We start from the raw sequence: 72,089 nt of genomic DNA on the forward strand, positions 1-72,089 counted from the left end.
CAAAACGATCTCCTTCTCCATGAGAAAGTAAGTCCTCACACCCGAAAGGAATTTACAAATGGTCTCTGGACTATCCTTCCGTATCCATCCTACAGCCAGGAACTCGCACCTTCCGACTTCCATGTGTCGGACACAATGAAGGATACTTTCCGTGGGATGCTGTATGTGGCTGATGGGAAGATTTATTGTCGTTTGGGTGCTTTGTTTAGCAAGACGTTGCAGCAAGACATTGGTTCCGGCCATGCTGGCATTTTAGCCCCCCCCCCCCCCCTCCCCCCCCCCCCCCCCCCAGTAAGGTGGCGTAAGGCCGTCACACAAAACAGAGATTTTGTGAAAAACAAGTTTTTGTAGGCACAAGAGTGGAGAATAATGTGGTGTATTGGAATCCTGAATAAAATCAACCTGCTTCCAGAGGTAAGAGTGTGCTGCGTTAATAACTGCTCGCTCCTCGTTAATCGTTGGCTTCGGCTCACTGAGAGAGCCGAGATTTCGTAGAGTGTAGCTCGACAGCAAAGGAGGCTGCGTACAGAATACTAGTACGACCCATTGTTGAGTACTGTTCCAAAGTTGGGATAGGTCTGATCGAAGCAGTTCAGAGGCGTGATGCTAGGTTTGTTACCGGTAGGTTCGTTCCACTCAGTTACGCAAATGTTCCGTGAACTCAAATGGGAATCCCAGCAGGGAAAATACGTTCTTTTTGTGTAGTGCTGCTGACCAAGCTCTGCGACGGACTGCACAATGATTCTACAGCCAACAACTTACATCTTTCGTAGGAACTTGCAAGACAAGAGAAACAGTGCTCGCATTGACGCAAACAAACTGTTGTTTCTGCCTCGCTCCCTGCGAGTGAATCAGGAAGGGTAGTGACTAGCAATGGTGACAGCTACCATCCGCTGTGCGCCGTATGGTGGCTTAAGGAGTATGTAGGTAAATGTAGATGCCATGAAACCCCCTATTAAAAATGTGCAAATGTGTGTGAGATCTTATTGGACTTAACTACTAAGGTCATCAGTCCCTAAGCTTACACACTACTGAACCTAAATTATCCTAAGGACAAACACAACTCATGCTCGAGGGAGGACTCGAACCTCCGCCGGAACCAGCCGCACAGTCCATGACTGCAGCGCCTAAGACCGCTCCGCTAATCCCGCGCGGCGAAACCCCCTATCCCCACCGCAACATCATTTGATTAAATGTGATAGGTACAGATGGATCACAGTAAGCTTTACGATTCAATTGTCTGAGTTTCTGTTTTTCTTCTTAAATTCTTTCTTCTAGCAGTCCATTTTGTTCCTATTTCCTCCCCGCAGAGTAAATTCTCATCTGTTAATTTTTCGGCTCTGTTTTGTTTACAAAATCCGAAGAGTTTGTCTGAGCTCTTTTGGATCTATTTTGGCTCATTGTAATTTTTAGAACATCCGTATATGTTAAAATTTTGTGAGTAAGCCTCGTTCCTGTGAGTCTGATGCCGTCACCATAAAATTTTAATTTTCTTTTTCGAATGTCAGCCACTACCTTGGATAATTTTTCTGTTGATTGCTGAGATTTTACTCGCTGTCTTCCGTTTCATTTAGGGTGGGAACTTTTCATATGACTTTACGGCCCTCTTACACGTTTTCCATTTCACCTTCATTTGAAGTGTGATAGTTTCATTGGGATATGTGTGAGATACCAATGCTAAAAATGTTTATTTCATTGTTCCCAAAATTTTCCAATAAATTTCGGAGAATAAAGAAGCATGAGAACTGAGAGTCTGGGAAATATGCGGGAAGTTCTAAAAAACTCAGGCTCGTTTACCAAGCGTTATTTTTCAGTTGTTTTTCTGAAGCTTTGCCAGTGGACGGTTTGCCGCTAGACTGTCTGTGGGAAACATTCCAGTTAGGGTGACGCACTGATTAATACATGGATTGTACAAAAATATGAAAATACCGTGACAAATGCATACCTGAACATAAATCCGGATGCTAGCCAAGCTGCAGATAGCACTGCTGTATTTTATCACGAATGACATCTGTGCAATATCCTCAATACATTGCAAGTCTCAGTCATGGTCCGAAAAGAGTCCTATTCAATTGTGAGTGTATGATGTTGGGGCTAAGTAAATCTGAACGCGGGCAAATTGTTGGTGCTGCTATTATTGATGTTTCCGTTACCAAAATAGCCGAACTGTTTGATGTTTCAAGTGGTAACGCACCGAAGTTTTCAGTCGCGTTTAGGGAAAGGGGGAGAACATCATCCACTAAGTCACAACGCGGACCACAGTGTGTGTTGAGTAACCGCGTCTCGTATCTGTGATGTAAATATAACGGTGCTTCTGAAGCCTTCACGAAGAATGGTAAGCCTCGCTTTCACCCCTCCAGTCGACTGTCGAAACTGAGATGAATTGCGTCACCTCTTGAATACAACAAATGAAACTATGGTGCCGGCGATTGTGAAAATAATTTTTCTTACATTTTAGTGGAATTTATAATAGTGCTGCAATCTACGTATAACAGTTTCCTAACTTTACACGAGAGCGTACTATTTGTTCTCCTACCACCAAACAATGGGAAATGACCGTCTTGTGAATGTCGTGCAAATTAATTTAAAGGTTGTTTCACAGTGACTCTGACTTACCGGACTGCCACAGTTACAATCCGTTCGCGAACTATCAGCTCTCATGCTGTACAACAAATTGCAGTGTGTTGTGTGTTTATAGTAACATGAATGAAGCATACAACTCTGTCAGTATCACTTAAGTCAGTAGTAAGTAAAATATATTGCTCACCCGCAGCAAATTTTATTTGATGTCTTTGAAATAATTATCGATCCATATGTCTAAAGAGTCACGTACGAATGAGTTATATTTCGAGTTCCTAAGATCACAGATAAAACCAACCAATATCAAAAGAACGGGTATACTAAAGTTATCTTACAGTACAGGGTCAAAATTTAAAAATTACACACTTCCTCCAGCCAGGAAAATTGAGAAAACGGGGTAGTTCATTTGCAGTAGGTATGGTCTTGCATGGACATTAGGTGGCTTATAAAAATGCCGTTTGTTAATGGGCGCATTCTGAGAATAAGTCGAAAAACCATGATTGTTGAGTAGCAAAAGTACCAGTTGCGGGGATATCCACTTCTATGGTTTCTGTTCATGGAAATAGTCGAAATTTTTTACGATATCTGTTTAAGATAATATTCTCGGGCAACCTTGAAACTTTTTTCGGTATCATTATCTGTTACCAAGAACCAGGAGTCCAAATTTGTTTGAAAATGCACATAATAGCCGGTCTGAAGCGTAAAAGTAGATTTATTGACGTAGTAAACACGTGGTAAGGATTCTAGGGCCATCGCAATGGTTCTTAGAGCATCTTATAATGTTTTAGTTTACATTTTTTACCAATGAAATTTAATGAAATGCTGTGCACTTTAAGCCTATACAAATGCGCACAAAGTTGTACAGCAGCGACAAAAAATGGCTAAAAGGTGTCTTAAATGCCTGAAAAGCACTTAAAATGACCGCCAAATATTATGTAAAACTTAAAAAACTGCAAATACAGTAAACTATTTCTTGTAACGTTTCTACTCTTCTTAAGATACAAATCGTAAACTGCGATCGATGAACAAAGTATCCAGAAAGCCGGTCATGGTGGCCGAGCGGTTCTAGGCGTGTCAGTCCGGAACCGAGCGACTGCTACGGTCGGAGGTTCGAGCCCTGCCTCGGGCATTGATGTGTGTGTCCCTGGGTTAGTTATGTTTAAGTAGTTCTAAATTCTAGGGTCTGATGACCACAGATCTTAAGTCTCATAGTGCTCAGAGCCATTTGAACCATTTTTGAAAGTATCCAGAAAGAATGTGAAGTAAACGATTTCATGTTGACCTTATGTTATGCCTACTCACTCGTTAATATGTGTCGCCGTATATAGATAAACTGTGAAAACTTTACTGGTGTGACCGAGCGGCAACCTTGGACAATCAATACCACGAGACCAATCTGCGCAAGGGAATTTTTGATTTGGGATTCTACATTACTAGTGGAAGGAAATACAAAAATGAACAGTAAGAGATAGGAAAACAGCAACATAAATCCCTCAGTAATGAAATAACTGGGAAGTATAGGGCAGCCAATGCGAAATGGGTGCAGAAATGATGTGAAAAAAACAAAGAATAAACGGTCGTCGGAAGGACAGACACAGCGTACATAAAAGTTAAAACAACCATTGGTGAAATTAAAAATGAAGGTGTCAACATTAAGAGTTCAATGGGAATCCCATTTTTTAAACACAGTGGAGGGAGCACGTACATGGAAAGACTACACTGACAGCCTCTACGAGGAGGAAGACGTGTCTGACGTGATAGAAGCAAGAACTGGAGTCGACGTAGGACCAAATATGGCAGAGAAGGGTTAGAAGATCCATCGCAATTCCTAAAATCATTGAGGGAAGTGGCAACAAAACGATTATTCACGTGGGTGTGTAGAATATCTGAGACTGGCAATATATCGTCAGACTTTCGAAAAAAAAAAACATTATCTACATAATTGCGATGACAGCAAAGGCAGATAATTAAGAGAACTACCGCAAAATCTGGTTAACAGCTCATGCATCCAAGCTACTGACAAGGCTAATGCACAGAAAAACGGAAAAGGAAAGTGAGGATCTGTTAGACGACGATCAGTTTGGCTCCTCGAAAGCTAAAGCCACCAGAGGAGCCGGTCTGACGCTGACCTAGGAGAAATAATTACACAACGTAAAATGGAGAAAGAAGTTCGAATATCCGAGGAAAATAAGAGTAAGCTACCGGGAAAGATGCAAATATGCACTTTATACAAGAACCAGGAGGTATCAATAAGGCAGGGAGACCAAGAACAAAGTGCTCGGATTAAAAAGCGTGTAAGACAGCTATGCAGTCTTTCAAAGGTACTCTTCAATCTATACATAGAAGAAGCAATAACAAAAATAAAAGAAACCTTCAAGTGCGGGATAAAAATTCGCTGATGACATTGCTATACTGAGTGGGAGTGTAGAAGGTTACAGGAGCTGTTGAATGGAACGAATAGTACAGCGTATGAATTGAGAATAAACCAGAAAAAGATAAAAGTAATGAGAAGTATTAGAATTGAGAAAAGCGAGAGGCTTAACATCAAAAATGGTAATCACGAAGTAGATGAAGTTGAGAGAGTCTACCACCTTGGAGGCGAAGCAAAGTAATCAAGCACGGAAAACATCGAGCGGTCTAGCACAGACAAAAAGAGAATTCGTGGCCAAGAGAAGAATCTGATATCAAGTTCTGATATAAATTTCTATGAATGTACGTTTTGTGTACAACATTGTATGGTACTGAAACAAGGACTGTGGGAAAACCGGAACAGAAGAAGATAGAAGCACTTGAGATGTGTTTCTACAGAAGAATGTTGAAAATTAGATGGGCTAATAAGAAACAAAGAGGTTCTCCGCAGAACTGGTGAAGCAAGAAACATGTGGAAACTCTGACAAATAAGAATGAAGAGGACGAGAGGAAATGTGTTGAATAACTGAATAACTTCCATCGTACTAGAGGGAGCTGTAGAGGGTAGAAATTGTGTGGGAAGGCAAAGATTGGAAAACACCCAGCAAATAATTGTGGACTTAGGGTTCAAGTGCTACTTCGAGATGAAGAAGTTAGAGCATGAGGGAAATTCGTGGCGGGCCGTATCAAACCAATCAGTTGAGCTGGTACTTTTACCACCGACATTTCAAGGAAATACAGGTCAATCTAAATATCGCATTGTTTAAAGGTATTTGCATGAGAGTAATCCGGAGTGGCTGGTATAGCGCCAGATGTTGTGCTCCCTAAACTAAAATCCGTCCACCAGTCACCCTTTGCCACGAGAAGTGCCAAGTTAGATGACAGCCGCCAGTGCTCCAATCACGGCGACGTGGAGTGAGGCCCAGCTGCGGCAGAGAGCGAACTGACTGTGAGAGGGTCGCTGGTGCCCATTGTCTGTGAAGTCTGCTGAATTACCCGCGGCCGGGTCAAGCCCTCTGTGGGCCGGCCAGGACACTAACTTAACTTGAGGACACAACTTTCCGGGGCGCCACTTTACAGCCTGCGGCCATTGTCAGCCAGGTGAACAGTTCCGGAAGCAAATTCTGGCCCGCGGCCTGTGTGCCGTGCCAAGTGAAGCCATTACAGGCGGCGCTGCTTCCCTCGCTGTATTTCGCTCCCGGCACCACCAAAGGCGAAGCGAAGCATCAAGTAATTACTGTTTGTTGAAACTACGGTGACATGAATGGGGAAAAGAAACGAAGTCTAGTGTTGAATGCCTCTTTTGTAGCAATATCATAAGAGGTGCACTTGCGCGAACTGGAAGGGCTCGACTAATCACCTGAAGTAATTTAAGGAAATCATAGGAAATATAAACGAATATGGCCGAACGACAAGTCTAATGTCACCTCTCGCGCATGGAAACACAAAATTATACGAAGCTATTCTCTGACCAAGAACGAAGTGCTCAATTAAAAACGGTGAAAGAAAGTGATCTAATCGTTCGCCCTTACTGTTCAGTCTATACATCGAAGAAGCAGTAACGGAAATAAAATTGGAGTAAAATTCTGGGTGGAACGATATTAGTGATAAGTTTCGTTAATGGCGTTGCTATCCTCAGTGAAAGAAAGTAATGAACGGCTTATTGAATGGAATGAACAATCTGAGGAATACAGAAAATAGATTGAGGGTAGACAGAAGAAATACGAAGCTAATGAGGACCAGCAAAAATGAGATTAACGGTGAACTTAGCACTACACCTGGTGATCAAAAAGTAGATTTGCAGCTATTCTGATACCTTGGAAGCAAAATAACGCACGGTATAAAAAAACGAATTAACGAAGATGAAGAGAGAATTCCAGATTAAAAGAATAAGCACTACTGGACATTAAAATTGCTACACCAAGAAGAAATGCAGATGATAAACGGGAATTCATTGGACAAATATATTATACTAGAACTGACATGTGATCACATTTTCACGCAATTTGGGTCCATAGATCCTGAGAAATCAGTACCCAGAACAACCACCTCTGGCCGAGTAATGGCCTTCATACGCCCGTGCGTTGAGTGAAACAGAGCTTGGATGGCGTGTAAGGTACAGCTGCCCATGCATCTTCAACACGATACCGCAGTTCTTCAAGAGTGGCATATTGTGACGAGGCAGTTGCTCGGCCAACATTGACCAGACGTTTTCAATTGGTGAGATATTTGGAGAATGTGCTGGCCAGGATAGCAGTCGAACATTTTCTGTATCCAGAAAGGCCTGTACAGGAACTGTAACATGCGGTCGTGCATTATCCTGCTGAAATGTAGGGTTTCACAGGGATCGAATGAAGGGTAGAGCCACGGGTCGTAACACATCTCAAATGTAACGTCCACTGTTCAAAGTGCCGTCAATGCGGACAAGAGACGACCGACACGTGTAACCTTATACCATCACGCCGGGTGATACGCCAGTATGGCGATGAAGAATACACGCTTCCAATGTGCGTTCACCACGATGTCGCCAAACACGGATGCGACCATCATGATGCTGTAAACAGAACCTGGATTCATCCGAAAAACTGACGTTTTGCCGTTCGTGCACCCAGGTGCGTCGTTGAGTACACCATCGCAGGCGCTCCTGTCTGTGATGCAGCGTCAAGGGTAACCGCAGCCATGGTCTCCGAGCTGATAGTCCATACTGCTGGAAACGTCGTCGAACTGTTCGTGCAGATGGTTGTTGTCTTGCAAACGTCCCCATCTGTTGACTCAGGGATCGAGACGTGGCTGCACGATACGTTACAGCCATGCGGATAAGATGCCTGTCATCTCGACTGCTAGTGATGCGAGGCCGTTGGGATCCAGCACGGCGTTCCGTATTACCCTTCTGAACCCACGGATTCCATATTCTGCTAACAGTCATTGGATCTCGACCAACGCGAGCAGCAGTGTCGCGATACTATAAACCGCAAACGCGATAGGCGGAAACGTGATGGTACGCATTTCTCCTCCTTACACGAGGCATCGCAACAACGTTTCACCAGGCAACGCCGGTCAACCTTTGTTTATGTATGAGAAATCGATTGGAAACTTTCCTCGTGTCAGCACGTTGTAGGTGTCGCCACCGGCGCCAACCTTGTGTGAATGCTCTGAAAAGCTTATCATTTGCATATCATAGCATCTTCTTCCCGTCGGTTAAATTTCGCGTCTGTAGCACGTCATGAACCCATGAACTCATGAACCATGGACCTTGCCATTGGTGGAGAGGCTTGCGTGCCTCAGCGATGCAGATGGCTGTACCGTAGGTGCAACCACAACGCAGAGGTATCTGTTGAGAGGCCAGACAAACGTGTGGTTCCTGAAGAGGGGCAGCAGCCTTTTCAGTAGTTGCAGGGGCAACAGTCTGGATGATTGACTGATCTGACATTGCAACACTAACCAAAACGGCCTTACTGTGCTGGTACTGCGAACGGCTGAAAGCAAGGGGAAACTACAGCCATAATTTTTCCCGAGGGCATGCAGCTTTACTATATGGTTAAATGATAATGGCGTCCTGTTGGGTAAAACATTCCGGAGGTAAAATAGTCCCCCATTCGGATCTCCGGGCAGGGATTACTCAAGAGGACGTCGTTATCAGAAGAAAGAAAACTGGCGTTCTACGGATCGGAGCGTGGAATGTCAGATCCCTTAATCGGGCAGGTAGGTTAGAAAATTTAAAAAGGGAAATGGATAGGTTAAAGTTGGATATAGTGGGAATTAGTGAAGTTCGGTGGCAGGAGGAACAAGACTTTTTGTCAGGTGAATAGGTAGGTTTAGTAAAGAATAAAAAATAGGTGTGCGGGTAAGCTACTACCAACAGCATAGTGAACGCATTACTGTGGCCAAGATAGATACGAAGACCATGCCTACTACAGTAGTACAAGTTTATATGCCAACTAGCTCTGCAGATGATGAAGAAATTGATGAAATGTATGATGAAATAAAGGAAATTATTCAGGTAGTGAAGGGACTAGAAAATTTAATAGTCGTGTGTGAGTGGAATTCGAGAGTAGGAAAAGGGAGAGAAGGAAACATAGTGGGTGAATATGGATTGTTGGAGAGAAATGAAAGAGGAAGCAGTCTCGTAGAATTTTGCACAGAGCATAACTAAATCATAGCTAACACTTGGTTCAAGAATCATAAAAGAAGGTTGTATACATGGAAGAACCCTGGAGATACTAAAAGGTATCAGATAGATTATATAATGGTAATACAGAGATTTAGGAACCAGGTTTTAAATTGTAAGACATTTCCAGTGGCAGATGTGAACTCTGACCACAATCTATTCGTTATGAACTGTAGATTAAAACTGAAGAAACTGCAAGAAGATGGGAATTTAAGGAGATGGGACCTGGATAAACTGACTAAACCAGAGGTTGTACAGAGTTTCAGGGAGAGCATAAGGGAACAATTGAAAGGAATGGGGGAAATAAATACAGTAGAAGAAGAATGGGTAGCTCTGAGGGATGAAGTAGTGAAGGCAGCAGAGGATCAAGTAGGTAAAAAGACGAGGGCTAGTAGAAATCCTTGGGTAACAGAAGAAATATTGAATTTAATTGATCAAAGGAGAAAATATAAAAATGCAGTCAATGAAGCAGGCAAAAGGGAATACAAACGTTTCAATAATGAGATCGACAGGAAGTGCAAAGTGGCTAAGCAGGTATGGCTAGAGAACAAATGTAAGGATGTAGAGGCTTATCTCACTAGGGGTGAGATAGATACTGCCTACAGGAAAATTAAAGAGACCTTTGGAGAAAGGAGGACCACTTGCGTGAATATCAAGAGCTCAGATGGAAACCCAGTTCTAAGCAAAGAAGGGAAAGCTCTGAGCACTATGGGACTCAACTGCTGAGGTCATTAGTCCCCTAGAACTTAGAACTAGTTAAACCTAACTAACCTAAGGACATCACAAACATCCATGCCCGAGGCAGGATTCGAACCTGCGACCGTAGTGGTCTTGCGGTTCCAGACTGCAGCGCCTTTAACCGCACGGCCACTTCGGCCGGCCGGAAAGCAGAAAGGTGGAAGGAGTATATAGAGGCTGTATACAAGGCCGATGTACTTGAGGACAATATTATGGAAATGGAAGAGGATTTAGATGAAGATGAAATGGGAGATACGATACTGCGTGAAGAGTTTGACAGAGCACTGAAAGACCTGAGTCGAAACGAGGCCTCGGTAGTAGATAACATTCCTCTGGAAATACTGACGGCCTTGGGAGAGCCAGTCCTGACAAAACTCTACCATCTGGTGAGCAAGATGTATGAGACACGCGAAATACCCTCAGACTTCAAGAAGAATATAATAATTCCAATCCCAAAGAAAGCAGGTGTTGACAGATGTGAAAATTACCGAACTGTCACTTTAATAAGCCACGGCTGCAAAATACTAACACGAATTCTTTACAGACGAATGGAAAGACTGGTAGAAGCCGACCTCGATGAAGATCAGTTTGGATTCCGTAGAAATGTCGGAACACGTGAGGCAATACTGACCTTCCGACTTATCTTAGAAAATATATTAATGGAAGGCAAACTTACGTTTCTACCATTTGTAGACTTACAGAAAGCTTTTGACAATGTTGAGTGGAATACTCTCTTTCAAATTCTGAAGGTGGCAGGGGTAAAATACAGGGAGCGTAAGGCTATTTACAATTTGTACAGAAATCAGATGGCAGTTATAAGAGTCGAGGGACATGAAAGGGAAGCAGTGGTTGGGAAGGGAGTAAGACAGGGTTGCAGTCTGTCCCCGATGTTATTCAATCTGTATATTGAGCAAGCAGTAAAGGAAACAAAAGAAAAATTTGGAGTAGGTATTAAAGTCCATGGAGAAGAAATAAAAACGTTGAGGTTCGCCGATGACACTGTAATTCTGTCAGAGACAGCAAAGGACTTGGAAGAGCAGTTGAACGGAATGGATAGTGTCTTGAAAGGAGGATATAGGAAGAACATCAGCAAAAACAAAACGAGGGTAATGGAATGTAGTCTAATTAAGTCGGGTGATGCTGAGGGAATTAGATTAGGAAATGAGACACTTAAAGTAGTAATGGAGTTTTGCTATTTGGGGAGCAAAATAACTGATGAAGGTCGAAGTAGAGAGGATATAAAATGTAGACGGCAATGGCAAGGAAAGCGTTTCTGAAGAACAGAAATTTGTTAACATCGAGTATAGGTTTATGTGTCAGGAAGTCGTTTCTGAAAGTATTTGTATGGAGTGTAGCCATGTATGGAAGTGAAACATGGACGATAAATAGTTTGGACAAGAAGAGAATTGAGGCTTTCGAAATGTTGTGCTACAGAAGAATGCTGAAGATTAGATGGGTAGATCACATAACTAATGAGGAGGTATTGAATGGAATTGCGGGGAAGAGAAGTTTGTGGCACAACTTGACAAGAAGAAGGGACTGGTTGGTAGGACATGTTCTGAGGCATCAAGGGATCACAAATTTAGCATTGGAGGGCAGCGTGGAGGGTAAAAATCGTAGAGGGAGACCAAGACATGAATACACTAAGCAGATTCAGAAGGATGTAGGTTGCAGTAAGTACTGGGAGATGAAGAACCTTGCACAGGTAGAGTAGCATGGAGAGCTGCATCAAACCAGTCTCAGGACTGAAGACAACGACAACAACAACAGCACGTCATCTTCGTGGTGTAAAAATTTTAATGGTCAGTAGTGTACTAATACCAAATATCGCCGCTCATTTGAGGAAATATTTTGTGTGATGTATCTTTGGAGCACAGCATTATACGGTAGTAATCATGGACGGATCGGAAACCGGAAAAAAAGACATTCGAAGAATTAGGGATGTGATCCTACATAGGTTGTCGGAAATTAGGTCGACTGATAGTGTAAGGAATGTGAGAAGGTACTCCACAGAACCGTTGAGATAAGGAGCATATAGAGAACAGTGATAAGAAGAAGTGATGGGATCATGGGACATCTGTTAAGACATTACGAAATAACTTCCGCGGCTCTAGAGCGGACGGATCACAGCAGGCCGTCGCCATGTCACTTGACCTGTATGTATATCGTAAGTATGTGACCAAATAAAGTTCACCGCCATCGATTGCTCTTCACTCGTAGTTGTCTGATGAATTGCGTGCAAGGAAACGGCCGTGTGTGGCAGTTTGGATGCCTGGCTACGACTGTGTCTAGTTATTAATCTCTGTTGTGTAATTTGCCTACTTTCGCTAAGCCCACTTTTTTTTGCAGTCTTCTGACTGGTTTGTTGCGGCTCCCTCCAGTACCATGGAAGTGATTCTCTGACATCTTTACACATGTCCTACCATCCTGCCCTTCTTGTCAGTGTTTTTGTATATTCCTTTCCTGGTCGATTCTCATTCTTTGCCTTTGATAAGGTCCACCTAATTTTCCCAGTATTCTCCTGTCGTACCACATCTCAAATGATTCGATTCTCTTCTTTTCCGCTTTTCCCACAGTCCATGTTTCACTACCTTACAATGTTGTGCTTCAAATGCAGATTCCCAGAAATTTCTCTCTCAAATTAACGCCTGGACTTCTGTTTACCAATAATATCCTTTTGACAGTGCTAGTCTGCTTTCGATGTCCTCCTTGCTCCCTTTGTCTTGGGTTATTTTGCTGCCCTGGTGGCAGAATTCCTTAAAAATGGTTGAAATGGCTCTGAGCACTATGGGACTTAACATCTGAGGTCATCAGTCCCCTAGAAATTAGAACTACTTAAACCTAACTAACCTATGCACATCACACACATCCATGCCCGAGGAAGGATTCGAACCTGTGACTGTAGCAGTCACGCGGTTCCGGACTGAAGGGCTTAGAACCGCACGGCCACCGCGGCCGGCAGAATTCCTTAACTTCATCTACTTCGTCGTCACTAATTCTGATGTTAAGTTTCTCACTGTTCTCATTCCTGCTACTTCTCATTGCTTCCTTCTTACTTAGACTTACTGTCAATTCATATTCTGTAATCAATAGACCCATTCTCTCCAGCAGATACTGTAATTCTCATTCATTTCCACAGAAGATAGCAATTTCATCAGCGATTCTTATCGCTGATATCCATTCACCTTGAATATTAATTCTGCTCTTGAAAATTTCTTTTATTTCCGTCATTGCTTCTTCGCAGTCTTGATTGAAAAGTAGAAGCAAAAGACTACTACTATCTTGATCTTCCACTCTTATTATTCCCTCTTGGCACTTGTGGGTATTTATCTTTCCCACCTTTCCCCACAGTTTACCCTTATTTTTATCAGAATTTCAAACATCGTGCACCATTTGAGACTGTCGAACGCTTTTTCCAGGTCGACAAACCATATAAACGTGTCTTGATTTTTCTTTAGTTTTGCTTCCGACCACAACGTGAAAATTGCCTCTCTAGTCCCTATACCTTTCCTTAAGCCGAAATGATCGTCATCTAGCACATCTTCGATTGTGTTTTCGATTCTTCTTGTATGGCCACTAGGGTAAGATAGTCAGGGACCACGGACCGTTCTGGAAAGTAAAATTGAAAGCGGCATTGCGGCTTATGTAGAGAACATAATGGTATTACTAAAATGAGTGAAATGGTCCAACAACCCCAGTAATCCCCCGCGGGTCCGGGGGTTAGAATAGGCCCGAGGTATTCCTGCCTGTCGTAAGAGGCGACTAAAAGGAGTCCCTCCCCCTCAAGGGGGTAGTTAGCGCCTGCGTCCGGAGACGGACGGTTCCAGAACCTATATTTGCGGTCATTTTGGTTTTTCGCTTCATCTTGTTTCTTCCTTCCTATGGTTGGTTCCTTTCTTTGTTCTTCTCCATCTCACTGTCTTTCTTATTCTCTCCCTTACTTTCTTCTCCTTGCCTCCTTCTCCTTGCCTCCTTCTCCTTGCCTCCTTCTCCTTGCCTCCTCCTCCTTGCCTCCTTCTCCTTGCCTTCTTCTGCTTGCCTTCTCTGGTCTCCGCCTCGGCGTTTGAGACAGTCTGTTCTCTCTCCCTTCTTTTTCCTCTTCTTCCTTCCTCCCTGTGCGCACCGAAGGCCGACCCAAGCGTTCGCACGCGTAGCCGGTGACGGGGTAACGCGTAATTCCCCGTCCTGGGTAGACAAGTAAGGCACGTACGTACCCCCTGGTTTGGCCAGGCCAGGGAGGGGTGATTGCCTGAGCTGATACGTTCTGACCATGCCGATTGGTCCCTCCGTCTGTTTCTCGGGAGGTGTGACATGAGGTGTAAACATTCACCTAAGGCGGGAGTGCCCTCTGAGAGGGTCCCCACAAGGAAGGAGCGCGCCACCGGAGACGCTGGCAATCATGGGGGATTCCTCCGCAATGGATTTCTCTTCTTCTTCTCTCTCGACTTGTGCCCACAAACGGAAACTTGACCAGCCACCAGTGACAAAAGTACTACCGTCTGCCCCACAGTTCCTCGTAGTTTCTCGATCTGAGGACGGAAAGGATTTTTCCTTTGTCAACCCTTTCGTTACCCAGAAGGGCGTAGATGCCATAGCCTGATCTGTCAAGTCTTGTACCAGTTTGCGTAACGGTACCTTGTTACTAGAAACTGAGAACGCCTTTCAGGCACAAAAACTGCTTCGGGCCACACTCCTGTACACGTTCCCTGTCCGGGTGGAGGCTCACCACACTTTGAATTCGTCTCGTGGTGTGGTATATACTAGATCACTCGACGGATTGACTGACGAGGAGATTCAGTCTTTCCTCGCTGAGCAGGGCGTGACGGCTGTCCATAGGGTCATGAAAAAGGTCAACAATGACCTTGTACCGACCCGGACACTTTTCTTGACCTTTGATGGTGTTCAGCTGCCGTGACGCATCAAAGCGGGCTATGAGGTTATTTCTGTTCGCCCCTATGTCCCTACACCTACGCGCTGCTACCAGTTTCAGCGTTTTAATCACACCCGCCAGTCTTGTTCTAATGACTGTCCACCTCCATCTCCTCGTTGCATGAACTGTCAGGGTGACCATGCAGCGTCCTCCCGCAACTGTCCCATCTACAAGGATGAATGCTGTATGCAGGAAATTCGGGTCAAAGAGAAAGTGTCCACCTCGGCTGCTCGCAGGCTATTTGCTAGTATAAAGCCCATGCTGCTCCCAGCGGGGAAATACAGTACTGTCCTCACGTCTCCTCGGACTACCAGGTAGGTGTCGACACAGACATGCGATTTGACCTTTAGCGCTACGGTCGTCCGTTCGGCCAGTGCTAAGATCGCCCGGTCAACGTCTCCTCTTCCTCCCGTCACCCATAAGACACAAGCACCTTCATCAGCTTCTGTTAAGACTAAGACCCAGAAGTCAGATGCACGGGCCTTCAAGAAGGAACCATCCCGTGCAGACTTCCTACATACCTCGAACTCCCAGCCATCGACCAGTACTTCCACTAAACGACCTTCCAAGAAGGCTCATAGGAAGCACAGTTCTCCTTCTCCGCCACGGCGTTTTCTTCTCCTGCGCCACCCAGCGGTTGCCGCCCCAGGCTGTCATCCGTTTCGCCTAGCCGCACCGCTGGTAGCCGAACATCTGGCCGTTCACCTGCAGAGGAAGCTCCCCCTCCTGGCCATCTTAACAAGATGGCCGATGAACCTATAGAACCAATGGACGATGACTGTCCGCCTACTGATAGCGGCGGCAGTGCTCGCTCGAAGCCAGGCCCTCAGAGGCCTTCGAGGTGACCCTTTCTTGCTTCTCCTTTTTCTTTTTCTTTTCACGATGGCACTTATTCACTGGAATATTCGCAGCATTCGCTCCAACCGAGAAGACTTGAAGTTGCTGCTCCGCTTGCACTGTCCGCTCGTCGTAGCCCTCCAGGAAACGAAGCTACGCCCATGCGATCAAATTGCCTTGGCACACTACACCTCTGTGCGTTTTGACCTACCCCCTATGACAGGTATTCCGGCTCATGGAGGGGCTACGTTGCTGGTCCGGGATGATATTTACTACGATCCCATCACATTGCACACCGGCCTGCAGGCAGTTGCCGTCTGAATTACTCTCCCCACTTTTACATTTTCCATTTGTACCGTTTACACTCCATCGTCGTCTGCCGTTACCAGGGCAGACATGATGCAAATTTTTGCTCAGCTACCTGCACCATTTTTGTTAACTGGAGACTTCAATGCCCACCATCCCCTTTGGGGCTCTCCAACATCCTGCCCGAGGGGCTCCCTGTTAGCAAACCTTTTCAACCACCTCAATCTTGTCTGCCTCAATACAGGCGTCCCTACTTTTCTTTCGGACACATCTCACGCCTATTCCCATTTTGACCTCTCTATATGTACTACCCAGCTTGCACGCCGGTTTCAGTGGTATGCCCTTTCTGATACATATTCGAGCGACCACTTCCCGTGTGTCATCCATCTCCTGCATCATACCCCCTCTCCGTGCTCAGCTAGTTGGAACATCTCCAAAGCAGACTGGGGGCTCTTGTCTTCCAGGGCGACCTTTCAGGATCAAGCCTTCACAAGCTGCGATAGTCAGGTCGCAAACCTCACGGAAGTCATTCTCACTGCTGCTGAATATTCCATCCCTCACACTACTTCTTCTCCACGTCGCGTACCGGTCCTCTGGTGGACCGCAGCCTGTAGAGACGCTTTACGTGCTCGTCGACGTGCTTTACGCACCTTTAAACGCCACCCTACAGTGGCGAATTGTATCAATTATAAATGATTACGTGCGCAGTGTCGTCGTATTATTAAAGAAAGCAAGAAAGCCTGCTGGGCTGCTTTCACAAGCACCTTCAACAGTTTTACTCCTTCTTCTGTTGTCTGGGATAGCCTGCGCCGGCTATCTGGCACTAAGTTCCACTCACCAGTTTCTGGCTTGACGGTCGCGAATGACGTCCTTGTGGCCCCTGAGGATGTCTCCAATGCCTTCGGCCGCTTTTTCGCAGAGGTTTCGAGCTCCGCTCATTACCACCCTGCCTTCCTCCCCCGAAAACAGGCAGAGGAGGCTAGGCCACCTAACTTCCGCTCCTCTAATCGTGAAAGTTATAATGCCCCATTCACCATGCAGGAACTCGAAAATGCACTTGCCAGGTCACGGTCCTCCGCTCCAGGGCCTGATTCTATACATGTTCAGATGCTGAAGAACCTTTCTCCTGCGGGTAAAGGTTTCCTTCTTCGTACTTATAATCGCATCTGGATTGAGGGACATGTTCCCGCATGCTGGCGCGAGTCTATTGTTGTACCGATTCCTAAGCCGGGGAAGGACAAGCACCTGCCTTCCAGTTATCGACCCATCTCGCTGTGTCTGTAAGGTGATGGAGCGAATGGTTAACTCTCGTTTGGTTTGGCTGCTCGAATCTCGACGCCTACTTACCAATGCACAATATGGATTTCGTAGGCGCCGCTCTGCTGTTGACCATCTGGTTACCTTGTCGACCTTCATTATGAATAACTTCTTGCGGAAGAGCCCGACCGCGGCTGTGTTCTTTGATTTGGAGAAGGCTTACGACACCTGTTGGAGGGCGGGCATTCTCCGCACCATGCATACATGGGGCCTTCGCGGTCGCCTCCCTCTCTTTATTCGTTCCTTTTTAATGGATCGACAGTTCAGGGTACGTGTGGGTTCTGTCCTGTCCGACGCCTTTCGCCAGGAGAATGGGGTGCCACAGGGCTCAGTTTTGAGCGTCGCTCTCTTCGCCATAGCGATCAATCCAATAATGGATTGCCTCCCAGCTGATGTATCAGGCTCCCTTTTCGTGGACGATTTTACCATCTATTGCAGCGCGCAGCGTACATGTCTCCTGGAGCGCTGTCTTCAGCGTTGTCTTGACCGTCTTTACTCCCAGAGTGTCGCCAATGGCTTCCGTTTTTCTGCCGAGAAGACGGTCTGTATTAACTTCTGGCGCTACAAAGAGTTTCTCCCACCGTCCTTACGACTCGGGCCCGTTGCTCTCCCATTCGTGCAGTCAACAAAATTTTTAGGTCTTACATTTGACAGGAAACTTAGCTGGTCTCCACATGTGTCATATTTGGCTGCCCGTTGTACCCGTTCTCTAAATGTCCTCCTTGTTCTCAGTGGTATGTCGTGGGGAGCGGATCGAACCGTCCTACTTCGCCTATATCGGTCGATTGTCCGCTCCAAGCTGGATTATGGGAGCTTAGTATACTCCTCTGCACGGCCGTCCACCTTACGCCGCCTCAACTCCATACAACATCGTGGTCTACGTCTTGCGATCGGAGCGTTTTATACTAGTCCCGTCGAGAGTCTTCATTCCGAAGCCGGTGAATTGCCACTCACCTACCGGCGCGATATACTGCTTTGTCGGTATGCCTGTCGGCTACTGTCAATGCCCAACCACCCGTCTTATCGTTCCTTTTTTGACGACTCTCTCGAGCGTCAATACGGGTTGTATGTCGCTGCCCTGCTACCCCCTGGAGTTAGCTTTCGTCGACTCCTTCAACACCTTGATTTTTCACTTCCTGCAACCTTTAGAGTGGGCGAGAGCCACACGCCACCTTGGCTCCAGGCTCAGGTTCGCGTTCACCTTGACCTCAGGTCCTCCCCAAAGGAAGTTACCCCCGATTCGGTATACCACTCCCGTTTTGTCGAACTTCGTTCGAAGTTAATTAATATGACCTTCATTTATACAGATGGCTAAGACCAATGACGGGGTCGGGTGTTCTTTTATTGTCAGGGCACAAAGTTTCAAATACCGGCTCCATGGCCATTGTACGGTCTTCACAGTTTACCTCTTTGCCCTCTACCAGGCTGTTATTTACATCTGCCGCCACCGACATTCTGCTTATGTCATCTGCTCCGATTCCCTGAGCGCCATCCAGAGCTTCAGTGATCCGTATCCGGTTCACCCTTTCGTGCACCGGATCCAACGCTCTCTTCAGCAGCTGGTGGACGACGGTTCTCCGGTTAGCTTTATGTGGGTTCCTGGCCATGTCGGTATCCCTGGGAACGAAGCTGCAGATGCCGCGGCCAAGGCTGCGGTCCTCCAGCCTCGGACAGCTTCTTGTTGTGTCCCTTCATCAGATTGTAGCAGGGTCATTTGTCGGCGCATTTTATCGCTGTGGCATGCCGATTGGGCTGCACTTACGGACAACAAGCTTCGGGCCTTGAAACCTCTTCCCGCGGCTTGGACGTCCTCCTCACGCCCTTCTTGGTGGGAGGAGGTCGTTTTGGCCCGGTTACGAATTGGACACTGCCGGTTCAGCCATCACCATATGCTGACGGCTGCGCCGGCGCCGTTCTGCCCTTGTGGGCAATTGCTGACGGTCCGCCACATTTTAACGTCCTGTCCGGATTTTAATACACTGCGTCTTGATCTTGGCCTGCCATGTACTCTAGATGCCATTTTAGCGGATGACCCAGGAGCAGCTGCTCGCGTTCTTCGTTTTATCAACTTGACAAACCTGTCTAAGGACATTTGATCATGGTGTTTTTTTAATCCTATGCCTGTCAATCTGTCTTTTATCGTGTTTTCCCTTTTAGTTGCTGTTTTAAACTTGTGCCTCGCGGTGCATTCCTAACATAGTCTGGGCGCTAATGACCATTGTAGTTGTGCGCCCTAAAACCACAAAAAAAAAAACAGTTACAGGTTGCCTCTCTAAGGGCTCCCAGGGGCAACAAAACTTTGATTTTCTTTATTTGATGAAATTATTGATTGAATTTAAAAATTTAAAGTTTTGCCATAACATTCATTAAGAAGTATCAACTTACTTCAAGTTATTAGGAAGAATGTATTTATCTTGAGTAGGTTTGTAGTGCTACGGTAGTTTACCGTAGACTGTCGTAAATAGTGTGTACTGCGGTAGGTTTCTTAGTAGCTTCGCTCAGTTCAGATCGTTCCTCTAAGGTAAGTATTTTGCATATCTATTGGGGGTTACCTCATTTCTATCGCTTTGATCGCTTTGTTTGCGTAATCGATCAGTGTCATACTACATTCCCATAGAACCCAGGAGCGGTGAAGCGCGTAGAAATTGAGGATATAAAGTGGCCCGCGAAATCTCCTGAACAGTTTTGTTCTACATAGTTATCCTCCAGTGTGTTACTTAAAAATTAACAGTATTCGTAGCAAAATCGATTTTGTCAGTGTTTAGTTCAAGTCTTATCTGAAAATCGTTGATTTTGTAACGTGAAACAGAGGGATATTGTAGTAAAGATAAAAAACAATACAGATTTATTATATTGCCATGTGAAATAAAGAAATGTAATATAAAATGAAAAAAAAACGCAAAACAAAATCATATCAAGCATCACTTCAATACTAAGTCCAGCTTACATAAAACGTATTTCTGTTATTCAAAAACAAATTTTGCGCTTATTGATAACAAGATGAGCAATTGATCACGATGAAGAACATTCTACTGAGTATAAAATAACAATAATTATATAGATTTTTTTATGTCTGTGAATATAAACTAAACTGACATCAAAATTAATTGCTTTGGTTTCATATGAGAGCAGAAGTTCAACTATTACTTGTAAAATCCAATTTTAATTTTGTAAGGGAATAAAATTCGTAATGGATTAACACTGAATGATGTGTGGTTCTAGTTCTGTGGGAAACAAACCAACAAATAGGAAACAGAGAGAAGTCGTCAGCTTCCTGTTTCTCTCTCACACATTCATTTACGTTTCTTTCTCTACCAGTTCTACCAGTGCTACCAATACTTCCCGTAATCCTAACATTTACTACGTCATTTGCGTACTCTACCGAAAGTACCGAACTGTAGTTTTGGTAGAGCACAACGTTAGTCTTAAGACATCGAAGTCACGGTGCGTATATCACACGACTATAGTCATCGAGTATTTCATAGTGGAAAAACTCTTAGCGTCTTCCAACAAACTTTAAGCATAATTTCAATACTTTATCCAGACTTTTTCTCCCTACAACCGCTCCCCCCCTCCCCCCCCCCACCCCCCACACACACACACACAAAAAAAAAATCACTCACAAGACAATGAAAGGAACGTTTATCGCTTACTGGATTTGTTGCATTTGTTCTGTTCATGTAATAAAACTTGAGCATCAATCACGACTTTTTAATTTATTGTTTCTTTATTACTAACTATATTCGCAACATAATTCACAGACAGCATCCAGATACAGTATACCTACGAAATCATATTATTGTAGAACACAGAGACTGTGGGCGAATAATCCGAAACTCATAAAACCACACAACTGAGCTTTTGGGTCTTCAGCCATAAAGGCTTAATGCTTACTCATATGAAAAGTAATCAGTCGTCTGAGGTTGTTTTACGAGTGGCAGTTCGATTTTTTATGGAAATTTTGGTGGTGGGAGAGGGCGGCCTAACTTGTGCCAATCTAAAATGTGTTAAATGTCGCGTTGCCACTTACGTTAGGAAGGAAAACAAATGGTTCAAATGGCTCTAAGCACTACGGGACTTAACATCTGAGGTCATCAGTCCCCTAGAACTTAGAACTACTTAAACCTACCTAACCTAAGGACACTACCCACATCCATGCTCGAGGCGGGATTCGAACCTGCGACTGTAGCGGTCGCGTGGTTCCAGACTGAAACGCCTAGAGCCGCTCGGCCACTGCGGCCGGCAAGGAAAACAAATGCTTACATTAATGGTCACAGGTATTGCAGCGAGATGCTTTTTTCTACCTGGTGAATTTAAGCTATTTATGAAACAAATCTCTAATTTCTAAGTATCTAACTTCTAAACTGAAAAATAGGAGTTCCCGATTCTGCAGGTATACTAATTCATTTCACATAACTCTGCCTCACAAAATTTACAGCAAGAGCTATGGAAATCTGGAGTACAGCTGTTGATAATATTTCAATGGACACATCGAGATTACAGTCCAGTTCTACTTGCGTGCATTGCAGCCTCTAGATTCAGGGGTCCAAGGTTAGATTTATGGCCGGGTTGGAGATTTTCTTCGCTCGTGGACTAGGTGTTTGTGTTATCATCATTTTATCTCTCAACCATATACGCTCAAATCGCTGAAGTGGCATGACCTAGAAAGACCTGCATCAGGTGGCCGAACTAACTCGGATGGGATTCCCAGCCAATAGCACTATACGATCATTCCATTCATCAAAATGGCAAAGACACTGTGTAAGTTAATCTACAAGACAATGGCTGAAATGACAACTGAGGACATGAAGATGTCTCTGCCGGCCGCAGTGGCCGAGTTGTTCTAGGCGCTACAGTCTGGAACCGCGCGACCGCCACGGTCGCAGGTTCGACACCTGCCTCGGGCATGGATGTGTGTGATGTCCTTAGGTTAGTTAGGTTTAAGTAGTTCTACATTATAGGGGACTGATGACCTCACATGTTAAGTCCCATAGTGCTCAGACCCATTTGAGTCATCTGAAGATGTCTTTGATAAATACAGTTTCAGAAGATATAAGCAACATCAATGGCATCAATGAAAATTTTTATGTGTTCTTTAACATGAACTTCGTTCCTAAGAAAACTACTGTAACACCAAAAATGCAAAAAAATACCTTGAGCACCACTCCAAATTTGTCGCCGCTTAACATCTGGTGATAAATTTTTATATGCTGCTAATTCTGAATCCTTATGCTTTATTACAAAAACCGTATTTAATATGTAATGGATGTATTTGTTTATCTATAAATGTATGTATATAATTAATTATAATAATAATGCAAATATTGTAGTTCGCTGCCTAATGGCTAAGGGAACTCTATCGATGGCAGTAGCCGTGTCACATTTATCTTTGCGTATGGAGAGTCTCTGTCGTGCTGCGAGGAGAGAAGAGACAGAGCAACTTGAGTCTCGAAAGAATTCGGAATATATTGCTAATTCTGAATCTTCAAGCTTCATTACAGAAACTATATTTAATAGTGCATATATAAGTAATTTATTATAGTTATAATGCAAATATTGTAAACCGCCATGTAATCGCCAAGGTAACTGTGTTCAAATGTATCGATGGTAAATACGAAATTGTAGTAGCTGCGCCATGATTATCTTTGTGTATGGATGGACTCTGTCGCTCTATGAGCAGAGATGAGACAGAGCAGCGAGAGTCTCAAAGAGTGAGGAAATGTTTGTTGGGTGCTCCCACAGACGGGGTGTGCAGTTATGACCGCGACAATGAAGGCAAGCCTACTTAATTAACCAGCGAGTATTGAGAGCACCGTATGAGTGTACAGGCGGAGGTAGCTGCAATTCCAAGTATTGCCTGTCCCATAGTCATCCGTGGCTCTGGAGACGACTTATGGTTCACAACCAACAGCAACAGTAACAGCGCGGCAGTATTGTCGGCTACATTCTTCGCCGTCGGCACAGCTACAGCAGCGTAAGACTGTTAACTGACAAAGTATAACTAATATTGTACAGGCATTACCCAGTGCCATTTCTTTAACAAACTTTAATAACTAACTTCCTTGAATAATAACCTTCAATAAAACTTGTAGTACACCTGTGATGTCATTGACCTCAGACATTATTACCAAGCAGGGTCCCTTTCCTTTCCACGCAATCGCCAAGTGTCTTAAAAATATGAAACGTGATTAACTATTTACCGTCAGTTTTGTTTGTTTGTTAATGACCAGTCTACATTTTGCAGCCTCAGTAACTGTTCATTCTTCTGTTTTATAACAGAGGCTTAACTAATTTGCAATTTTTAGTATTAACTTCACTCACTTAAAGTAATGTAAAATTTCACTGTCGTAACTAATACATAAAGATACAGCGCAAATTAAATGTGCGCAATTTCATTTATTCTGTGTTTAACTTAGAGAGTGATTTCTACTGTCTTGGTATGTATTTTATTGTTCTTATGTTGAAAGTAAATCGGTTGCTCATTTGCTTAAAATAAACCCTATTCAGTCTTTCTATAACGAAAAGTAAATAGTTTGCCTTTTTCCAAACTTGGCATTAAGTTACGCCCAGGTTACTGAAAGTCAATTTTTATGTAACGAAATTTCATTACAGTCAGTTATTTATTCAACCAGTCACTTCATTTAACTTTACTTTCAAAATTTGGTATTTCTGAAGAAGTAACTGCAAACTCAGTGCTTTCTAATTCATTTCTTTTCTCGTGAATTATTGTGTTGTGGAACAGCATGACAACCTTCTCTGTCGTGACTGGCTTAATTTTCTTGCCATTCACTTTCTTACGGTTTTGGATATTCATTGCTCTAGTAGTCTAACGACCTTTTAATTTATCCAGTTTTTGCTAATCAAAATGGTTCGAATGGCTGTAAGCACTATGGGACTTAACGTCTAAGGTCATCAGTCCCCTGGACTTAGAACTACTTAAACCTAACTAACCTAAGGACATAACACACAGCCATGCCCGAGGCAGGACTCGAACCTGCGATATTACGTGGTGCCCTCCCCCCCCCCCCCCCCGCATGAATGGTTCGTCATCGATTGCTATATGATCCACCATTTCAAAATTATCAGTATTTAGAGTAGTTTTAGAATAGATTGTTCCTTCAGAAGGGTCTGTAGTACACTTTTATCCTACTAACCGATATTATTTTTCTTCGGTAACGATAGCCTTAATTATTGTAAAATTTCACTAGGCATATGCGATTACTGCCAATTTATCTTCATCCAGTAGGCCGATTAGTAAGAGGAAGATTACATTACATTTTAGTTTTTTTGAAAGTGTTAGCTTAGGATGATTTACTGCCACTGCGGGTAAACAAAGCTGCTCACTGGCCATTGCAGTACTTAACGACAGAGAAGTGTACGAACAACTGCTTGTTGATGTTTGGTAAATCGCTCGTCTGCGACAGGTTCGAAGCGAGCGACCGACTGAATCCGATTTGTCGCTTGTGTTGGGACACTTAATGAGTAATTAACGCTTAAGCAATGCACTCCCCGGTGTTTGTTGTCACTTCATCTGAGTCTCCTTCGCACGGAACGTAAATCACACCTAATCAAGTACAGTAGCAGATGTACGTTTGTGCTGCAAATCAGCAGCTCTTACGGTCCTTTCCTGGCACAAGCGAACGTGCAACAGAGAACGTGAATTCTGTCAGGTGTAAAGGCCAGGCGCGTGCAAGCTAACGACATTCGGTAGTGTTCGTTTCGCATTCGCTAGTGTTCAATCGTGTTCTGCCAGTTGTCGGCGAACCATCAAAGCAGTTTCGCGTCCTCTCCGCGTAGGCGCTAGCTGTACAAACAGGTTTCACCTGCTTCTCTTTTAGTTTTGCTGTTGACATGAGTTGCCTGAGTGATGGAGTGGTGCGCAGAGAATATAATGTTTCTGATATAAGAATAAAGATAATATAAGTGCTCGGGGATTTACAGCACAAATGCACAGGGAAACAATTATGATTGGTATAAAATCCCGGGATCACTTAAAGATACAGTTGGTGACGAGATACAGACGGTAAATTTATCAGACTCTTTCATCAGGGTTGGGTTGTTTGGGGGAAGAGAGAAAACTGCGATGTCATCGGTCTCATCCGATTAGGGAAGGACGGGGAAGGAAGCCGGCCGTGCCCTTTCAAGGGAATCATCCCGGCATTTGCCTGGAGCGATCTTAGGAAAATCACGGGAAACCTAAAACAGGACGGCCGGACGCGTGATTGAACCGTCGTCCTCCCGAATGCGAGTCCATTGTGCTAACCACTGCGCCACCTCGCTCGGTCTCTTTCATCAAGTGGAACGGTGCAAATAAGCACAAGTTCTATCATTCTTTTTTAAAAAAGAAAAATGAATATAAATTTTCTTGAAAGCTAAAATGTTCGAATATGTTCCTATTATGGTGATTACAATTATAAATAACGTAAGAAAGACATGATCGTGATCGTTCTCGTCGCTTACATTAATGGTATCAGTAACTACATGGCTAATGTATCACTGGTTAGCTATCTGTCCTCCACAAACTGTACAGCAAGCTTTATCATTTGACACGTTTTATGTGTATTTCGCATTTCATGAATCACTTTATTGACATTATCTTCCTCATACATACTTTAATAAAATCCTTGATGTCACTGCAGGTATTAGACACCATCTGATATCGAAATGAGAAACAAGTGCTAACCTAAATTAATTTCTTTTGAATACATTATGGGAAAGGCAGTGATCAATATCTTACAAATATTTACTATTAAAAACAGTCTTGATCACGATTTATTTATCAAGGTGACCGGTTTCGACCACTACTGAGGTCATCTTCAGGCCATTGAGTAGGAACCTCTTTCTGTTGGAGAGTCTCCAACAGAAAGAGGTTCCTACTCAATGGTCTGAAGATGACCACAGTAGTGGCCCAAACCGGTCACCTTGATAAATAAATCGCTAACCTAAATGTCTCCCGACACAACCACAGTGTAGTTGCTAGCCTGTCGTCGGGTTATGCTAGTCGCCGGCTTTTAAATTGTCTCCTCATTTGTATTAAGAAGCCAGCGAAAAGCGTTAACCGATATATGTGTTAATTTTTGGACTAACGCTAAGAAATAGTGGAGCTGCAACTAAGAGTTAAATGCACTACCTCCACTCATTTCACGCTATTTGTTCGACCACAATATCATTGCACCTGGTTGTGAAGGCGTTTCGGTCGGTTTATCGTGAGTTGTTATCATGATATTTCACGAGGAGACGCTCAACCACTTGATAATAAACTGGCAGCCACAACGTTACGAACACCTACATAATAGTCGGTATGTCCAACTTTGGCATGGATAATAATAGCGACGCGTCGTGGCATAGAGGCAATGTGGCCTTGATTCGCTGGAGGAAGTTGGCAACACACTGCGCACACAAGTCCCCTACTTCCCGTAAATTCCGAAGAGGATAATAACGAACTCTGACGCCACTTTCAATCTCATCCAAGGTGTTTTCAATCGGCTTCGGATCTGGGGAGTTGGGGGGCCAGAGCATTAATTGGAACTCGCCATTGCCTTCCTCGAACCATTCCATCACACTCCTGTCCTTGTGACATGGTGCATTATCATGTTGAAAAATGCCATTGCTGCCGGGAAACATGACCGTCATGAAGGGGTGTACATCGTCTGCATCCAGTGTACGAAAATTCTTGGAGGTCGTGCTGCCTTGCACGAGCCCCACTGGACCCATGGATGCCCACGTGAATTTTCCCCAGAGCATAATGGACTCGCCGCTAGCTTATGTCCAGCCCTCTGCACAGGTATCAAGGAAACGTTCCCCTGGAATACGACGGTTTCGCGCCCTCCCACCGTTATGATGAAGAAGGTATTGGGATTCGTCAGACCATGTAACGCTTTTCTACTGTGCCAACGTCCAGTGCCGATAGTCATGTGCCCATTTCAGTCGCAGTTGCCGATGTCGTGGTGTTAAAATCGGCAGATGCATGGATCGTCGGCTGTGGAGGCCCATCGTTAGAAGTGTTCGGTGCACTATGTGCTCACACACTCTTGTACTCTATCCAGCATTAAAGCCAGATGTTAGTTCCGCCACAGTTCGCTGCCTGTCCCGTTTTACCAGCCTCCCCAGCGCAATACGTCCGAAATGAGGGGTGGTCGCCCAACCGTACAACGTCTGGACGTTGGTTTTCCATGTGTTGAAGACTCTCGCCACAGCCCTCCTCGAACTCCTGACATGTCGTGCAATTTCCGAAATGCTCATGCCGAGCCTCGGGACCATCTTAATCTGCCCTCAGTCAAACTCATATCGGTCGCACTCCTTCTGCATTCTACACACGGACAGCACGCTCACTGATACGACATGCGCTTTGCGTGTGACTGGCAGTCATTCCTTGCCAGATGACGCTGCTATCGCCTGGACGGGATTATATTGATAGTAGGTCGGTGGTCACAATGTTTTGGCTGATAAGTGGACATGCACAGCTTACCTGAAAGCATTGAGGGTGCGATGCATTTTCCTTAGCCACCACTGTACTGTAACGATGTAGTTGTGTACTAACAACAACAGTTCCCACGTCATTTTGCTTACTTCTTCAGGGTCGCCGTGAAAGATAATCCTATTCGATATCAAAGTTTTTTGTCGTGGCTGTAACTCCTTAGTGTTGTATTCCGTGTGCCGATTGTTAGCTCCAAAAAAACCATACCACAGCGTTCATAGAGATGGGAGTGAACAGTGGTGAATTGCCTGCGGGTGCACATTCGCTTGTGGTCGCTTTCAGTCGCTCCAGTGTAAAAGCAGGTTTTTAACTTGCAGCTTCGCTGCCCTCCAAACGGTTGAGATCTGCGTCGGGATAGGATCGAGCAACAGCTATGTCATTAACGTATAGTAACAGTCCTACACCGAAACTACAGATACTTAGCATGGGCGACCCGTAACAATGACGAGAAGCAAGTAAACAGTATAACTGCAACTTCTATTCACTATAAATTTGCAGGTACCGTGATATAATACACAAACAGTAAAAGCACTTCACTGGGGATCATGTGGGGAAGCGAAAGTTAAGAGAGATAGAGATCGAGGAGCAGATAACCATTCGCAGACGTAGGCACCTTTATTTTCTGTGTGAGGCATATGTGGTATAAAAACGTATTGTATATATTTCACCATATAGCCTAATACTGAAGCCACTGAAGGACAGTCGTCTAATAAACTCTCAACTCTTTTCGTAACAGAGTTCGATTCAAAAATGGTTCAGATGGCTCTAAGCACTATAGGACTTAACATCTGAGGTCATCAGTCCTCTAGACTTAGATCTACTTTAACTAACCTAAGGACATCACACACATCCATGTCCGAGGCAGAATTCGAACCTGCGGCCGTGGCAGCAGCGCGGTTCCGTACTGAAGCGCCTAGAACCGTTCGGCCACAGCAGCAGGCACAGAATTCTAGGACGGCTGTTCACAACTGGAGCAGTCATCTCCTGTACTGATGGGCAGCCCATCAAAAACGTCACTATGAAGTCAGCCAATTCACACGGATGTATCTTTCATCGGACAGCACTTTTCACAACATCTTCACACACGACTGGCGTCTGGTCGTGTCAGGAATAGACATTTTACGTGTGTTCTGTTTCCCTTTCCACCCACCAAACCCATCGGAAAGGAAACCGTTATCTCGGACGTTATTTCTGAGCTGTGTTGTACCGGTAGCAAAGTATAGGTTTATAAAAACTTCTCCTTTGCGTAATCTGTTCCTTGCTGCTTTTGAACGGTTTTACGTTTCGCTACTTACTGCGTGGATCTTCAACATATTCACAGTGCGTACGAACGATCAGACCACATGCGCAATGTTGGCGGGATGTGTGCTGTAACAACCCACATACAACATTGTGGTATGGCTCACACCTCAAATTTGCTAGTATGGCAGCCGAACGAAACTGATGAATGAGCAGTACCTGTGAGACTGGTATCACCCAAGCCCACCACTATCAAAGATCTATGCAAACCGACGACATGTAGATGTGCACACTGTAGCGACAGATGAAAATTTGCACCAAGGTTGGAATTCGAGCCCGGGTCTCCTGCTCACAAGGCAGATGCGCTATCCACTACGCCACCCTGGCACAGCGGCTTTGCACAACTGCGCGGACTACCCTAGCACACCCCCGTCCTCAATCCAAATCCCCATTCATGCCTCAACCAATTTTGTATTCGTCGTAAACTCTAACAGCGTTGTAGAGGTTGTATTGGAATGACACCTCATCATCGATCGCAACGGGAGTCCTGCCTGAAACCGAAGGATAGATGTCTCTATGAAATGAAGGTATATGGTTCCAGATATATATATACAGGGTCTTACAAAAGGATACGGCCAAACTTTCAGGAACCATTCCTCACACACAAAGAATGAAAATATGTTATGTGGACATGTGTCCGGAAACGCTTACTTTCCATGTTAGAGCTCATTTTATTACTTCTCTTCAAATCACATTAATCATGGAATGGAAACACACAGCAACAGAACGTACCAACGTCACTTCAAACACTTTGTTACAGGAAATGTTCAAAATGTCCTCCGTTAGCGAGGATACATGCATCCACCCTCCGTCGCATGGAATCCCTGATGCGCTGATGCAGCCCTGGAGAATGGCGTATTGTATTACAGCCGTCCACAATACGAGCACGAAGAGTCTCTACATTTGGTACCGGGGTCGCGTAGACAAGAGCTTTCAAATGCCCCAATAAATGAAAGTCAAGAGGGTTGAGGTCAGGAGAGCGTGAAGGCCACGAAATTGGTCCGCCTCTACCAATCCATCGGTCACCGAATTTGTTGTTGAGAAGCGTACGAACACTTCGACTGAAATGTGCAGGAGCTCCATCGTGCATGAACCACATGTTGTGTCGTACTTGTAAAGGCACATGTTCTAGCAGCACAAGTAGAGTATCCCGTATGAAATTATGATAACGTGCTCCATTGAGCGTAGGTGGAAGAACATGGGGCCCAATCAAAACATCACCAACAATGCCTGCCCAAACGTTCACAGAAAATCTGTGTTCATGAGGTGATTGCACAATTGCTTTCGGATTCTCGTCAGCCCACACATGTTGATTGTGAAAATTTACAATTTGATCACGTTGGAATGAAGCCTCATCCGTAAAGAGAGCATTTGCACTGAAATGAGGATTGACACATTGTTGGATGAAGCATTCGCAGAAGTGTACCCGTGGAGGCCAATCAGCTGCTGGTAGTGCCTGCACACGCTGTACTTGGTACGGAAACAACTGGTTCTCCCGTAGCACTCTCCATACAGTGACGTGGTCAACGTTACGTTGTACAGCAGCAACTTCTCTGACGCTGACATTAGGGTTATCGCCAACTGCACGAAGAATTGCCTCGTCCATTTCAGGTGTCCTCGTCGTTCTAGGTCTTCCCCAATCGCGAGTCATAGGCTGGAATGTTCCGTGCCCCCTAAGACGCCGATCAATTGCTTCGAACGCCTTCCTATCGGGACACCTTCGTTCTGGAAATCTGTCTCGATACAAACGTACCGCGCCACGGCTATTGCCCCGTGCCAATCCATAAATCAAATGGGCATCTGCCAACTCCGCATTTGTAAACATTTTACTAACTGCAAAACCACGTTCGTGATGAGCACTAACCTGTTGATGCTACGTACTGATGTGCTTGATGCTAGTACTGTAGAGCAATGAGTCGCATGTCAACACAAGCACCGAACATTACCTTCCTTCAATTGGGCCAACTGGCGGTGAATCGTGGAAGTACAGTACATACTGACGAAACTAAAATGAGCTCTAACATGGAAATTAAGCGTTTCCGGACACATGTCCACGTAACATCTTTTCTTTATTTGTGTGTGAGGAATGTTTCCTGAAAGTTTGGCCGTACCTTTTTGTAACACCCTGTATATATATATATATATATATATATATATATATATATATATATATATATATATATATATAGGGTGATTCAAAAAGAATACCACAACTTTAAAAATGTGTATTTAATGAAAGAAACATAATATAACCTTCTGTTATACATCATTACAAAGAGTATTTAAAAAGGTTTTTTTTTCACTCAAAAACAAGTTCAGTGATGTTCAATATGGCCCCCTCCAAACACACGAGCAATATCAACCTGATACTCCAACTCGTTCCACACTCTCTGTAGCATATCAGGCGTAACAGTTTGGATAGCTGCTGTTATTTCTCGTTTCAAATCATCAATGGTGGCTGGGAGAGGTGGCCGAAACACCATATCCTTAACATACCCCCATAAGAAAAAATCGCAGGGGGTAAGATCAGAGCTTCTTGGAGGCTAGTGATGAAGTGCTCTGTCACGGGTTGCCTGGCGGCCGATCCATCGCCTCGGGTAGTTGACGTTCAGGTAGTTACGGACAGATAAGTGCCAATGTGGTGGCGCTCCATCCTGCTGAAATATGAATTGTTGTGCTTTTTGTTCGAGCTGAGGGAACAGCCAATTCTCTAACATCTCCAGATACTGTAGTCCAGTTACAGTAGCACTTGCGAAGAAAAAGGGGCCAAAAACTTTATTGGCTGAAATGGCGAACAAATGTACAACTAAATGAAACTTTATAGCTCCCTTAATTCGCCGACAGATAGTGCTTAGCTCTGTCTTTTGTCGTTGCAGAGTTTTAAATTCCTAAAGTTGTGGTATTCTTTTTGAATCACCGTGTATATATATTTATTTATTTATTTATTTATTTATTTGAAGTCGACGCGGGATTGATGCCATAGTTTGCTACCGAATGTATCGTGTTTGATTAAAGAGACCATAACGTAGTTTTCATCTTAATGGATATTTAAAAGTCACTCCCTCGTAAACTTTATTTACATTTCCTCTACTATTTTTCTCAAATACTATGTACACAAGAATTTTACTAGCAACAATAATCCAGTCCAAAATATTACAGGTTCACTAACAAACAGCTTCTAAATGTTATCGGTCTCACTTCTGTAGTCGAATTACTTGTATGTACATTTCCTGCAGAATTATAAACTTACGATTTCGGGTACAAAATATCTAGGACAGAAACTAACGCAACAAAATTGCTATATCAAGTATTTTTAATTTTATGACTTTCGAAACAGTTCTTCATTGGATAATAACTACCAACAACAAGAAACTAATTCCAAAATTTCATTCAGTTCTGATGGAAAGGTTCTGAGAACATGTACCTAACATAAGCAGATTCGTAAGTATGGGAAAGAGTCCGTTAAGAAATACGTAAAAATTTCACATGATATTTAATCATAATCTGGGATTCAACACCCAATCAACCCCAGGATTTTTATGTATCATTTTTCACTTCCTTCTCCTCTGGCTCTGTTTGTTAAGGTGACAACGGCGAGTTGCTCAGTAATTCGACGTGAAGGTGAAACTGTAGGCGCTCTTATGAGCTTGCTGTGATAGTCAGTTCGTAGGAAGGCAAGAGAAAGTCAACGGCACACAGCTTCCCTGTCGCCTCCTGTTTCTTCTCCCATCAAGTCGTCAGACAAGTCTTCCCCCTTCTATGAACTCTTTCGCATCCATCTGCTCTCTCCTCTGCATTAAACAGTTAAATTTCCATTACACTCTTAATATTACCACCCTTGCTTTTACGCATTCGGGAGGACGACGGTTCAATCCCGCGTCCGGCCATCCTGATTTAGGTTTTCCGTGATTTCCCTAAATCGCTCCAGGCAAATGCCGGGATGGTTCCCCTGAAAGGGCACGGCCGACTTCCTTCCCTAATCCGATGAGACCGATGACCTCGCTGTTTGGTCTCTTCCCCCAAAAACCAACCAACCTTGCTTTTAATTTCGCCGATTTTACTTTTTTCTGTATGCTGACTCCGTCCTTCCCTCAATCATTTCTTTTTCGATTTTTTCACATTTTTCATACAGCTGTTTCGCGTTAGTTTCCCTGGACTTCCTATTTATTTCGTTTTTATGGGACTTGTCTCCTGCATTCTTGAATTTCCCTGAGTATTTCTTCTGTCACCAAAGATTTCTTCGCAATGACCTTCCTTGTACGTACGGTTTTCTTTGCAACTTCTGTGATTACCCTTTTTTAATATTTCCATTCCTCTTGAACTGAACTGTCTACTGAGCTATTGATTATCACATTGTCTATAGCCTCAGAGAACTTCGAGCGTATTTCTTCATTATTAGTACTTTCGTACCCCACTTAGTGATTCTTCCTGACTAGTCTCTTAAACTTCAGCCTACTCTTCATTATAAGTGAATTGTGATCAGAGACTGTATCTGCTCTTGGGTGGGCCTCACAATCCGTTATCGGATTTCGGAATCTCTGCCTGACTTATGACATCTAGTGCAGAACTCTCCCTCACCTCAATTATTACCGAGCGAGGTGGCGCAGTGGTTAGCACACTGGACTCGCATTCGGGAGGACGACGGTTCAATCCCGTCTCCGGCCATCCTGATTTAGGTTTTCCGTGGTTTCCCTAAATCGCTTCAGGCAAATGCCGGGATGGTTTCTTTGAAAGGGCACGGCCGATTTCCTTCCCCATCCTTCCCTCACCCGAGCTTGCGCTCCGTCTCTAATGACCTCGTTGTCGACGGGACGTTAAACACTAATCTCCTCCTCCTCCTCACTTATTCCTGCTACCAATCCCATATCTTTCCGTAATCCTTTCTTCCTCTCCTTCCTCTAAAATCGCATTCCAATCCCCATGATATTAAATTGTCATCTCCCTTCACGTACGAAATAAGCCGCTCGGTATCCTCACACACTTTCCCAATCTCTTCATCTTTTGCTTGAGGCTGCAGTCGATTCTCATGAGAACAACCCTATCACTTAAGAGTTCACTCTCTGCCCTGCCTTCCTGTTCTTAACGAGTCGTGACTTTCTATCATTTTTTGCTGCTGTCTGATCAGAAATCCTTGTATTCTTCCATTTCACGTCACTGACCACCATTACATTTAGAGAGAGCCTCTGCATTTCTCTTCCCATATTGGCTAGGTGCCCCGCAATTTTCAAACTTCTGACATTCCCCGGCTCAGTTCGTGGAACGTTACTCTTTCGTTCATTATTCAATATTTTTCTCTTGGTCACCTCTGTCTTGGCAGTTCCCACAAGGAAATCCGAATGGGAAACTAGTCTGGAATCTTTAGCCAAAGGAAAGATCATCATGACACCTATTCAGTTATACGCTAAAAATTGTATGTCTGTAATGCCGTGATCTCCATTGCCTTCTGCTTCCTCATATAGTTGATCATTGCTGACCCTTCCGCCTTTCAGGGGAAATTTCCCACCTTGAGAGCAACAGAGTGCCATCTTTTACATGCACCTGGCAGAACGAGGGTGACTTCTTATGCCGGAAGTCTTCGATCTTGATTGTTAATGGCTCTAATTCAAAATCCAACACGAGCCGAGATTGTAAGCCGAGAGCCAGAACGTTTCGGTCAGGAGTCAAAGACGCTATCCCTAGCCGACGGGTGACACTTAGCCAAGAAGCTAAATATCTCTAACGCCAACGTGTGGAACGTCCTACATGAGACAGGCATACATGTATATGAAGGTAAAAGATCAGTCGTCTGCTGACCTCCCTCAGCGCGTGGAATTCTGTCAGTTGTAAACGTTCCTGACTTCCAAACGTGTGCTTTAATTACTGAAGAGAATGCCGTCACAACCGTAGGAACAGTCAGCAGCCACAACTGCCATTTCTGGGAGTTGGAAATCTAACGCAAATCGTGTTTTCCACCATCAACAGATATTATCAGAAAAATGTAGGCTAGTATTGTTTACAGCCGTTTGATTGGGTCATATGTTCTGCCTAAGACGCTCGGTGGAGGAAATTACGGTATCTTTCTCTGTGAAGTACTGCCCGAAAGTTTGGAGATGGCTGTGCTAGCATTCAGGCAACGGTTGTCGTTCCAGGCCCGCCACATTTTGCCATTAATGTAAAAAATAGCTTAGACAATTTTTTCTGCAATTTGGGACAGGTGGGTCATTACCGTGGCCATCATGTTCTTCCGAACTCACGCCTAAGGATTACTTTCATGGGTTGGTGAGATGAAGCGTTTGGTGGACATCGATAGACACTCTAGAGGTGCTGGTTGCCCTTTTGTCTGAATTTGGAGCCATTATTCTTGAGTCATCGGGTCGTTAGGAAGGTTTTTGACAGCCATCAGCACGCAGATGCCACTTATAAACGGACGAGATTTTCAGCAATATCTCTAAAACATTCAATTATGGCAGTGTGAAACCTGTCTCTCAAAATCACTGGTATCAAACCCTCCTGGATTAGTAGCAGGGAATGACCCACTTGTAACATATTTGTCAGCTAAAAACGTTCGTCTTTATCTTCTCTAAACATTCTACAATTTTGTATATGTAGATTTTTCACACGCTGTATTGACACGATCTTCGGTAAATAAATTTATTCTAGTGCACCTTCCTCATATAAATTGTAATGAGGCTCTTATGAATTGTTTCGTCCTATAGGAAATATCCTGTCACCTTGTGATGATTTCTTCTTCTACAATCCGGTCCACATACCTGCCCTGTTAGAAAACGGAAAAAATATTTCGAATAGAAAATCTCTACTGGAATCATTGCACTATTCGTGTCTTGGGGTTGTAACAAATGTATTCTAGTTTCAGAATTACTTAGCTACGAATTTAAAGGTATTTTGTGAGTGAATACTTCAATATATCGTTGCCTGTTAATCCAAAAAATAAAAAATTAAAAAAATAGAACACTGCAAAGCCCATGCTAATTTCATGTTACAATCTCGACACACACATGCACGCAGGTACTTGTAACAGCCAGCGTATGGTATTTAAGCGAACTAGTTACCAAACGATTACAAAACGGATTGACTGTGACAAAATACTGGCTCAAATATTCTACAGCTCTAACCCTTTGAAAATCCAATTCTCGGTCTCGACTTGCACAGTCCGCCATCACATTTTGGTTAATTTAAAAATCACAGTTTACAAAGAAAAAAAAATCGTAATTTCGTGCTTTCCTCTCTCTCTCTCTCTCTCTCTCTCTCTCTCTCTCTCTCTCTCTCTCTCATTTGTGTTCACTTTGCGGCACTCCACGGTCAAGTGTAACCCGCAAGTCCACAAAATGATGTCTGTTCAGAGCTCCTAATACGTGTTCAAACGTGATGAAGCTGAGCTCCGAACTCCACCAGACTTCACAAAGAAATTCCTTAGCATAGCAAATACGCGTGAAAGTGCAGTCCTCTTATTAGCTAATATACATTACAGCCATTTCGATATCAGTATTCAACCCACTTTAACCAATCGCAACATAAGAGTTTGCATTAGCAATTTATTAAGTGAGAAAATTTAGAAAATCGATGAATATCAGAATAGTCCAGAATGAGATTTTCACTCTGCAGCGGAGTGTACGCTGATATGAAACTTCCTGGCAGATTAAAACTGTGTGCCCGACCGAGACTCGAACTCGGGACCTTTGCCTTTCGCGGGCAAGTGCTCTACCAACTGAGCTACCGAAGCAGGAGAGCTTCTGTAAAGTTTGGAAGGTAGGAGACGAGGTACTGGCAGAAGTAAAGCCGTGAGTACCGGGCGTGAGTCGTGCTTCGGTAGCTCAGTTGGTAGAGCACTTGCCCGCGAAAGGCAAAGGTCCCGAGTTCGAGTCTCGGTCGGGCACACAGTTTTAATCTGCCAGGAAGTTTCATATCAGAATAGTCCCTTCTTTAAATAACTGAATTATCGTAAAATTTTTCTTGTTTCCCCATACCCGTAAACCGTCCAACTGTACTTACAAATTTTCCCTGAAAGTATGATTCACTCTCTCTGAATGACGACAGTTCTTATTCTAGCGTATACTAAGTTAATACCTTATCATTTATTACATTACTTCTCATTCACACCTTCTTCACACTAATAACTAAACATATTAAACCAACAATAATAAAAGTCTTAATATTCACAACAAATACAGTTTTAATTTATTTGCGCAAATGGCAGATCAGTCATCAGATGTACATTGTTCCATCACTGTCAATATTAATTAGGGAACATTGTACATCAGATAACTGTTATGCCAATTTCGAAAATGTATAGCTGAGACGATTTTTGGACCCGATGATAGTCTGACCCTAGACCGAAATCGATCATCTCTAATTAAGTATACCGTAACAGCTGTATATTGCATAATGCAGTTCGTAACACATAGAGTTTTGTTTCCAAAACACATCAAACACATTATTTTCACTACTAAGAATTTTATAGTTCGTAAGATGCTGACACATTTTAGCCACAGCCGTAGACACTCCCAGCTTATTACTGAATCGGATTATACGTCTGTTACGGGGTAGCTATGACTCACCTCTGATGGAAGACGCTAGCTCGTATTAATTGCTATGAAAAGGCACTACGCCTCAAACTGCATTGAGTACTCATTTATATTGGGGCAGAGCATAATTAACACTGTGAATCCGAACAGTTATTTGGAGAATACATTTTTATTAATTCCCTTATTTGGCTTTCTGCTGCACTCTGTCATAAAACCGATATGTCATTCGATCACTAGGCTGAACGCCATTCACTCTATGAACCGAGAGAAGGATACGGGGAGTATCTGTGCACATGCTGAATTGTACGTCAAAATTTAACATCTCACAACTGAAAACCTCCAAAAGATATTTCCCTGAAGCATTTCTTCCCGACTTCTGTAACCTTATCCAAAAATGTGAAAAAGTAGAACTATGTTTCTTGACCGTAACACTACGTGAAGTCCCCTTAGTATGCGTTTCAGAACAACTGTTTTTGATGTTTGTCTTTTGCTCATCATCGGTATAGTTTTATTATTTGTAGGTACGCTTACTCCCATTGGTTCTTGTGATATTAGATTCATGAAACTCGATAGGCATCACAAACCGCTCATTGTTAGCGCCCTTTCAGTAAGAGAGCGATTCAGTTTACTTCAAAATATTTACACATTTACACCGTTAAAGGTGGTCGAGACCTAAAACAGTTTAGAACATTCATGGATAACCTAAATAAGGACCGTATTAATAATTGATCCGAATATTACAGATGAGGGATATTATAAATTCAAATCTGTGTCCATAACGCTGTTCAGAAGCAACTGTCGGTGGCATCCGAAGCGAAGAGAATACAAAATATGCTTCTGAAAAATGGACTCACATTTGAAGTGTGCAGTACGTATTAGTCACAGATATTGTTGTTGTTGTTCTTCAGTCCAGAGACTGGTTTGATGCAGCTGTATCCTGTGCAAGCTTCTTCATCTCCCAGTACCTACTGCAACCTACATCCTTCTCAATCTGCTTAGTGTATTCATCTCTTGGTCTCCCTCTACGATTTTTACCCACCGCGCTGCCCTCCAGTACTAAATTGGTGATCCCTTGATGCCTCAGAACATGTCCTACCAACTGAACCCCTCTTCTAGTCAAATTTCTCTTCTCCCCAATTCTGTTCAATACCTCCTCGTTAGTTACGTGATCTACACATATAATCTTCAGCATTGTTCTGTAGCACCACATTTCGAATGCTTCTATTCTTTTCTTGTCTAAACTATTTATCGTCCATGTTTCACTTCCATACATGGCTACACTCCATACAAAATACCTTCAGAAACGACTTCCTGACACTTAAATCTGTACTTGATGTTAACAAACTTCTCTTCTTCAGAAACGCTTTCCTTGCTATTGCCAGTCTACATTTTATATACTCTCTATTTTGACCATCATCAGTTATTTTGCTCCCTAAATAACAGAACTCATTTACTACTTTAAGTGTCTCATTTCCTAATCTAATTCCCTCGGCATCACCCGATTTAATTCGACTACATTCACAGATAAGAACAGAAAATTACCAAAATAATTGAAAAGAAATTAATTCAACGGCGTGAAAAAGAGACAGCTTGAAAGATGTGCCACATTCTTCTCGGAAAAATATATACGAAGAAAGAAACAAAGTTTTATTTTTATTTATTGAGTGCGGTTACAAACAGGCATTGGTTGTTTCAGACTAGCAAAGATTGAATTCTGATACATGCCCTTGCATTCAAAGATATGATAATGTTTTTTAACTTCCGATGTACTACTTCTCGACAATTTATTACAATAAATACTATCAAATTCGACGGGTCTTGGGCAGATATTTTAATGATCCGATGCTTTGAAAGAGTATGTATTGTCCGTGGGGCGCAAGTTGTAAAGCTTATCCACAATGGCACGTTAGCTTCACTGTACTTTTATCCAGTACGTGATCTGGTCACTCCCGTCTGTGACATAAAAGGAACATCGCGTTTAATAGGCCAGATTTCCAGATATAGTGGAGAAATAGCGATGTACTTTATTCTGTTGTTCACGCTTGGAATGCTCCTCTGCGTGAAATTACGCGTTATGAGATCACAAAAAGTTGTAATATGCATCCGCATTACAGTTCACAGCACTTGCAAACATGGCTTAAACATCCCATTTCCTCGGTGCAGAAGCAGGTAACCTTCCACTTATTAGCTTTGTATGATATTCGCTATCACTCCGCTACCGTTATTCCTTTCAGTTGCGCACTGCTCTCTAACCTCGTTTAACGAGCAAGCTCTTAATGCAACACGGAGACAGCTCCTCTGCGTACTGTTACCTACTATTCCACGTATCCGTAGTTTGATAACACTGCAGGGATATTGACCTCGCACCAAAACTTGTTAATGTTTACTGCTTGCTCTTCAGAAGCAAATCACGAGTCCAACTTATTTTGATTTGGATTACCATTATTATATATATACCAGTTACCTGTTTTTTAAAATATGTATACACAATACGTTTTTGATATTTGTAGATTAAAAACCCATTTCCTTACCACTTTGGTTTGATTTCCCTACGGATCCTAAAACCTAAGCACTGATAACCTCGCCGTCGAGTGCTTCTACATGACAAACACACACTAAAACTTAAAAATTTGCGTAGGATGAAACTACAACAAAATGTTTCCGACTTCATCATCTGTCCTATATTTCGTGTGGCTCAGTGACTTGTGTGTCCCTAATCTACATCAGTTATCCAGCCTGGTAAGGGAACCAACAGTTTAACGCAGAATCCAAACCACTTGCCATTCGGGGTGACTCATCTTATCGTTAAGGGATGAAGACTAGATTAATGGCGCACTGAAAATTTCGGTAGTCCGGCCGGGATTGGAATCCGCGACCTGTTGATTTCCTGGCAACACTTTGGCGCTAGAGCATCAGGCCTGACCAACCTGTGCTAAGAACATGGGAGAAGCCTATAGACTTGAAAACATGTAAAAACAAGAACAAACACTGAAAGCAAACTGTACATCAAATTAGTAAGACCAAACTATTTTTAAATTTATAAACAGCAAAATGCAGAAACTTATTGTGTATACCACATTTACAGGATCGCCGCCGATGATGCTTTGTAAATAAAAGCTAAATATCGCTGGTGCCATATTCTCTTAAACTGCTGTACACTTAAGTGACAATACAAGTAATTGTTGGTAAATTCTGACTCACTTCTTACATCGTGCTATCCTAGTATTTTGTAGAAACGACATGTATACTGTAAAACAAGTGACTTAATCTTAATTCTTCATACAACAGAAAAAGAACAAATTTCTAAAATAATTCAACGCTTTTTGTAAATATAAAAGCTCAGGGAAGTTAATTTCTTTTTGGGGTTTTAAATCACAGTGTTGACCTCAGATTGTAAACTGACAGTGTGGCCCGTAATATCAGGGAAAAAATCAGATCAGTAGTTTTTCCTCAGACATTAGACGTCGATGTGTGTTTTCGCAAACTTCAGATACTAAGGTGGAAATAAAATAGTGGGTTTCACACCTAATATATAATTTCACATGGACAGATGTAATGTAATGATGGAAACTTATTTGCATAGAAAATTGTGGTATGTACCAATTGTTATTCAAATGGGACTTTTAATAGTGACTATCATCTCAATATTTAGAATCGGATCGGGGTCCAATTAAGCAAATAATAACAAAAATAAGTCGCATAACTTACAAGTTTGAGAACAATAAGCAAATGCAGACTAAGTGTCTGTCGGCACCGCTTGAAATTCCATGGAGATGTTACATGTAGGACGAAACATCTTGATATTTGCCAATGTATTGCATGGGGGCTTAATTTTTTAATGCAAATATTTTTTAATCTTAGTCGTTGTATGTCCGGCTACGAAGTCTCGTAACCGCTTGGCCCTGACTAGTATTACTCCGCAATCTGACTGCATAGAATAACAACAAAGAATGGAAGGAAATTTCCGTTACCACAATTAATTAATTAAGTCGCCAGCAACTATAAAAGCTACGAAACAAAAACTACGAACAACAAAGCACAAGTGTAACTGTTCTGTGTGTAGAAGTGTGATTCAACGTACATATCTGGCACGGTTGTTCCTCAATAAGACAAGATATTTTAAATACCATTTACACTGAATTAGTTAAATAAAACTGAAATACTATATTTGCACATAGAAACCCGAATTACAGTCTAATACATGAACACAAGCCAGATGCTTTGTTGACTGAACGTGTGACCTACAGGCATTGTTAGTTAGGAAATTAAAAAAAAATAAAAAAATGTTTTTTATCTTCATATATATTGACTAAAAATACACTCTGACCATTACAACATCTCCATTCGAACAACATCTGCTGTCTAGCCCATCAAAACAACTGAACACGACATGACCTCAAATAGTACAGCTATCGACATCCTCTGAGCAAAGCACTAACCACCACAACTTCTGAACAAGCACTGCCAGTGGAGGCGGCGGAATAAAACTCTTTGGCGCGATCTCTGGCGCTGTGACTCAAGAGTAGCCACCTTTCAGTATCTCTATTTCATTCAAAGACTTTTACGCAATGTCAATGTAAATAAGCTCCGATTTGATATCGTAGAGGATTGGACTGATGGGACGCCTATACCAGTCATTCTCAGTTTCATTTCTCTTTCATAATAATTTATTCACTCATTCAGTAGCAAGTGTGTCCTGATGTAGACTACGAAAGTGCTTGTACTACATTCTGTATGAATTCCGTAACCACAGTGATACTAATTGCTAAAGCAGCTTGCAACAAAACAGCGTTTTTATCATATAATTTATGTATTTTTTTTTTAGTTAAAACATAAAATGTTGTCAGAATGAGATTTTCACTATGCAGCGGTGTGTGCGCTGATATGAAACTTCCTGGTAGATTAAAACTGTGTGCCCGACCGAGAGTCGAACTCGTGACCATTGCCTTTCGCGGGCAAGTGCTCTACCGTCTGAGCTACCGAAGCACGCCCGGTACTCACAGCTTTACGTCTGCCCGAGTTCGAGTCTCGGTCGGGCACACAGTTTTAATCTGCCAGGAAGTTTCATAAAATGTTGTGTTTATTTGTGCATTATTGACTACGAAGAAGGATTCTTTATAAATACAAAAAACAAAATCGTACTCTAAGAAATATTAGACATCAAGAATTATTAATGAAATACAGACAGAGATAATTTTCTTTAAGTTATGCTCAATAGCTTTTATAAAAGATATTTTGATGCAAAACCAACACAAATCACATAAAATTTTTGTTGTTCCGTAAATAGTTCCGTGATTAACGACCGTCTGTCAGACTTTAAATTTAACAGCTTTCTAATGGTTTTATATAAAATGCCAGAAATAATTGTTGATATAAGGGTTATTTATAAATTAACCTCCCATTGGCTATTAAAAATAAACAAATACTTGGGTAATTTCATGGTTCTCTAGTGGTTGAAAAAGGAGACTTTGAAGGTCAAGTTACACAATCAGTTGTCTGTTGCGCTCGCCAATAGATAACCAGCAAGTAATTTACAAATTCCGTATTATTATGTCTCCCGCCAGCTGTGCAGTACGTTCTGTTATTCGCTTCCTGAAAGCAGAAGGTGTCAACGCCGACGAGATTAATCTTATATTGTGTCATGTGTATGGGGACTGGGGTGACGAATGATAACACTGGGAGGGAGTGGTGCAGACAATTCAAGGCTTGTCGCAGGGATGTGCGCGATGAAACTGGTCGAAGAGGACGTTCACATCTGACCTTGTGTAGCATGCCTAATTATGCATTCGAGACGTCTGTAACAATTGTCGAACTTCGTGAAGATGTGCCTCAGGTTTCAGGTAGAATCCTCTTTTTTCGTACGTTTTTTTGCTCAGTGGGTGCCAAAATGTCTAAATGGTGTTCACAAAACTCATAAAGTCGGCCCGTCCTCGACTTTCTACATCTACATCCATACTCCGCAAGCCACCTGACGGTGTGTGGCGGAGGGTACCTTGAGTACCTCTATCGGTTCTCCCTTCTATTCCAGTCTCGTATTGTTCGTGGAAAGAAGGATTGTCGGTATGCTTCTGTGTGGGCTCTAATCTCTCTGATTTTATCCTCATGGTCTCTTCGCGAGATATACGTAGGAGGGAGCAATATACTGCTTGACTCTTCGGTGAAGGTATGTTCTCGAAACTTCAACAAAAGCCCGTACCGAGCTACTGAGCGTCTCTCCTGCAGAGACTTCCACTGGAGTTTATCTATCATCTCCGTAACGCTTTCGCGATTACTAAAAGATCCTGTAACGAAGCACGCTGCTCTCCTTTGGATCTTCTCTAACTCTTCTATCAACCCTATCTGGTACGGATCCCACACTGCTGAGTAGTATTCAAGCAGTGGGCGAACAAGCGTACTGTAAGCTACTTCCTTTGTTTTCGGATTGCATTTCCTTAGGATTCTTCCAATGAATCTCAGTCTGGCATCTGCTTTACCAACGATCAACTTTATATGATCATTCCATTTTAAATCACTCCTAATGCGTACTCCCAGATAATTTATTGAATTAACTGCTTCCAGTTGCTGACCTGCTATATTGTAGCTAAATGATAAGGGAGCTATCTTTCTATGTATTCGAAGTACATTACACTTGTTTACATTGAGATTCAGTTGCCATTCCCTGCACCATGCGTCAATTCGCTGCAGATCCTCCTGCATTTCAGTACAATTTTCCATTGTTACAACCTCTCGATATACCACAGCATCATCCGCAAAAAGCCTCAGTGAACTTCCGATGTCATCCACAAGGTCATTTATGTATATTGTGAATACCAACGGTCCTACGACACTCCGCTGCGACACACCTGAAATCACTCTTACTTCGGAAGACTTCTCTCCATTGAGAATGACATTCTTCGTTCTGTTATCTAGGAACTCTTCAATCCAATCACACAATTGGTCTGTTAGTCCATATGCTCTTACTTTGTTCATCAAGCGAGTGTGGGGAACTGTATCGAACGCCTTGCGGAAGCCAAGAAACACGTCATCCACCTGTGAACCCGTGTCTATGGCCCTCTGAGTCTCGTGGACGAATAGCACGACCTGAGTTTCACACGATCGCCTTTTTCGAAACCCATACTGATTCCTACAGAGTAGATTTCTAGTCTCCAGAAGAGTCATTATAGTCGAACATAATACGTGTTCCAAAATTCTACAACTGATCGACGTTAGAGATATAGGTCTATAGTTCTGCACATCTGTTCGACGTCCCTTCTTGAAAACGGGGATGACCTGTGCCCTTTTCCAATCCTTTGGAACGCTACGCTCTTCTAGAGACCTACGGTACACCGCTGCAAGAAGGGGGGCAAGTTCCTTCGCGTACTCTGTGTAGAACCGAACTGGTATCCCATCAGGTCCAGCGGCCTTTCCTCTTTTGACCGATTTTAATTGTTTCTCTATCCCTCTGTCGTCTATTTCGATATCTACAATTTTGTCATCTGTGCGACAATCTAGAGAAGGAACTACAGTGCAGTCTTCCTCTGTGGAACAGCTTTGGAAAAAGACATTTAGTATTTCGGCCTTTAGTCTGTCATCCTCTGTTTCAGTACCATTTTGGTCACAGAGTGTCTGGACATTTTGTTTTGAATCACCTACCGCTTTGACATAAGACCAAAATTTCTTAGGATTTTCTGCCAAATCAGTACATAGAACTTTACTTTCGTATTCACTGAACGCCTCTCGCATAGCCCTCCTCACACTACATTTCGCTTCGCGTAAATTTTGTTTGTCTGCAAGGTTTTGGCTATGTTTATGTTTGCTGTGAAGTTCCCTTTGCTTCCGCAGCAGTTTTCTAACTCGGTTGTTGTACCACTGTGGCTCTTTTCCATCTCTTACGATCTTGCATGGCACATACTCATCTAACGCATATTGTACGATGGTTTTGAACTTTGTCCACTGATCCGCAACACTATCTGTACTTGAGCCAAAACTTTTGTGTTGAGCCGTCAGGTACTCTGTAATCTGCTTTTTGTCACTTTTGCTAAACAGAAAAATCTTCCTACCTTTTTTAATATTTCTATTTACGGCTGAAATCATCGATGCCGTAACCGCTTTATGATCGCTGATTCCCTGTTCTGCGTTAACTGTTTCAAATAGCTCGGGTCTGTTTGTCACCAGAAGGTCTAATATGTTATCGCCACGAGTCGGTTCTCTGTTTAACTGCTCAAGGTAGTTTTCAGATAAAGCACTTAAAAAAAGTTCACTGGATTCTTTGTCCCTGCCACCCGTTATGAACGTTTGAGTCTCCCAGTCTATACCCGGCAAATTAAAATCTCCACCCAGAACTATAACATGGTGGGAAAATCTACTCAAAATATTTTCCAAATTATCCTTCAGGTGCTCAGCCACAACAGCTGCTGAGCCAGGGGACCTATAGAGACATCCAATTACCATGTGTGAGCCTGCTTTAACCGTGACCTTCACCCAAATTATTTCACATTTCGGATCTCCATCAATTTCCTTCGATAGTATTGCACTTCTTATCGCTATAAACACGACTCCCCCTTCACTGTCCAGCCTGTCTCTGCGGAATACATTCCAATCTGAGTTTAGAATTTCATTACTGTTTACATCTGGTTTCAGCCAACTTTCTGTCCCTAGTACTATATGGGCATTGTGACCGTTTATTAATGAGAGCAGTTCTGGGACCTTTCTATAGACGCTCCTGCAGTTTAGTATTAGCACATTAATATTGTTATTCCCTGTTGCATTTTGCCTACTCCTACCTTGCCGCGTCTCAGGAGGCGTCTTGTCGGGCCTAGGGAGGGAATTCTCTAACCTAAGAAACCCACATGTGCACTCCACACGTACTCCGCTACCCTTGTAGCCGCTTCCTGCGTGTAGTGTACGCCTGACGTATTCAGGGGGACCCTACATTTCTCCACCCGATAGCGGAGGTCGAGAAATTTGCACCCCAGATCTCCGCAGAATCGTCTGAGCCTCTGGTTGAAGCCTTCTACTCGGCTCCAGTTCTACGATGAAAAGGAGGAACTTCTAAACAAAATCGTAACTGGGTGCGAGACATGGGTGCAGTAGGGGAACATAGAAGTTAATTAACATTTCAAACAGTGTATGCACACTCATTCTCCCACTAACCTCAAAATAAGACGCTGTCAAACCACAAAATAATGGATACAGTTTTTGTGGCTGCTAAGGAACTTTCATAGCTCATTTAACAAGTGTAACGTATTAGAACACTGTGATATTTTAGATTTATTGTCAGAAGATCAGTCCAAAACAAACGGCCAACAATGCGCAAATCGAACGAAGGCAAAACACTTTTTGGCTGGGGATTTTTTCACACTAACGTAAGCGACCTGGCACCAAGCAACTTTCATTTCCCCCTCTTTAAAATTTTAAATACTGTCGTATTCTGCTTTTTAAATGGTGCAATCTGAATTCAAAAGTTTAACACAATAAGGCAGGCTGTACAGTTTGAAACTTTGGTCTCTCTCGAGGGAGCATAACTTACGGCGTGCAAATTACCGGAATTCATTCATCCAACATTCGACAATGAGATCACTTTGCGACCAGCAACAAATATTACACTTAATTTCAAACCCTTACGAATCGTTCTCTCGCTAACACACGGAAGGAAAATAGTTTCTCCTTCACTACATTTTCGCCGTTCATGCAGGCCAACTTCTGCATCAGGCATGAAGTCTTAACTTCTTATCTAGTGACTATTCATCACCTCTGTTTTCAGACAGTATCCACATATACCACTTAAGGTACCGTCCGCCCCCGGTAGCTGGGTTCGATTCCCGGCTGGGTCGGAGATTTTCTCCGCTCAGGGACTGGGTGTTGTGTTGTCCTAATCATCATCATCATCATCATCATCATCATCATCATCATCATCATTTCATCCCCATCGACGCGCAAGTCGCCGAAGTGGCGTCCCATCGAAAGACTTGCACCAGGCTAGCGGTCTACCCGACGGGAGGCCCTCGTCACACGACATTATTATTATACTGAAGGTACCTGCAAAATATCGCTGTACGATACATAATTCAGGAGATATGACGAAGAAACGCGAAGAAAAACTATCTGTTGCTTAAAATGGTGCGCATTGAAACTTCAAGAGCGGGAATAATATTTTAATTTGTCATTTATTTACTACTAACTCTGTTTGTAACACGCTTTTCAGACAGTATGTATGTATATGTACGCACTTGCAAAATTATATCATCACACGTCACATAGTTACGAGATATGAAGCCATAAACATTGAGATGCATGGAAAACCAGCTTTTGCTTAAAACGGAGCGTAAATTACTGAGGCAATGTTCATCCAGTATTTCATAATGGAACAACGACAAACTTTAAGCACAGTTTCAAACCTACCAAAACTTTTTCTCGCTTGCATGCTTACATTCAAATATTTAACACATTAACTCATCTCCAAAGTAATCAGATCTTTGAAGCTGTTTTGTAGATGGGAATTTGACTCTTTAGAGAATATAGTGTTTACTGGATGATATACTATGACTGTGAAACACGGAATGCAATAACTTTAAGGGTGCAAGTCGTATGTATTAGGTTGCCGCATAGGTCCGTAGCGATTGTGATTTGCAACCTGGTACTCACGTTTTTTGAAGTTTTATTCATCGATTGCCAGTTTTTGTTTGTAGTTCACTGTTTTTGTCTCAGTTTAAATGTTGTCATTTTGTCATTTGGAGTTAGTGAGTGGAGCTGTAGACGTTATTCAATGGAGTGCCTAGTGGAGAAATCAGAACAATGCGAACATAATCTTTTGTTTGAGTTCATTAGAGGACTGACAGCAGCTTCACGACAACTGCAGTATTTAGAACTAAACAAATAATCGAAAAACAGAGAGAGTAGAATAGGGAAATCTATTTAGCATTTTTTGCTCTTATTAAGGCATTCATAGAGAGCAACTGTAGAAAATCATGAGGAAAAGAGGACATCCACAGCACGTAATAAACGTTTTGAAGTATCTGAACGAACATATGACTATAAATGTAGATATAAGCGATACTCTGACAGCCTATAGCCACAAACACAGGAGTTATACGAGGATGCAGCGTTTCACCCAAATTTTGTAACGTATATTTGAATGATGCAATCCAGAAATGGAAGACCTTTGACACGAGAATTAAGGTTAACAGAAAAACGCAGACCACATCACATAGCTGGCGGAGACATACAAAGGAGAATACATTTACAGAGTAGTATTTATGGAGAGTTGTAAGACAGTTTGAGAATATATAAATAGATGTCTAAGAAATAAAACCAGGAAAGAATCAAAACTGGAAGTTTATAACACAACTACAGATCCGATGCTTGTTTACATAAGCGAATTGTGTGTTATAAGTAAGTGAAACAGAGATAAAGTTTCTAAGAGCAGTAAAGGACTGCACAAGAGCTGACGGATTCCAAAATTCGTAAACTAGGGAAGAACTGAATGTATTTAATATCTTCAATAAAGCACAAAAAAATAAGAAAAACACGTACGAACATCTCGAAATAGTGGGTGGAGAAAATAAATATCGAACTCAGGCAGCGATGCGCTGTTGGCTTAGGCAGTCTCTTTGCTGGTGTTACAGAAAAAAAAATAAAACAGGAACCGTAATATTCGAAGTAAAGAATCATTAAGGAAACAAAATAGTATTCCATATTCCGTATTAACTATTCACCGTCGACACAATACAGAAACTGCCTAAGTGTATTTCTGCCTTTCTTGTCTTTTTTCTTCATTTAATATTTTTTACATGTCTTTTGCAATAGTAAAAACTTCGTACAGAATGTGATTTATCAAGGGTAAATAAAATCAAGTCAAATCACTGCTGAATGCCTTCACAAAGTTCCCTATTCTTGGTATACGAGTCTCAAGTATGCATGCGCTTGAATGCTTGCACAAACATACATAATCGAATTTTGATAAAGCTTAAAGCTGTCTGTACAATCATGATACTTGTGCAAATTTATCCCACACGCCGTCAAACATACTTGGGCAAGCACTCTTGCATATGCGTGGGTGAAATGTATGCAGTTACTTGTATGGCCACGTTATTACAATGAATTTTACGGTGCTTCCGTTCCATGAAATACTTGATAATGTTCAAGACAGAAATTGGCAATCGTAAAGAGAATACTGAAAAGTACGACAGCTGTGGCTACATTAACCTTCCTCGCAATACCAAGGTGTGAGGGGGGGATGGCGTTACTTTAGGCCAACCTTTTGAAAATACTGTAAACTAGTCATGAACCTACACTTTAAAATTCTGGAAAAATTATTTATTGTATTCAGTGACTTCTTATATCAGATTCCTCAAACGTTTTTCCATCAAAACATAAAGCACCTGTTAATACTGAATGTGACTTTTCGCAACAAATGTTATATCTATATATAATTTATATTTTCAGGTTCGTGACACTTCTTACAAATCTATATATCTTTAATACATATGTTGTGAATAAAACGACAATTAACGAATTTTTTAATATTTCTTGCCGTGGTCGCTAAGTACTACTTCCCTCGGTGGAAACCATACGGAAAACGCCGTGGTATTGTTAGGGTTAAATCACTTAAACGGTGAATAAATATACTGTGTTAACAATCGCATTTTACTCCAGCTATTTCAATAATTCAACGAAACTTTGGCATCATTTGTCTCAGACTGTGTGCAGTTTTGTGACCAGTAAATAAAGCACCTTCATAGGTATTTCCTCTCAAAACTTTCGTCCGCCAGCTTCTGTTGCTATGTATAAATTCATGTATTCTGTAGTCCGCGTCTGGTCGACCGCGTATTGCAATAGTTGGAGGACGACCCGCAGATGGCAGCACGGTGCACGCTCTGCTATGCTCTCTGAGCCAAAGCTTCTTGCAAATGCCAGCAGGTGGCTCTAGCTGATTGCTTCATGGAAATCAGGATCTGGCAATAAAATTTGAAAATCGTCGCGTTTTTCGTGGCACTGTTTCCCATTCACAATCAGTATCGTAGCAGTGTACATTATTTATACATTTATTCAGTGGAGGCACGAAATTCGTTTAGTTTAACTGAGCTAAAGTCGGCATACATGAAATTTTGAAGACGATGCGGAGGTATAGTGATTCTCGATTGTATTCTTATTCGAAGAAAGAAAGAATGTTGCTTCCACCAAAGGGTGTATCCATCACAGGGGTGTTTTGTGCATAATTTCATGATGTAAAATTTAATTGTACAATACATGTCCTGAAACATTTGTGTAGCAGATTCTGATCTAATATTTTAAATACAATGAATCAGACACATACAAAACAGCAGTTTCAGCCGCAAGAAACATAACGAATGTTATCTAGATTGGTCACATCAAAAATCAGTAAGAAATTTGGAAACATAGCAGTTAATAATTTTTGCGCATACCTCCTCTACATTTAGTTCTTTTCACACTTTATTAGTTTTAACCCAGATGCCTCGAACACATTTATAAATGAAGTGTTTCTTATGAGGAAACTTATCAGCAATGGAAATCTGTTTCGTTCATTAACAGTAACAACGTCACTAAGATAATTATATTCACGCCTGTCTTTTGGGACCGATGACCTCAGCAGTTCGGTCCCTTAGGAATTCACACACACGCCTGTCTTGAAGGTTACATTAACTTTTTAAAGAAAGCATTGTGTGTTAACATTACATATCCGTTTCCGCAAAACAGTGTTACATAACATCTGCGGAATCAGTAAAACACTTGCAACAGCTGCTTCCCTATATTAAAAATAGTATGTATTTGGATATCACTCTAGAATCTAACTGGTTCGTGAGTGGACTCTAGTGCTCAGAGGAAAAGTTAGTATTACTTAAACATTCGTTTCATTTACTTTCAAGTAAGAACTCTTATATCAAACCACGGCCTAACTGAAAACATTCCTCATACTCCTTTGATACATGAAGGCCGAGTAGTATACGGACGTTGTAGGTAGCATTCTTATTGTGATCAGAAACAACTCTCCTATAATGCCCATCTTAGGCAGAGGAATGATTTCGTATTACTGAAATAAATTTATCTGAGGTATACACCGAGAAATTAAACACTGACTTTCGTGGCCAAGGTAGTTCAAGTCTTATATTTTTCGTTTTTTCAGTTAAGCTGTATGAAGAAAAGTTTATGTATATTGCTACAAACGACTATACGTGGACTATCGGGGAGCACGGAAGCCGATACGAGTTGTTGGTTGCCTTTCTAACTGCCTCCAGAGGCAACAAAACATTTATTTTCAATATTTCGCGTAACTATTGCACGAATTTAAAAAAATAAAATTCTGTCTTATATGTTCATTAAGAGTTATAACCTTATGTTAAATGTTTTACACAGTAAGGCAATTCTTACAATTAGAAACAGTGAGTTGATCTTGAGGCAACGTTGCAGAGGTTCATGAAGCCAGTATTTGAGAATAAAAGCACTTTAACGACTTCCAGTGAACTTTACACATAATTTCAAACCTTCACGAAGCTTTTTCTCGTTTACACCTCCAATAAGAGATCAAAGGGAGTAAGTTTATCACATAGAGCATTTTCGCTGTTTGTACAGAAAACTTCAGCATCAGATGTAACACTTAAATTTATTCCAGGTTGTTTCTTACACGAACAGAGTGCTCCACGACCTTTTTTGTGAGCTCCAAGATAGTAGGGAGGGTACCATTGGTCGTAAATTTTTAATCTATTTATTGCAGATCGGTTTTAGCACGTTACAGATAACAGTCATTTAAGCAACGTCTTCTGTAACTGTTGCTGTTTTAAGTCGAGACTCCAGTAAAGCTAGTCCGTAAACGCTGATGCGGAAAATCACTTCAATGTGGTGCCATGTGCGATTTTATTAACGATGAGTTATCACAACTTGGATATTATTACTTCTTTGCTAGTAAAGGTACTCGCAACACAGTTTGCAGACGGTATCAACATGTATCACTGACTATACCTACAAAATTATACCACTGTACGACAAATAGTTCAGGAGGTATAATATTATATACATTTAGCTGCGTGAAAAATTAGCTCCTTCTTAAAATGCTGTACAGCGAAACTTCATCCTCAGGCATGACGTTTTAACCGATTACTTCCTTACCGTTAACTTCCTTGGCAACACACTTTGAAGATGCTATCTACATGCATCGCTAAATATAGCTGCAAAATTATACCATTCGTAGTCCAAGAAATATGAGGTCATAAATTTTTAGTTCCATTAAAATTTGCTTTTGTTTAAAATAGGATGCAAATTACCCCAGATTATATTCATCCAATGTTTGATAATGAGAAAACTTAGACGTCTAATAAACTTTAAGCATAATTTAAAACTATTTCTACACGCTTAAAGTCAAATATTTAACCTATTAGCTCATTTGTAAAGTAGTAAGACGTTTGAATCCGTTTTATCCACGGGAGTTCGGATCTTTTAAGTATCGGGGGCTTGCTGTTTCAATAACTAAGATAATTACAATTGCTTATTCTTTGTCGAAGCGGATGTCAGCTCTACATTCCAGAAGGCACAGTATTTAACATACGTCTTCAATGGTAATTTCGGCTCACAGAGTGATTAGCAAGAAAGATATGTATACGTTGTGCGTCGGAGACTGTGCTGATCTGATGTGTTCTTGTGTTGATGATGATAATCATGATGATGACAGAACGTAAAACCTGCTGACATCTATTTCTCTCAAATAGCACCACTGGGATCTGTGAGGTGGATGGTCGCCATGACACACGCCTTAAAAACGTCTTTTACCATCGTTATGCCTTCTTTACGATCTCCAGGAAGCTCTTCCCTCCTCTTGATGAGTGTTGCAGATATCGCTCCACGTTTGATGGTCTCGCTGCTCAAAACCTGGCAATAAAGGGGGATTTCATGTGCTATCAGTTTTTTGTAGAGGAGGCTCACGAAACTATTGGAGGCACAACGTTATCCGACGACATCGTGAAGATTACGAGGCTGTTTCACATCCGCGCTACTAAGCGTTAACGTCCTGTAAAACCACTTCTTGAAGGAGAATGGTCCTGCTTAGTGAAGTGGTATTGAACTTCAGACTTCAATGACCACCATCTCCAATGCTTTGTCCAGAATAAAGAACACTGTTAAGAGCTTTATGATTCTGTGTAGCTTCGCAGTTTTCTGACATTACATTACGTTTAAGAGGCTGGAACAACAGAGAACTGCCTTCCTGTCTCATGCATGGAAGGATAATTTAGAAACACTTCTGGAAAAAGCAACCAGTATACGATACTTAAGGTATACTTCTACCAGTAAACCTCTTTTTAAAGCAGGCTAATTTATTTATTGACACAATTGCTTGAGTTTTACCCAGCGGTAGTTAAAGTGTTATGCAAATCTATAAAACGAGAGACAAGTGCTCGCGAATATGCCCCTGTTTAAAAGACTCAGCTGAAAAGTATGGTACATGCTCCCTCACTCCACTTTAAATATTTTTCCAAAAATTTTTGAATATGAACATACTCGTACTCTTTAACACGAAAGTCATCTTGCACTTCCACAAGCTCCCCTAACTGCAGCTCGCTCCTATCCAGTACTTAATCGCTGGAAGTCGCTCACATCCACCCACTCCCACTTGCCTATTCTCACTCCCTCATTCAGCCCCACTTATCGCTCTGTATCTCTCTAAGTGTCTCTGTCTCCTCTCTCAAAGCCACAGCCTCGTTCCTTCTGTCCTACTACTAACGTTTCCTCTCATTGTCACGGTCTCCATCTTGCTCTCTCTTCCTGCTACTATCTCATTCATTCTTTTCCGCTACTGCTGTCTCTTCTCACTATCTCTCTCTTCCTCGTTGTCAATGTCATAGACTCTCTCATTATCACTGGCTCTCACCCGCTTCCTTCTCTTTATTCCTTTCAACAGGTATGGTCTCCTTCACTCTTTTCCTAGCACTGCTCTATCGGTGTCAATTATGCTCAACTGCCGGTTTGTCCATCTATTTCTCTCACACTATCATCGTCTCTTCTGCTCTTTCTATATCACAAACACTGTCTAGTATCTACCAGTCTATTTTCCGTCTTTCCCGTTCCCACTGTTTCCTCTCTCAGCAAAAAGAAGCGTGAATATTTTGGCACACTAAAATTAAGGGGAAAAATTTTAGAGGTGCTAAGGAAGGTAGGCTGTCTTTCAAGTAGGAACTTATCCGCCTTTCTTGTGCTCCAGTAGAAGCCGTGTTCCGCTAGTTGCCTTCTTTGCCCTGCTACAGCAGGACAAGTCACTCATACGACAAGAACTTTATGAGTCCGTAAAATTTTAATATCTTTTTTATGCGAAAATGTAATAACGCAAAACTAACTTTACACCTCAGATCGGATTGTACGTACACGAAAGTTTTGCATAGACTTCAGTGCTGCAACATGGGATTCCCAGAATCCATTTTAGGATAACAGATACACTTTACAATATATTTCTCGTGATACGTCACTCACGCTGGATTTTAGGTGAATACTGAGTGTGCTTCATTAGCGTAATTTTGAACCTCTGTGTCTCGGAAACGAATCGAGAAATCCAGATAATGTTCAACGCTGTTCGAGATTGAGGTCTGTAAAACTTACACCCATTTGCTATGCATAGGCGTCTTGGAACCCACGACTCGGTTTTGGTACCAAAGAATAACGTTTTTAGAGTATTTCTCGATAGCGCATAATGATTTTTGAAAACGGGAAGATAGTACTTCTTGACAGATGCGTAGAAAAACGCCGTTAAAATTGGAGCGGTTTGCTGCAGTTATTTTCAAACAGATGTCGGCTGCTGATATCGGAAAAAACGGGAAGAAGATTTTTCCAGGTTTTCTCAGGAACCGTCCATGAACTGCGTGGTGTTTCTGTGATCCACATAAAACGTACCACAGATCACATCTAACGAAAAAAGAACCAATTGATTAGCTCCAATATTCAAACTTTGACCCTCTACAGTAGGATATTACAGTAAGACGATCCTTCTGTAGGGTGAACGAATGCTCCCAAGCCCCAAGGGCTATACAAAACACTTCGCCCTACCTACCTAATACTAACAAAGCCAGAGGTATGCGCCGCGGAAAAATCCAGTTTTTTTACACTGCGTTTCGGAACATATTGGTAGTTCATCCTGTCGCATGCGAACCAATTAAGTACAGATTACAGCCTGTTTCCGTAATTTATAAAAGAGAGAGAAAGGTACCAGCGAGAAGACTGATCCTTTTTTCTCAAACAGACACTCAATCGCGAGTATGTTTAAAGATATTTTATGTCAATTACTTTTCGTGCCGGCTTCTCTTATTAAGATTTGGTAAAACTTCCATTTGAGTTAAAAATTTGCGTATGAGCAAGAGCTCACATTGATATGAACCTTTCGGATTTTCAAAGATTATTCATATTATGTGCTAGCATTTAAAATATTTGTTGAAATGGATTTTACGGCCCCAGTCTTCCAGCAAGCTTAACGGACCACCAATTCCTAACAGTCGTGCGCCCCCAAAAGTAGTAACTACTACATCATCGTTACGTAAAGTACAGTAGTTTCGTAGTTCCAACCATTCAGATATGATTACTAAATGAGTCTTCCACCATCTGAACGTTCGTAAATAACTGACACAGCCAAAGATGAGGGAAGAGAGGAGGGTTTTGGTTTCATGTGTCGTCGATAATGACATCACTGGAAGTCAAACATAACGTCGGACTGGACAAGGACTAGGAAGGAAATAGTTTACATCCATTTAAATGAAGCATCCAGCATCAGGTAGTACAATATACACACTTGCTTGTGAATTGGAGGCCATCACCACCAGCCCGCGCCGACAAAGTCCTCAATTCGTAATACAGCGCCGCGAGCAACCAACACTCCTCCGTAATGGTCACTCCAAGACTTGCCAACACAACATATGCCCGAGCAACGGGCAGGCACGACCACTAGGGCCCCGTAGCGAGAAACCAACAGAGCCACAGCCGGAAGCGCTGCGCTTAAATAGCGGACAGAATACGAAAACCAAAGAGAAAACGCGCATGCCAGAATGAGCGGAATTACTGCCCCTGCTAGATAAGAGAATCACTGGCGCCAGCGACTCACCCACGGATCAAACAACAACAACATGCAACGCTTACCGAACATGAAATAGTGAATAATTTATATCTGCTTGCTTTGGTATATAAGAACTTTAACTAAGTGGATCTTCAAAATTAAATTGTAATGTCCACTGTTGTAGTACTTATTTATGTAGATCCATTAAAATCATTTACGTTGTTTCCAATGTGGTGGTGATGATGTCCCATACTCCGAGGAGCGTAGGGGACCGCCGACTAGGCAAGGTCCTAGCGGAGGTGGTTTGCCATTGCCTTCCCCAGACCGTAATGGGGATGAATGATGATGAAGACGACACAACACCCAGTCATCTCGAGGCAGGGAAAATCTCTAACCACGCCGGGAATCGAACCCGGGGCCCCGTGCGCGGGAAGCAAGAACGCTACCGCAAGACCACGAGCTACGGACTGTTTCCGATGTATGCCATAGTTATATACATAATATGTCCACAGCTCTAATATTTATTTACGTACAAATATCCCTTATTTATAGTTCTGACGAGTACTATAATATGTGCATAATATCACTACTGTATCACTTTATAACAAACTGGCTGCTGTATTTATCATCATTTTGATCAGCTTCTTTTAAGGCAAATCGTAAGTAACGGAACATCAGTAATTTATAAATACCTGCTGTCACGTATGTATATCGAAATATCTCTGAGGGTAGAAGTCTTTGGCATTGTTATGGTTGTGATATCGTCATTTTTGTGTACATATTTCCATGTTGTGAAATTTCTTGATGTGTGTGTGGCGCTACAGATTATGTGTATAAATATATTTAAAAAAGTGCATCATACAGTCTTCGCTGCTGCATGATCACAGGCAATCAGCAATGGAGAGTAAAGGCGTGGTTTTTTCAACGTAAATAACCAAAATACCTCCGCTAAAATAATTTGTTTATACTATCTAAAATCGTTGTGAGGCACAATTACGGTTAAAAAGACATTGTCTCACATCTTGTTTTGGTTGTAGGACACCACCACCCCAAGGAAATCTCATCATTCGGGAAAACAAAAAGTGAAAGGTCATGTAAATTGTATCGTAACTTGAACTAGCCGTCTGGAGAGTACCCTTTCGGTTTGAAACCGATAACGACGCTATTTAAATAAATAAACAGCATTGTAAAAAGTGGCTGGTTGCTGTTTTCTTCTCTGTAAAAATCAACCTGTACTCAATATTGAGATTCACCCTCAAGTTAACATCATAAATACTTTGAATATTGATAGTAATTTTCAAGTACTAATATTTGTAAGTTCATTGTATCAGATTTCTTTTTACGGAATTGCATAATAGATTTCACTGCAGTAGGCAACAAGGCTAAGGTTTGCTTACGATATCTTTGAGTTTGCAATTAAATTTATTTCCATGAAGGGAATGCTTAATTTAAAATTAAGCCAACTTGCTATCAATGAAAATTATGTATCGTGAGTAAAAGTCCTACGCACGTGGTTATATCGTCTCTCTCTTCGCAACAATTAATTTAATGGGAAATGACAGTAATAGTTTCATGCTACTTCTAGTTAACTTTGAACTAGCCGCAAGTTTAGATAACGTAATGAATCATCAGAACCAAAATTTTAGCCTCATTTTACTAATATTTGTGCCTGTGTAGCAACAATGATTATCGTTGCCGTGTATGTAAGTCGCATTTAGGAGCGTGCAGAATATACGCTACGTAACAGTATATTAAATATCCTTTATCTTTTTCTCAACAACCTCGACCACATCTTACATTAAAAAATCAAAGCATTTTCACACCGAAAAGGAAGAGAGAGGGAGAACTTAATCATGCATACAGGTACTTCATCAATCCATGGAATCGAGAATATCGATGATTTTTGCTCGATATCGATACTGGCAAGATATCAAAATACGTAACACAAATAGCCTCATATCTCGATTTTATTGACGTAGAAGGTTAAATTTCTTATACCGCCAAGGGATGGTAGACTTCAGTATGTGACCTAAATTTTAAGTCAATATTTTCATCCTTCCTGAGGAGAGGCTGTTTCTACAGACAGACGACCAGGCAATGGGATAACACGCCAAAAAATGTTTTTGTGTGTGATGTAATTAAAAATAGCTCGGATAGCGAGACTATTTACTTGCTCCCACACGTACTATGTGATCAAAAGCATCTGGACTCCTATTAGTGGACGACAATGCGGAGTGTTTTCATCCTACGCCTTAACGATGGTTTTCATTCTGCTGGGGACACTTTCAGTGTTGTGTCTGAATGTCTGTGGCAGACCATTCTTACTCAAGAGGCGAAACCACAGAAGATTGTGATGCTGGACGCTGGGGTCTGGAGCAAAGTCGACAGTCAGTTGCTTTCGAAAAGTCTAAGAAAAATTATTAATCCTTGAGTTCCGACCGCTGCTGCGGAACATATCACGTCCCGTAGTCCACATGCTGCTCAAATGTGGGTGAAATCTTATGGGACTTAACTGCTAAGGTCATCAGTCCCTAAGCGTACACACTACTTAACCTAAACTATCCTAAGGACAAACACACACACACACCCATGCTCGAGGGAGGACTCGAACCTCCGCCGGGACCAGCCGCACAGTCCATGACTGCAGCGCCCAAGATCGCTCGGCTAATCCCGCGCGGCCCCACATGCTGCAGAAAGGATGCTTCTACCAGGGACGGCACAGTGTTGCTACGTGCCTAAAGTCTTCTCCCAGAGTGAGTCCATACGAATCTTGGTCACACTTATAATGATTTTCAAATTTGCGTAAGCAGTGGTACAGGCCGTAAATTGCTTAGACGCGTGTTCCGGCCAGTATTCGGGAGAACTACCACTGCAGTCACGGACTGTGCGGCTGGTCCCGGCGGAGGTTCGAGTCCTCCCTCCGGCATGGGTGTGTGTGTGTCTGTCCTTAGGATAATTTACGTTACGTAGTGTGTATGCTTAGGGACTGATGACGTTAGCGGTTTAAGTCCCATAAGATTTCACACACATTTGAACATTTGGGAACTACCAGTGCCCCTCCTTTCAGGGCCTCAGGTACCGTTGCGCCTCGGCTCACGTCATTAGCAAACAGCTTTAAGTGAGTTTCTGAGTATTTCCCTACAGCACTGTAATTCACATGCGTCCAGCAGATTTGGAGTTTACAATGTTTTCCTCTTAGATTTTTGTAGCTCTCTTATGTTTCAAGTTTCTGCTTATGTCACTGCACCCACTTCTGGATTTATTAATCAATATTATTTACATCACAACACAATCTGCTGAAATGTTGCACCTTTCATTGTGCAGTTCCAACTACTGTTTTATTTTTCTGTAGGTATCCTGCCAAACGCTGTTTGTTTGTTGATTGTCTTCATAAATATCTCTGAAGCTCTTGTTCTGCTTCTCATATTACAAGGGCTATTTTTTTTTCAGTCTTCCATCGCTCACGAAACTAAAACGACAGTGCAAATAAAAAATTTTTATTTATAACATTTAGCTACACCGACTTAGACAGTAGCATGCTACGTCCTCTTCAGTACCCTCATCGTAGAAGGCAGCTATCTGTGATTACCGCAAATTCCCTAAGCTGGTTGTGGCAAAATGCTGATGTCACAGCCAGTGATTCATGTGAGCAAACGGATGAAAATCAGAGGGACCAAAGCCCAGTCTGTTTGGTCGGTTGTCAAACACATCCCATCGGAAACGCTACGGGAGAGTCCTTCGTCGTTTTCGCAGTGTGCGACCAGACTGTCATAGAGATTGAAATGCATGACAGTTACATTATGTGGGCTGCATGAAATCAGCCGAAGTACCTCAGCAGGGACGTCACACTTGGTGGGAGATACTTTTGTTCTAGGCATCTTTACGTGCTCACTGTGCAGTCAGAAGTGAAAAGTGCGATGTGGTACAATAGACAAGCATACCAGAGACATTGTGCAACACATCTGCAGAAAGCGTCACTGGATTTTCACTGTGGTTTTAATTTCGCCACTGATCGGAGATGGAAAAGTAAATATCCCTCGTATAGTGTGGCTGAGGTGTCAGTCTCCATCTATATCTACATCCACATCTACGATCCGCAAGCCACCGTACGGAATGTGGCGGAGGGTGCTAGGTACCACTACTTGCCATTTCTTTTCCAGTTCCACTCGCAAATAGAGCGATGGAGAACAGACTGTCTTTATGCCACAGTATGAGCTCTAACTTTTTGTAAGTCATCTTCATGGTCCTTAGGCGGAATGCTTGTTGCTGCCAGAAGAATTGTTCTGCAGTCAGCTTCAGATGGCAACGGCCTTACCGCAGTGGATACACCCGCCAGATCACCGAAGTTATGCGCTGTCGGGCGAGGCCGGCACTTGGATGGGTGACCATCCGGGCCGCCATGCACTTTTGCCATTTTTCATGGTGCACTCAGCCTCGTGATGCCAATTGAGGAGCTACTCGACCGAATAGTAGCGGCTCCGATCAAAGAAAACCATCGTAATGACCGGGAGAGTGGTGTGCTGTCCACACGCCACTGCTACCCGCATCCTCAGCTGAAGGTGACACGGCGGTCGGATGGTCCCGATGGGCCACTTGCGGCCTGATGACGGAGTGCAGCTTCAGATGCCGGTTCTCTGAATTTTCTCAGTAGTGTTCCTTGTAAAGTACTGCGTCTTCCCTCAAGAAATCCTATTTGAGTTCCCGAAGCATCGCCAGAAGACCTGAGTTTTGTTCGAACTTACCGGTGACGAATTGGGTAGCCCACCTCTGAGTTGCTTCGATGTGTCCCTTTTATCCGACCCTTTACTGATCCCAAACACTCGAGTAGCACCCAAGAACATGTCGCACCAGCTTCCTATATGCAGTCTCCTTTACAAATGAACCACACTATACCAAAATTCTTCTCCGTTACACATACACAGTGCGTCTTGCTTTATTCCGAAACCTTTGTAATAGGCTTTCAGTTTTCCATGGCCTGTTAAACAAAAACAGATAAAAATTTTCTTTATTATTTCTGCTTGTTACGTTCTGCTCTTCTTTGTAAATATTCTGAAACTGCAATGCTGTTCCTTAACTGGTGTTTTTAGGGAATATGGCATCTGTATTGTGACTTTATCTTATCAGCCAAAATTTCGTTAAATCTAAGCCACAATTGTTGGAATCAATTCTCATGTCCCTTGAGCTTCGTCTTCGAAAGTCGACTGTACATAAATTAATCTCACATAAAGAAAATTATTGCCATGTGTTGAAATAATTCGTTTTTTTATACACAAAATATGAAATTTTGTGATTTTTCGAACATCCATCTCCACCAGAGAAGCTTTACAGACAGACGTTAATGGAAAAGTAAGTCATAAATAAAATATCGTAGTAATTATGATGAACTATCCTTCCACACGTCACAGTTATGTTATTCCTTACGCTCATACCCTTCGACAAAACATCAAATTTCATTGAGAAACTTCGGATGTATTTGGTATTTAAAAGAATTAACTCTCTCATAAAGATGTAGGCCTAATGCTCGCTACAGCACTGGCAATAGTTACATTCTTCTGGTCGGTTTCGTTACAATATTAAAAAATCATGCTTCCGTCGATTGGTAGAATGTTTCGGCTCTCGTTCATCTGTTTACATATGAACAAACAGAGAAGTAATTTCATTCCATTTCATAAACGTCTTCTCATTCCTATATTAGGCAAATTCATTCCCTTTTCCGTACATTAATTCATTTATTATGTTTCATTCGTACCTTCGTAACTTATTCGCAAAATGGTCTCGAAATCAACATTAATTCTACCCGAAAAACACCCTGTAGTATGTTAGACGGATTTATTTACTAACAATGAGCACGAAAATGAGCTGTATTGGCTGTTTGTACTATGTAACGTTTTCGAAAACGCAATGGTGTGAAATTACAGCAAGTTACAAGGCGAATCCAACAAATATGCCTCTGAATTGCTTGAATCAAAAGAATTCTTTAATAACTCTAAAATAACGCGTGTAATGAAATAAAATTGGCGGGAAAATAGGGAACATAAGGACACAGCAGAGATAGAGTAGAGCCAAGTCATGTTACCTGCTACTTCTTCTGTTCGTGCAAAACGCACAGTACTAAATTGTAGAGGTACAAATAAAGACGCAGACACAAATGAACATTAAACAGTGGCGTTTTAAGAAAAGTAAGAAAAAGGGAAGAAACAAACAGTTAAATAAACAGTGGCGTTTTACTAATTTTTGAGACGTCAGAGAGAAAATGGAAGAAGTAAACAGTTTTACAACTATGAAAAGTAAGGCAAAATGGAATACAAGCGGATGGAAAATAGAGTAGGAAAAAATACCATTGAAATGGGATACAATGTGTAAAACTAAATTTTCTGCAGAGAACCGAGAGCAACGTAGAAGCAAAAACATTTCAGACTTTCAGAAAACAGAAATGTAGTAATGTTGAATATAAAATAGTGTACACGAGAAGAGAAAGACAGTAAAATAAATGGCCGTAAAAGACTTAAACTGGCGCATAAATTAATTTGGAATGGACTTATTATTCAATGACGGAGAGAGGAACTTTGTAATTAACACATTCGCAGCACATTAGTAGAAGGAGCGAAATATGCTCATTCATTGATTAAGGGCCCATTTAGATTCGGAGAGAGGCGCATAAAATGCCCCGTACAGGCGAGGGACCGTTCGTTAGGGAGGAAATGTACATGGCTCTATTAACGCCGACAGAGTGCTCGCGGAAATGTATCTTAATTAAGACTTTGCCTCTGCAGGTAAGGCGAGGCAGTGTAATCTGCCTGTGAGCTTTGGGCAGCGATACCGTGGAAGACGGAGCAGGTAGCAGCTTTTTCCTGTCTTAGTAAGATGTACACAGAAATGTTCCGTGTAGGTGGATGTAAAGTTCTCTTACTAAGAGTATCTTAATGTTAGTCCCATCACACAGGAGTCTAATCATGAAATGAAGATGAATTCCGGCCGTTCATAATGAAACAGAGCAGCAGGTACGATTCGAAGCTACCGAAATGGCAGAGAGAAATATTACATATCTGTTTACTACTTTTAATTACAGAAACAGGAAGGATGTCTCTGAAATTAAAATTTTCACAGCTGCAGTAGCAATCGAACTTTCGAAATATTCCGGAATTATTCTGGCCCGGCTTATATCTCTTTGCATAAATGGCAATGTCCGCGCTGGCTGATTCACTCACTGACTCGTCATCGCCCAGCCCAAACCACTAAGGATATAAACTTTAAATTTGCAGAGGGTGATGAGCTTATCCTGCGATTTTTCTGAATTACACTTCAAAGAGGGAGTGAAATAGGGGATGGAAGGTTTTGAAAATATGTCACTATTAATGCAATTTTGAAGCTAGAGCAACGAAAATTGATATTTAGTTCCACTGTCAGAAATAAAGAAACACTTGTTTCAGCTTTTTTAGAAATTTTACCCATAGGGAGTGAACTAGTGGATAAAACGCAGGGGTAGGGGATTTAAGACGGCTGCCCGCCCTCAGGAGCTGAGTTCGTCAGCGCACCTGACGATGGCGACATGTCTGATTGCCGAAATATTGTGCCCGTTGGACATTATGGACGAGCAGTAGACCCGTGGACTGTTGAGCTAGTGGTTAAAAGGTTATTTATAAAATAAATAATTGTTAAAGAACTACGAAAGTATTTTTAAAGTAATGTCTATGAAAAATATTATTTAACGTCTCGGTTACAAATAAAACGTGTTTCAGTGTTTTTGGAAATTCAGCTCCCTAAGGGAGTGAAACAGGGGATGAAAAATTTTATGAAATTATATCATTACGAAAGCAGTTTAAAACCTAACTCTACGAAATTTTGTATTTGGCTTCTCTATTAGAAATTAAAAAAATAGTTCTCTCGCTGATCTTTTGAAAATTAAACGCCTAAGGAAAGAAATAGGAACTGAATATTTATAAGAGAATATTTTACTATCTTAAAAAATTGTGAAACTAAATTTACGAAAACTGCTTTTTCACTTCTCGGTTAGATATAAAGAAATATGTGTTAGGGGATGACAGCTTCCATGGAAATACAACCGCAAGGACGCAAAGGGCGTGATTAATGAAAACTTTGGAGTCCAGATACAAGGTTCGTTTTTTGATCAGAAGTACATTCGGAATAGACCATGTTTCTATGGCCTCAACTCGCGCGAAAAGGTTAGAAGACGTTGCAATTTGTGAACAGTATAAAACTTCGATTAAAGAAAAAATAAAAAAATCTATGCAGACCATACAGTGTACACAAGTGAAGCAGCGGGAACTAAGCTTGTCTACAAATGTAGTTACAGCTCGTACACACAAGCACCAAATTCTCATGATCCCCACGCGGGGTGCACAATTTAACACCGCAATTTTCACACGCTCTTCCTCGAATTTTGCTTATCTACATTTACCCAATTGGATTTTGTGGTTATGCTGCCATTCGCTACCTTATCACTTATTTGTTTCTTTTCATACAGCTAACATCTAGCGAAAAAGAAAAGAAAAATAAGAAAAAGGAAAAAAAAGAACGCACTTCTCGTCAGCGAATGCATGACGGTATGTTGACTCATGAATACGTACACACAAACATCGGCTTCCAAAAGTCGTTGAATGCAACCAGCAGCTGGTCCGTAAAACTGATTTGCATTTGTTCTGAAAATTGGCTGGCTTTAAGCATCCCTAACTCTCAGGGAAGGCATTAGATAATACTTACGGCTGCGTAATTTGTCATTTTTTTCCATGGGTAGGGTTCGTCATGAATAATGGATGCCATTGTTAATAATTATATTATATTAACACTACGCTTGTTTTTCAAAAAGCGACAAGTACGTTGGTTCGATATGACAGAAGGATTTAACATGGCATCTCTCGTTATAAGCTTTGGACTAACATAAAGATAATGGAAAGAATGTGGTGCTATATTCCTGGCTCCCAGCACCACTACGGTCGCAGGTTCGATTCCTGCCTCGGGCATGGATGTGTGCGATGTCCTTCGGTTAGTTAGGTTTACGTAGTTCTAAGTTCTAGGGGATTGATGACCGTCGATGTTAAGTTCCATAGTGCTCGGTGCCAATAGAACCATTTATTCATGGCTGTGGCCGCCAGTATTTTATCTTGCTAGAAGCTCGTCTTGATGTAGCTTGATACACGTGAAGTAACATATGGTACAAAAGTGGAGTGGGAAGTAGCAGATGGTACATTATGCACTACTCCCGTGGAAGAGTCCGTTAGTTGTACTGAACTTGCTTGTGATTGGTCGGCACATTCGGGTGTTAGGCGCCAAAACGCCTAACTTCTCTTATTAATTATTTATATACTTTTCACTGTATTTAACCCAGTTTTCAGTATGACAATCTCTCATGAGTATCCTACGAGTTTATTGTTTTCGTTTATTAAATTTCACAAGTTATGAGAAACATAAGAATAACGATATTACAACCAAAGTGCTTCGGACACCTTCGGATGGCTTTGGTGCGCCTGGGAGACGAAGTACTTTGGCTGTGCTAGCTAGACTGTTTCGGGTGTTCTTCAGAGCCGGGCGTGTATCTCTGTTTCGTACGGACATGTAGTACTATAATTCGGAAGTTGTCAGAAAAGTTATATACTGTTAAGAAAGCTATGTCAAGTGTCGTAGAAGCCAGTATAAAAAGAGATTATGTAAAATATGAACAAACAGGATACATTAATGAGAGGTGTCGCCGGCCGAAGTGGCCGTGCGGTTAAGGGCGCTGCAGCCTGGAACCGCAAGACCGCTACGGTCGCAGGTTCGAATCCTGCCTCGGGCATGGATGTTTGTGATGTCCTTAGGTTAGTTTGGTTTAACTAGTTCTAAGTTCTAGGGGACTAATGACCTCAGCAGTTGAGTCCCATAGTGCTCAGAGCAATTTGAACCATTTTAAGAGGTGTCGTCTACCATCATTGTCAGTACTACAGATCTTGCCCTCTGTAGATACAGAGACTAACGTGAGAAAATGGCATCCCATAAAAAGCACAATCACGGGTTCAAGTTCGAGATGACAGAATAGCGGACTCCGCTGAAGAAGATCCCACGACCGAGGTGCTGTCTTCTGCGCTGGGGACACAACTTTAAATGACGACAGGTTGGTGAAAAGATCGGTTAGGGACTCTTCTTCAGATCTATCCAGCTTCCAGATCTGACTTCCTACACCACGATTTATAATTTATAGTGGGTCATCTGTTAAGAATACAATAGTGAAAGCATTGCGATTGACAAACTGGAACTGACACCAACCATAGTAGTACTATAGACGGGAATTCAATAGTAGGTAAAGGAAGAGAAGGTAAATAGTAATAGAACATGGATACGCACACAGCACTCTTTAATCATTGGTAACACTTGGTCCAACAATCATGATTTAGTCCGTATGGATTAAACAGACCTGCAGACTACAGAAGATTTCTTATAGGCCTAGACGACATATTAGTATGCCAGTGACTTCGGAACCAAATTATAAACTGCATGTAGACGTGGAATGACCACTAACTATTGTTTAATAGATGCATATTGAAACTGAAGAAACTTTATAAAGACAGGAAATTAAGGAAATGGGATGTAGCTATAGTGCAACAGATACATTGAAACAACTAGTTGTTGAAGTTTCAAAGGGAGCTCTAGTCGCCGATTAGTCAATCAAACAGCGGAAACGGATATCGTAGACGACGAATCATTAGCTCTGAGAGATGAAATATTGAAAGAAGCAAAGTATCAAATAAGCACGTCAACAAAACACTGAAGAGGAGGAAATTTAAAGATGCGGCATAAGAAAGATGCAAAGAATTAGAATAGGAATGACTAGAGGAGAAATGCAAAAATGGAGAAACACGTACTGCTGTGGGAAAGATAGATGTCGCCTATCGGAACATTAAGGTGGCCCTTGGAGAAAAGAATAGAACATGTACGAATACGAAGAGCTCAAATAGCAAGCCAGTACTAAGCAAAGAAGGAAATGCTTGAAGTTTGAAGGAATATATAGAAGTTTAATACAACAGAAAAGATCTTTAAGGTAATGTTACAGAAAGGGAAGGGCAAGTAGATAAGAATGAGATGGGCGATATGATGGAGGGAACGACAAGAATTTGACACTGCGCTGAAAGACTTAAGCCGAAGGAAGTCATCTGGGGTGGACGACATTCAGCCAAAATTGCTGAGAACCATGTAAGAGCCATTCATGAAAGAACTATTCGACCGTCCCTAAACACTCAGACTTCAAGAAGAACGTAATAATTCCAGTTCCAAAGAGGGCAGTTTAATAAGTAATAGTAAATACTGATACGCTTTTTTTATAGTAGAATGAAAAAAGAAGCTCGACTGAAGTTATGAGAGTCGAAGGAAATGAATGTAAAGAAGTAATTAAGAAGCGAATGAGACAGGGTTGTAACGAACCCCCAAGTTATTCAACTTGCACACTGTTTTGTTGCTGAACATTAAAACCTGTGCTTCCAGTCCAACGTTTTCAGGTAATTTGAGCTTCGATCAGTAGTGCGGTCTCCTAAGTGCTTTATTGGCCATGGCTCTATACAGTTCAGTACGCTATTGCTTTCCTACCACAGCGTTACCCAACCAGTTATTTAATATGGAATCTCAACTGCATGTTTTCCACATTACCGCATCTGAAAGTCACAAGTGAAAGAAGGAAATATTACAAACGATCGATCTCCACACCTTCGGCATTTGTATCTGGCAGTTGAATAAAATTTCAGTAATATAATTAAAAAACATATTTTGACTATCTCGTATATCTAAGTTGCTTGATTACTCAAATTAGTCTGATGGCCCTCTATGGAACTTAACGAGAATTCTATTGGATCGTTCATTCACATTAAAATTCTCTCGAAGTAGGAAAATACCGAATTTGGAACATGTTGAGTTCGCAGCCAAATCACGCAGAAAATAAAGAAAAAGCCACCCAGATGACGAATTGCGTGACGTCAGCCTAACTGCCGGCAGCGATACCGCGGAAGATGAAAAAGATGAAAAACCAGAGGGAAGTGAAACGGCGGATAACGCAGCTGGCAGTTATCCAATTCGCCCTCAGTTTTTGCTGCTATTCACAAGGAGCGTCAGACCGCGAAATTGCAGGTGCTTTATAAGTAGCAAACTGGAGGGGCTCTTCAAGCTCTTAAAGAATTTAGCCGCCACCTACTTCCCAGGGATCCGGGGAACAATTACGGAAGCAGGTTAAATGTTGAATGAGGAGCTATTAGAAAGAATAGCGAAGAAAATAACGAAGGAAGGGATTCATGGGGCATAGATTATGGCACTCTCTAATACTTCACTTGGGACAGTGGAAGCATAAACACGCAGAAGAGAACACGTGAAACGTTTTCCTGCCATTGTGGTTATATTTATGACTTACGCGCGCAGCGTCTTCTGAGTTACGTAATACGTTGCTGTAAAATGTTGCTGTCTGCTGTGCCTGAAAATTGTAAGGTCATTAACCAAAACTATCACGAAAAAACGAAAAAGGATTCAGACTTGGGGGAGACAGAAATACACTACTGGCGATTAAAATTGATACACCAAGAAAAAAGATAAACGGGTATTCATTGGACAAATATATTATACTAGAACTGTCATGTGATTACATTTTCACGCAATTTGGGTGCATAGATCCTGAGAAATCAGTACCCAGAACAACCACCTCTGGCCGTAATAGCGGCCTTGATAAGCCTGGGCATTGAGTCAAACAGAGCTTGGATAGCGTGTACAGGTACAGCTGCCCATGCAGTTTCAACACAATACCACGGTTCATCAAGAGTAGTGACTGGCACATTGAGATGACACAGTTGCTCGGCCACCATTGACGTTTTCAATTGGTAAGACATCTGGAGAATGTGCTGGCCAGGGCAGCAGTCGAACATTTTCTGTACCCAGAAAGGCCCGTACAGGACCTGTAACATGCGGTCATGCATTATCCTGCGGAACTGTAGAGTTTCTCCCGGTTCGAATGAAGCGTAGAGCCACGGGTCGTAACACATCTGATATGTAACGTCCACAGTTCAAAGTACAGTCAATGCGAACAAGAAGTGACCGAGACGTGTAACCAATGGCACTCCATACCATTACGCTGGGTGATACGCCAGTATGGCGATGACGAATACACGCTTCCAATTTGCGTTCACCGCGATGTCGCCAAACACGGATTCGACCATCATGATGCTGTAAACAGAACCTGGATTCATCCGAAAAAAATGACGTTTTGCCATTCGTGCACCCAGGTTCGTCTTTGAGTACACCATCGCAGGCGCTCCCGTCTGTGATGCAGCGTCAAGTGTAGCCGCAGCCATGGTCTCCGAGCTGATAGTCCATGCTGCTGCAAACGTCGTCGAACTGTTCGTGCAGATGGTTGTTGTCTTGCAAACGCCCCCATCTGTTGACTCAGGGATCGAGACGTGGCTGCACGATCCGTTACAGCCATGCGGATAAGATGCCTGTCACCTCGACAGCTAATGATACGAGGCCGTTGGGATCCAGCACGGCGTTCCGTATTACCCTCCTGAACCCACGGATTCCATATTCTGCTAACAGTCATTGGATCGCGACCAATGCGAGCAGCAATGTCGCGATACGATAAACCGCAATCGCGATAGGCTACAATCCGACCTTTATCAAAGTCGGTAACGGGATGGCACGCATTTCTCCTCCTTACACGGGGCATCACAACAACGTTTCACCAGGCAACGCCGGTCAGCTGCTCTTTGTGTATGAGAAATCGGTTGGAAACTCTCCTCATGTCAGCACGTTGTAGATGTTGCCACCGGCGCCAACCTTGTGTGAATGCTCTGAAAAGCCAATCATTTGAATATCACAGTATCTTCTTCCTGTCGGTTAAATTTCGCGTCTGTAGCACGTCATCTTCGTGGTGTAGCAATTTGAATGGCCAGTAGTGTATATCTCACTGCTTATTGACCTAATTTATTGTCGCAGTACACTAGCCATGCAATGCCCTTACCTTCTCGGAACATTATATAGCTACTGTGCAAAACTGCAATCTGAGAACAACAGCTTAGGTATGCAGTGGACTGTATTTGTTATTTATGGATCACCTGACTATGGGAATGTTGTAAGATAATTAAGTGACTTCGAATTCTATGTAAATGCTGAGTGCAGCAGATATTAATTTGCTCTGATGAATGGACAGAATTTACATAAAAATTGACAGACAGCAAAGTTCTCCAAAATCTAAATGAAAATTATAGAAAAGACTAGCTCTGGGGAGGGGCAGGGAAGGGCGTACAAAATTACATGGCAGACCGCTTGGAGGAAACGTAACATGATTTCCTCATCTGGGCGGCTGGTGAATGCAAAGTTTACGAGACAAAAGAGCCAAAAATTTAACGGAATAAATTTTATTTCTGCCTATCATCACAAAACGCTTGGTCTATAAAATACCGGTTTCGGTCAGCAGTGACCATACACAGATCAGTTTTATAATACGAGTATGTATAATTTTATTATACCGGTTTTAAGGCGTTGTAGCATTTATTACGTTCAACTTATAATTGTAAATGAAAGAGCAACTCAAACAGTTTTGTTTTTATACCTGTGGACAATGGGAAGAGTATGGAATGACAAAGGGTTACTGAAAACCGTGTTGAACGAGTGCGAGTCTTTCACGCCCCAAGAAATATCCCCACAGAAAGTTTATAGGCCTTTCTTTATCCGTGAATCAACTGCAACTGATGTTTCTTATGTTGATGAACTACAACTATGGCCCGTCGCTCAATGGGAAGAATCTAAACAACACATCTTTATTTGCGAGGAACATGGTACGCCGCCTCACAGACATAACTCAGTACTCGACTGGTTAAACGACGTTGTGTCCGACCGGTGGATGGGGCGCAAGGGGCTGTTGCCACAGCATTTTATGGATGACCTCCACCTTCACACACGATCTGACGAGATCACTTGTATGTGCCTCCGATACCAGCCGATCTGTCCGACTTTAGAAACAGTGTTATTGCAGCAGTTACTCCTGACACACTGATAAAGGTTTCGGAACAACCCGACTATCGACTGGATGTGTGATCTGTGTTCTCTTTCATTTGGTGTATTATTTATAGTTGTAAGGAGAATGTAATATTAGCTACAAAGCCTTAAAACCCGTATATTCATTTTGAAACACCCTGTGTATATGCTATAAAACCATAGTAGCAGTGTAACAAAATATACACAATACTTCTTTTCAGTATGTATGATGATACTAAGCTGACTTTCTGTATACTTTTTGACGATGCCGTTATGGCTTTATTATATTAGGAGAGTTTATAAAATACACTTCTCGAAATTGAAATAAGAACACCGTGAATTCATTGTCCCAGGAAGGGGAAACTTTATTGACACATTCCTGGGGTCAGATACATCACATGATCACACTGACAGAACCACAGGCACATAGACACAGGCAACAGAGCATGCACAATGTCGGCACTAGTACAGTGTATATCCACCTTTCGCAG

This window comes from Schistocerca piceifrons, chromosome 6 (assembly GCF_021461385.2).
Source record: "Schistocerca piceifrons isolate TAMUIC-IGC-003096 chromosome 6, iqSchPice1.1, whole genome shotgun sequence".
NCBI lineage: Eukaryota > Metazoa > Arthropoda > Insecta > Orthoptera > Acrididae > Schistocerca > Schistocerca piceifrons.